General features: G+C 39.8%; 1 protein-coding gene across 1 annotated transcript; it reads left to right on the top strand.

Moving 5' to 3' along the window:
- The first annotated feature begins 695 nt into the window (after positions 1 to 695).
- Positions 696 to 58,473, top strand: LOC134355544 (plakophilin-1). Its single transcript, XM_063065558.1, has 14 exons — positions 696 to 986; positions 1,773 to 1,876; positions 20,866 to 21,314; positions 28,229 to 28,358; positions 31,399 to 31,606; positions 33,789 to 33,948; positions 36,537 to 36,654; positions 38,394 to 38,564; positions 39,865 to 40,041; positions 40,787 to 40,940; positions 45,595 to 45,778; positions 51,018 to 51,102; positions 53,199 to 53,318; positions 56,818 to 58,473. Exons 1-13 carry the CDS (start codon positions 806 to 808, stop codon positions 53,295 to 53,297), a joined length of 2,220 nt encoding a protein of 739 aa, XP_062921628.1. The 5' UTR covers positions 696 to 805; the 3' UTR covers positions 53,298 to 53,318; positions 56,818 to 58,473.
- The last annotated feature ends 13,616 nt before the right edge of the window (positions 58,474 to 72,089 follow it).

A 72,089-nucleotide genomic window follows, 5' to 3' on the forward strand; every position in this document is an offset into this window, starting at 1 on the left:
GCGTTCTCCAGCAACTTTGATGTATGTTAGTTATTTATTGTGCCTGCCTCAGCATTGTGCACTTGCGCAGATGATAAAGTGGTTTGTGATAGAATCCAGCAACTTGAGTCATTTCAATGGAATGTACACTCAACTCAACAAGTAGCTCAGTACCATAAGAGACAAACGGCTTTCCAATGAGATTGATCATTGATAAATAAATCGACTCTTGATGAAATAACTAGTATTTGATAGCTGTGAATTGATATTATAATATGAATTTCACTTTAATTACTATCCGAGAAAATACTTGTTACAGCTATTAATTTTTGCATTAATTCAAAGCAGTAGCAGTGCTCAGAAACGACTGTCATTGGAGTTAGATTCTGAGTTAAAACTAAATTCATATTAAATTAAGTATTAACAGAGAAATTAACCCCTTGTAAAAAAATAAATAACCTGCGAAAACTCCCAGATTAACAGGACAGTAGCTTCAGGGGTTCGGCTTCTGGAAACTCACGTGACAATAAAGTTATTGTCTATTTTGTTCTCATCTGATTTTGAATTTATTACAGCGTTTTTCTGGCATTATTTATAAGCTAATGGAACAACATCTTTACCAGCCTAGATATGATTGACAAATCAGCTAACCACACCAAACTGAATTCCACCCGGCCTTTTGTTAATCAGGTACAGGGCGGGGCAGGGCAGGGCGACGCAACAAGAGAAGAGACAGGCTGTAAACTGCAAAGGAAAAGGAACAATCAAATAGGGGAAGAGTAGTTGCTGGCAGTGGAAGGTTTGCTGGGAAAAAGAAACAGCTAAAATGGCTTATATGAAGACTGTAACAGCAGGTCAATCGTTTGATAATCAGGATAATTCCACTTTGGCTCTACCGCCGCCCGAAAGATTGAGCACTTTGGCCCGAGTGGATAGTGAACGCAGAGTCAACAACCAAGTACGCATGATGATGCAGAATAAGAAAAATCAGTCGACTATTAAAAGAGGTACAGGAACCATTATCTGCGTTCTCTTTTTGCTTGTTTAAATATACTAAATGTATCCTCTCAGAGATTATAATTAAAAAGCTAAACTGAAAGCTTGCCTTTTTAAGCTGTCATTTTTTCCAGTTATATCGCGGTTGCTACCATATGGATTATTGCTTTAAGTTAATATCAGCACATTATTATCATATTTTGAAAGATAAAATGTGTTGAAAATATAAAGTTTACATAAAAAGTTTAATTTCTTGAAACGTGTATAATTAGTCCCAGTAAATGTAAAGTTCGGTTCAGTTTCTTCTTACAGGCTTCCTTTTGTGTGCTCTCTTAATCTCGTGTAACAGAAAAAAATATTGATAATGTACTGACAATACAAAACTGCTTTATCAAATGCCTTTCAGAATATTAATGGACTTAAAAAAAATTTAAATAGCCATTATGGAAGCGCGTGTGTATACTTAGTACAAGAGCTGATGTATGAAATATACTTAATAGTTTAGATTAGGGGTTCCTAAATATTTTTTAAGCCATGGACTCTTGCCATTAACTGCGGGGTCCATCGACCTCTGGCTTAGATTTTAAGGTTTGTAACTTCTTGTATTCCCCTAGCCATGAGCTTTGCATGCTGTCAATTGTTAACACAATTAACTGACCGCCGGAATCCAGATCAAGGATTTGCAGTGTTCTGGTATCCAATGAATGATAATTAGCATTTTAAGCGATATATAATGCAAAATTGCTTTTGAAAATAATGTTTTGAAAATGTTTTTTTTTCTTCCTTTTGTTGCACAGACGCGTCAAATGGGCAATGGAATGCAAGCCAAAAAGACATTATTGACCTTGGAAATAGAATGCAAAGTTTTACTATGAAGATCCAAGGGTCTCAGAGGCACAAGGTAAACCTTCTGAAAAAGATACTTTTTCTTTGCCAGTTTTTACAAACTAAATGTGTGACAGTAACCGAGGTTAAAAATTAATGCATGTTGTTGCCCAAAGCTAGATAGAATCTACAACAGAATATTAATCAAACTTGCAGCATTAAGTACTGCCCTTTAAATCTAATACTTCTATTAAAATATTATTTCTTGACAGTGTACTTGTATGTGTTACACTATCAAAATGCAAAAATATTAATAGTCAAATTTGTACTAGATTCAATATTATTCCAAATGATCTCTGCTTAATGATGGAAATTATTTAGGTAACTTGAAGGTGTATTAGGGAACTTTTATACAGTTTGGTGAACATTAGATAGTTAGTGATGAAGAAACTGGAAATCATAAATTTCTCCGATAGGTAACAGTGAACAGTTCACCTCAGTAATACGCCTTCCCGTATTCCTGGCCACATTGTATTCAAAGTGTCGCTGGTTAATCATATGTAGATTTTTATCCTTGCCTTCAAAAATGATGTGCTTTACACCCTGATTCGAAGAAATGTTGTCTTATTTCTATATACATTATGTACGTTATATATCTGTATGTGGTTGAATGACAATAAACTTTGCTTGACTTTTAGCTGTCAATGTCTGTGCCAAACCATGTCAAATTAAACAAAATCTTGTGATTCTTCTCTCTATATTCACGCTAACCCTGGCAGCCTGCTCCAAGCACCTCTCACTCTGTCTTTTAGGGAAAAAAATCTTGTCCTGCTCATCTGTCTTAAATTCTCCCCCGCCCCACACGTACACCTTAAATGCATGTCCTCTGGTATTTGACATTTATACACCAGGAAAAAGATTTCTCAATACACCAGTGCTGTTACGCATCCTGCCATGAATTGTAGACTTTCCCTTCCCACTATTATTTTAAAGAAAACATCTCTGACATCCCCCTTATACTTTGCTCCAATCACCTTAAAATTTTGCCGCTTCATATTAGCCATATTCCACCCTGGGAAAAAGGTCTCTGGCTCTCCACTCAATCTATGCCTCTTATCCTCTAGTACATAAGATAAGTGTTTAAGAGGTATTCAGACAGGCACATGAACAGGCAAGTAATGGTGATATAAACCAGGTTCAAAAATGTGATTAATTTAATTTAGCTATTGAAACTAACTGTAGTGAACTTTCCTATGTATTCATCTGGAGAACAAAGTTTTATAGAAACAGCAATGTGATCACAAGGGTCATCACGGTTAGAATTAATTGACCAGATAATAACACATAGAATTATAATGAATTGTAATTAACTAAGCCGTAGCCCATGATTGGAAAATAATATATTGTGTCTAAATAAGAAAATCTGCAGATGCCGGAAACCTAAGCCACACCCACACCCACAATGCTGGAGGAACTCAGCAGGGCAGGCAGCGTCTATGGAAAATAGTTCATCAGCCCTTTTGAAGGGTCTTGTCAACTATACTCTTTTTTTCCATAGATGCTGCCTGGGCTACCAATCTGGCTTCACCTATCTCCTAGCTAGTCTGCTTCCCGTCCCTGCACCATTTTATTTTGGCATCTTCCGCCTTCCTTTCCAGTTTTGAAGAAGGGTCGTGGCCCGTAATGTTTTATTAATTTCCTTAGAAATGCCTCGCCTACTGAGTTCCTCCAACATTTTGTGTGTGTTGCTTTGGATTTCCTTTCTTTTTCTTTTTCAATATTTTTATTGATATTATATAAATTGCATGAATACAAATACAAAATTCATAAGGATACAGGTAAATAATATGGATTACATTACATTTAAATCACAGTAATATCACAGTATCCCATATTCCAAATCAATCATGTATAAAAAATTGAATTATGAAATGAAAAAATAAAATAATTGTATTTTATTAAAAATAATCTACCCCCACTACCAAGATGAGCTGGTTGGTTTTTTTTTTAAAAAAAAGAAAAATACCTTGCCATATGATATTATAATAATAATGGCTCAGATCCATACTTTAATAACAGTTCAAAGATTGTGAAAATAATTCAGGAAGGGTCCCTATAACATTAGAAAATCATGTTTAGAATCACAAACCGAACAACGAATCTTCTCTAGATTTAGATATAACATAATGTCGGATAGCCATTGAATGTGAGTGGGTGGGGCGGCCTCCTTCCACTTGAGCAAGATCACCCTCCTTGTCATAAGAGACTGGATTTCCAAAATCTGCAGAATTTCTCATATTTATAGCTTTCTCAAGGTTTATAAAGGAAATGACTTCTTAATAATTTAGTAGAGATTATTCAGTTACATACAAGTTTTTCTTGATTACAGTACAGGTTTCCCCCGCCATCCGAAGGTACAGTGTTCCTATGAAACGGTTCGTAAGCTGAAATGTCATAAAGCGAAGAAGCAATTACCATTTATTTATATGGGAGAATTTTGTGAGCATTTGCAGACCCAAAAATAACCTACCAAATCATGCCAAATAACACACAAAACCTAAATTAACAGTAACATATAGTAAAAGCAGGAATTATATGATAAATACACGGCCTATATAAAGTAGAAATACTTCTCTACAACGATTGCCTGCACAGATCCCCATAGCGAAAATCTCACGCAAGCGCCGTCTGCAGAAAATCTCACGCAAGCGCTGTTGGCATAAATGTGCTCTCCAGTAACCTTTAAACTATGAAGCTGCCGAATCTACCAAATAACACATAAAAATACACAGCCTACATAAAGTAGAAATAATGTATGTACAGTGTAGTATCACGGGAATTGGGAAGACATCGAGCACACTGAAGGTGTGTTAGACTGAGTCATTGCAGGCTGGGTGGTGCAGTGGTCCCCACCTTCCGGGCTGCCAAGCGATACATTGCCGCAAAGCATGCAGGGGTGCAGCGGTAGCCAGGAGGCACACAGCTCATCTTTAAGAAAAAAGCCGAAATAAACATGCTAATTAATTAGATGCTGCCCGGCACGTAAATGTCGGCGCAGATCAGAGGCGATTGCCGATTGCATCGGCACTGATCTGGGCCGACAATTGCGTGCTAGGTGGCACCTAATTAATTAGCATGTTTATTTTGGCTTTTTTCTTAAAGATGTGCTGTGTGCCTCCCGGCTACCACTGCATTCTCCGCAAATCGGTACAGTATCTGACCGGGGCCCGGGGTTTAGGGTGGTGAGACACGGGGGTGTCATCTCATCGTCGATCAGGGCAGGCAGCTCATCTTCTCCTATGACTGCTTGCAGCGATGTCGAAGGTCGAGGTTCATCGTCTGCTGTGGCTGATGCGGAAGGCTTGCTTGACTGCTGAGCCTCGCGCATTTTTATATCACGCAGTTCTTTGTAATGACTCAAACCATCTTGCAAATATCCCCTAAACCTACGTACCCTTTCAAAATTAAAGTCGTACTTTATCATTGCAGTGAAAATCTCACGCAGTTGCTTCACGTTCAGTTCCTGGACGACTTCACTTGCACTACTGCATTCGGTTTTGATTGTTATCCTTTCCTCTTTCAATTGCATCAGCTCTTCATCTATCAGTTCTTGGTCATGAGATGCCAAAACCTCTTCAACATCATCTTCGTCAGCTTCCACAAGCCAAACTCACTTTGTCCTTACTTTGTTCACCACGATCGAAACGCTTAATTATGTCTAGTTTTATGCTAAGTGTAACACCCTTATGAGCTCTTTCCGGCTTTCCCGACACCTTAGAACTCATCTTGTTAATGGCTGCTCAATGCAATGTGTTTAAGCAATGCCGTTCCGAATCCAGGGGAGAGCGGCTGCTCACGGTACACGCTGCCTTTTATCGCGTGCTGATTTTTTTTATCACGCGCTGCCTTTCGTCGTAACAGTGAAAACACCTTCTGAAAGTGAAAGCAGGGTACTAATGTAGGTCTTTTGTAACAGTGAGGTTTTGTAAAGCAAACGTTCGAAAAGCAGGGACACCTGTAGTAGTATCCACACCATCAGCAAATAATTGTCTTTTTATTTTTGTATTCTGGCTATGTAAGTTAAATGTATATCAAAAATGATATAGCTGAGGTAAAGTCATTATTGCTTTTTCATAAGTTTGATTTTATTAAGGAACTCATTGAAAAGTGTAAGTTGTATTATCCAGTTCTAAACACTGAAAGAAGTTATTTAGTTGGCTTTTAGTTTTGTGTAATGTTTCTTGTCCCAGTTTCAAAATTCTGTCCTGACAATATTTACCGAAAACAGAAATGTATTAAGAATGTAAAAGCAGGATATGCTTTTTAATGCGATGAAGAATCAGACCAGTTGTTAACTGTTTCTTACATTCTCACATGAAATTGCTGCATTACAACTGACAAGATATGTTCAAAATGTCAAATCATCAAGCTTTCAATTTCAGTTCCTCTCCATGCTTTAGCTTTTATGAAATCAAAACTTAAGAATTTTTTTTAAACAACAATCAAAGCATGAATTGAAATTGTGTCTTCAGTTAAACTCATCAGGTGAATGTTGTAGGATGGTTTAAGAACTTTAATCATCACTAAAGTTGTTTTTGATAGACATATGAATTCATGAACACCACCTACATTTCTTATTACTGAGCTATCATAAAGTAATATCACCAGTTAATTTTCTTCCCAGCAAATGATCTTCAGTGTTTTTCAGAAACATCCCAGGGCTACAGTATTTACATTCAGCGGCCACTTTATTAACTGCCTCCTGTGGCCACTGAGTGTATATTTGTGATCTTCTGCTGCCGTAACCCATCCGTTCTAAGTGGATGTTGTGCATTCAGAGATGTTTGTCTGCACACCACTGTTGCATCGCGTGGTTATTTGAAATATTGTTGCTTTCCTGTCACCTTGAACTAGTTAGGCCATTCTTCTCAGTCCTCTGTCATTTACAAGACGAGAAGATAAAGGAGCAGAATTAGGCCATTTGGCTCATTGGGTCTGCTCTGCCATTTCATCATGGGTGATCCAATTTTCCTCTTGGCCATAATCTCCTGCCTTCTCTCCATATTCCTTCATGACCTGACCAATCAAGTCTCTGTCAACTTTTGACTTAAATATACATGAAGACTTGACCTCCACAGCTGCCTGTGGCACATATTTCCACAGATTCACCGCTCTCTGGCTAAAGAAATTCCTCATCTCTGTTCTAAAAGGACACCCCTCTATTCTGAGGCTGTGTCCTCTGGTCCTAGACTCTCCCACCTTAGGAAACATTCTCTCCACATCCTCTCAATCAAGACCTTTCACCATTTGACAGTTTTCAATTGGGTCACCCCTCACTCTTCTGAACTCTAAATGCAGGCCAAAAGCTATCAAATACCCCATATATGACTAGCCATTCAATCCTGGAAACATTTTTGTGAACCTCCTTTAAACTCTTTCCAGTTTCAACACATCCTTAGATAAGGGGCCTAAACCTGCTCTCAATACTCCAAGTGAGGCCGTACCACTGCTTTATGAAGTCTCAATATTACATCCTTGCTTTTATGTTCTAGTCCTCTTGAAATGAATTGCATTTGCCTTCCTCACCGCAGACTCAAACTGCAAATTAACTTTTAGGGAATCCTGCACAAGGACTCCCAGGGTGTTTCCCCCCACAGAACTGCCACTCACTAGATGTTTTCTTCGCACCATTCTCTGTAAATCGTGGACTGTTGTGCATAAAATCTCAGGAGATCAGCAGTTGCTGACATACTCAAACCATGGTCAAAATTTCTTCAGCATTCTGATGCTTGGTCTGAACAACAACAGAACCTCTAGACAATGTCTACATGACTTTATACATGGAATTGCTGCTAGATGTTTGGCTGATTAGATATTTGCATTAATGAACAAGTGCAGCTAATAAAATGGCTAATGAGTCTACATGAATAATATGAGAGAAATCAAGAGCAGACTATTTGATGGCAAGAACATCATTTTCTCTAACTTCAAGTAATTTTTCTTCATCCCTTTTCCCTCTTCCACCATTTTCCACTCTGGCTCCCAACTTGCCTCTTCTCACCTGCCTGTCACATCTCTGAAGACTCTCTTTCCTTTTTTTTTCTTTCTGTATCAGATTCCTCCTCCTTCAGCCCTTTTAACTTTTCCACCTCGCGGCTTCTGCCCTCCCCTACAGGCTTTCACTTTCTAGCGTGTACTCCTTCCCCTACCCCCTCACCATATTATTCTGGCTTCTTCCCCCTTGGTTCCCAGTTCTGATGAAGTGTCTTGGCCCAAAACATTGACTGTTTCTTCCTTTTCATAGATGCTGTCTGACCTGAGTTCCTGCAGCATTCTGTGTGTGTTGCCCTGAATTTCCAGCATCTGCAGAATCTCTTGTGGTTATGACCATCTGTCAAATCTGCTCTGATGTTTGAGGTTTATTTTATTTCAAATTTACTAGGCCTTTGACATTAAATTTCCATAGTACCCTAGAGCTGTCTTTATTTATATGTGTACAAGGACACACTTTATTGCCTGTTACTAGTTTCACTTAGATAGTGATCGTGATTCAACTTTATTACAGGCAATAGAGGTGCTTCCATAGTCATAGAATGTGGCGGTTCCCACATTTCAAGCTGCCGTTGATGAAGCACTGACGACATACTTGGTGTGGATGGTGTGTCATTGGAAAAGGGTTGTGAGTCATGCATTCCCTGCCCATGTTCTGAATGGTTGAGATTTCAGATCTAAGAAGGGAACAGGCCTAAGAGCATTAGCAATTCTCTGCAATGCATTCAGCAAATTTTACTGCAGTGACAATGTACTTGTGGAGGAAGTACATACTAGGAGCACTAGGTGGGGTTCCAGTCAAGCATCTTCTGCATCCTGGTTGGTGTTAATCACATCCAAACATTTGGAAAGTGATTCAGTGCACTTTGAGAAAAGCGCTGGGGAAAAGGAAGTTAATTCTTCTCCACAGAATGTGTGATTTATTCTCTGCTCTTGAATTAAATTAAATTGTGTGGCTGGTCCATTGAAGTTTCTAGTCAGTGGTGATTCTGGAGGGTGTAACACTGGTAATGCATTAAATATCAGAGTGGAAGTTAAGCTCTCTCTTGGTCATTTGTCCAGCCCAGATTGTGCCTGAAAGATATTAGCTCAAGCCTGAACAGTATGCAGGAAGAGTTGTGGATTAAATTGAGCAACCTGTGTTTGTTTTTTGATTTCTTCACTTCAGAACGTGTGATGCAAAGAAAGGTTTTGAAGCATCACTTGAACCTTGGTCGCTACTCTGTGGAGCTCTTTGCACAGTGTCCGAGGGCTGAGATGACTGGTTTGCAGCAACCAATACTATTTTTCTTTTTCTATGTGTGAGGTATGGTTCCAGCCAGTAGGAACCGCCTCTGATTCTCATTGAGTTAAATTTGTACACTTGGTGCCTCATTTGTTCAGATGTCGTCATGCTGCCCGTTCAAATTCAGCTTGGTTATGATGAGGTGTGTAGTCTAGACAAAACAAAAATTGATAAACTGTTGTTTAAGTATTGCTTGAGGACAGTATCAAATGTTGCTTTTCTAATGAATATATACTGATGAGTCAATTCATTTTAAAGCCCTGTTTTGTCCCTCCCTTTTTTCCTGATCACCTTCCTTTTTTCCTGATCAGTGGGAACTTCAGCTAATTTCATTTTCTTACCTATGAAATTCAATAACTGTATAGGTGCCTATTAATACCATAAAACACAGGAGCAGAATTAGGCCATTTGGCCCATTAAGCTTGGTCTGTCATTCATTCATGGGAGGACATCTTGTTGCCATTCCTATACTATATTTTTACAAATTGTTTGTTTCCTACTCTCTAACTAGACCTTTAATTTCCCACTAATTTTAGAGTGACTGTATGCCTTGGAGCTTAAACTGATTCAAACCTTTTTATAAATGCACAGACATTTCCTTTCTCGTATTGACTTTGCATGTTCTCATGCAAAGTCAGACAAAGGGATATATATATTTTATCTTTTTACAACTGTTTTCCACCCAGTTCTTGGGTGTAACTTTTGTTAAGGAATGTGATCCAACTTCTGGGATGATGTGATTTATTTTGCAACAAAATAGTCGAATGAAGTTGGTTTTCATTTCCAGAGATGAACCTCAAACTTTTTCTTTCGGCAAGAATAGAAAGTTCAAGTTCCAACAACTGTGTTATAAAGCACCACTGCACAACAGGAGGCTGCTTGGTTCACCGAGGGTTTGTGACCGAATGCCTTTAAATGCTAATCCAGCATGTACAACAATAATCTAGGTATTTCCCGTACCATCACTTTACACAATGTCGCCTGCACAATTTTTTTAAGTTTATAGTTCGCTTTAAAAGCAATTCAATAAATATTCCTGACACTTTCATGTTCAGCAAATTGGTCACCAGATAATAAGGTAGAAATCTAGTATGCTATTTTTGTTGTTCTGCAGAAGTTACATCAGTTAAATGTAAGAATTCCTGGAAACATTTCTTCTGTTGGTAAGCAAAGTTGTACTCTTTATGCTTGACTTTGACGGTTTCTGAAGATTTTTGGTACTCTAGATAATTTTATCAGCAACTTATTATTTTGTCAACATTGCAGTGTGGTTCGTTAACACTCAGTACAATGTGCAGCACTTTTCATGGGATCATCCTTTGATGTAGTAGTAATACAAAACCTTGTTAGGGTCTCAGAGGATATCAGAGAATATAAAGACAAATCTGGCTTCTATATGTGTCGAAGAAATTACCCTTTTTACCATATTTTACTACAGGAGAATTTACCTCATTATCAAGCAGACCTTGGTATGAGGTTAACCCTTTAATAAGTGACTATAGAGCTATTGGGCCAGCTGGTGGTGTAGTGGCATCAGCGCTGGACTTCGGAGTGGAGGCTCCCGAGTTCGAACCCTGCCAGGCTCCCCGGCACGTTTTCCATCTGTGTAGGGTTGAGCGTCGTGCTAGCATGTCGACCTCGACAAAAAGAAATTGCCTGCTACAGAACCATCAACAGCAAAATGTTGATGGCCTATGCTCCCTTGTGAGTTTAAAAGGCAATTTCCTTTCCATGGAACTATTGCCTTGCGACTCTACCTATGTCAAGTTGCGTCCTTAATTTATAGAGAACAGCCAAGCATATTTAGTCAGCGATTTCAAGAAGCACTTGTTAGTTCCAGTCTATATACCTGAATTTACTCTTGTTACATCATGGGCATTTAGCAATTACTATTTGTGCTAATTTTAAAAATTGGATTGTAGCATGTGCTAGTCTCCAAATCTAGTAAAAGGTCAGGTCAAAGAACAAAGGAGTGAATTGAAAGAGAAAGTAAATGAGTTAGAGGAAGTAGGTTAACTGACTACAAAAAGGAACGCAAAGAGCATTTGAAAGAATCTCACAATATACAGTATTTGTTGGTAAATGGAAGCCTTTGGGATTAAAATGGACCACGGGACAGCTAGCAGAAAACAAGGACAAATTTGTTTTCAGTCTATTTTATTCTTCAGGGTGTGGAGAAATGACATTAACTTTGTTCTATGAAAATGTATTTTTGCAGACGACATATACCACAAAAGCATGATAAGCAAATAAGAGAATTAAGGGGATGACAATGGACTGGAAAGTAATGTAGATTACAGTCAATCCAGAGAAATGCGATAAGCATGTATTGGTAGAAAAATAATGAGAATAAATTAAAATGCACCAATGTTAGAACAGTTGGAGCACAAAATGTGTTTACATTTTTAAAGGTTGCAGGGCAAGTTACTAGAGAGTATTAATTTGCAAGTGCGGCTTGATTTTATAAACTGGGATATGATGTATGAAACAAATAACTCCATCCCAACAGGTCAGAGTAGGGCACACATAGAGTTTTTTGGTCAGTTTTGAGCATGTTACTTTAGGAAAGACATTAGGACCTTGGTAGGGTTGCAGAGAATCTTGACTGGAATGGCTGAAGAATTGAAGCAGGGGTCAGGGCGTCAGAGTTCTGGATCATGGGACCGCTTCTGGGACAGTTGCACTTGAATCCAAAGGGGACCAATATCCTTGCAGGTAGGTTTACAAAAGCTAAATGGCAGGGGGATGGGAACCAGTATGATAGAGCTGCGGATGAGCTAGCAGGTTTACAAGCAGATGATGGGTGTAAAATGAATGTAAGGAAGGACAAGCCAATGATTGAATTGTACCACAGAGGCAAAATTCAAAAGGGCAAAGAATGCCAGACTGAAGGTACTGTATTTAAATGCATGTAGCATTCAGAATTATGTGGATGAACTTGTGGCACAATTAGAGATTGGTCGATATGAAGTTGTGGGCATCACTGAATCGTGGATGAAAGAAGGTCATAGCTGGGAGCTTAATATCAAAGGATATACTTAGTATCAAAAGGACAGGCAGGAAGGCATAAGTGGTGGTGTGGCTGTGTTGGTAAGAGATGGAGTTATATCTTCAGAAAGAAGTGACATGGGATCAGAGAATGTCGACTCTTTGAGGGCAGAGTTAAGAAACTGCAAGGGTGGGGGGAAAAAAGTGAATAATATATAGGCCTCCAAATTGTAGCCAAGGTTGAGATTGTGAAGGGAGCTGGAAAGGGCATGTAATAAGGAGAATGTCCCAATTGCAATGGGGGACTTCGATATGCAAGGGGATTTGGAAAATCAGATTGCTGTCGGATTGCAAGAGAGGCAATTTGTTGAATGCCTGTGAGATAGCTTTTTAGAGGAGGTTGTGCTTGAGCCTACTAGGGGAAACGCTATCTGAGATTGGGTGTTGTGCAATAATCCAAATCCAAACGAGGTAATGATAGAGATCTGGAAGATTACAAGGCTAGCAGGAAGGAGCTAAAGAACGAAATTAGAAGTGTCAGAAAGAGCCATGAGAAGGCCTTGGCGAAGACGATTAAGGAAAACACCAACGCGTTCTACAAGTATGTGAAGAGCAAGAGGATAAGATGTGAGAGAATAGGACCAATCAAGTGTGACAGTGGAAAAGTGTGTATGGAACCGGAGGAAATAGCAGAGGTACTTAGTGAATACTGAAGCCAAGTATTCATGATGGAAAAGGGTCTTGGGGATTGTAAGGATGACTTGCAGCGGACCGAACAGCTTGTGCATGTAGATACTAAGGAGGAGGATGTGCTGGAGCTTTTGGAAAGCATCAAGTTGAATAAGTCATCGGGACTGGATGAGATGTACCCCGGGCTACTGTGGGAGGTGAGGGAGGAGATTGCTGAGCCTCTGGCAATGATCTTTGCATCATCAATGGAGACAGGAGCAGTTCCAGAGGATTGGAGGGTTGCAGCTGTTGTTCCCTTATTCAAGAAAGAGTAGAGGTAGCCCAGGAAATTATAGACCAGTAAGTCTTACTTCAGTGGTTGGTAATTTGATGGAGAAGATTCTGAGAGGCAGGATTTATGAACATTTGGAGAGGCATAACATGATCAGGAATAGTCAACATGGTTTTGTGAAAAGCAGGTGGTGCTTTACGAGCCTGATTGAGTTTATTCGAGGATGTGACTAAACACATTGATAAAGGCAAAGCAGTAGATGTAGTGTATATGGATTTCAGTAAGGCATTTGACAAGGTACCCCATGCAAGGTTTATTGATAAAGTAAGGAGGCATGGGATCCAAGGGGACATTGTTTTGTGGATCTGGAACTGGCTTGACCACAGAAGGCAAAGAGTGGTTGTAGATGGGTCATATTCTGCATGAAGTGGTGTGTCTCATTGATTTGTTCTGGGACCCCTTATTCTTTGTGATTTTTATAAATGACCTGGGTGAAGAACTGGAGGGATGGGTTAGTAAATTTGCTGATGACACAAAGGTTGGGGGTGTTGTGGATAGTGTGGAGGGCTGTCAGAGGTTACAGTGGGACATTGATAGGACACAAAGCTGGGCTGAGCAGTGGCAGTTGGAGTTTAACCCAGATAAGTGAGGTGGTTCATTTTGGTAGGTCAAATATGGCAGAATATAGCATTAATGATAAGACTGTTGGCAGTGTGGAGGATCAGAGGGATCTTGGGGTCCGAGTCCATAGGACACTCAAAGCTGCTGTGCAAGTTGACTCTGTGATTAAAAGGCATATGTTGCATTGGCCTTCATCAATCGTGGGATTGAATTTATGAGCCAAGAGGTAATGTTGTAGCTATATAGGGTCCTGGTCAGATCCTACATGGAGTACAATGCTCAGTTCTGGTCGCCTCACTACAGGAAGGATGTGGAAACCATAGAAAGGGTGCAGAGGAGATTTGCAAGGATGTTGCCTGGATTGGGAAGCCTGCCTTATGAGAATAGGTTGAGTGAACTCTGCCTTTTCTCCTTGGAGCGACGGAGGATGAGAGATAACCTGTGAGAGGTATATAAAATGATAGGCATTGATTGTGTGGATAGTCAGAGGCTTTTTCCCAGGGCTGAAATGGCTAGTACAAGATGGCACAGTTTTAAGGTGCTTGGAAGTAGGTACAGAGGAGATGTCAGGGGTAAATTTTTTTACGCAGAGAGTGGTGAGTGCATGGAATCGGTTGCCGGCGACAGTGTTGGAGTTGGATACGATAGGGTCTTTTAAGAGACTCTTGGATAGGTACATGGAGCTTAGAAAATATAGGGCTATGGGTAACCCACGGTAATTTCTAAGGTAAGGACATGCTCGGCACAACTTTGTGGGCCGAAGGGCCTGTATTGTGCAGTAGGTTTTCTATGTTTCTGAATTTTATTGGGAGCTTAAGGTAAAGGAACCCGTAGGAAGGAGTGATCATAATATGATTGAATTTGTATTGCAGTTTGAGAGGGAGAAGCATGGAACATGTATCAGTATTGCAGTGGAATAAAGGGAAATACAGAGGCTTGCCCAGGTGGATTGGAGGGGGATACTAGTGAGGATGAGAGTAGAGCACAGGTGGCTGAAGTTTTTGGGAATAGTTTGCAAGGTGTAAGATGGATATGTTCCAGAGAAGTATTTCTCAAATTGCAGGGGTAGGCAGCAGTGGCTGACAAGGGAAGTTAAGGACTGCAGAAAGCCAGGCAAAGGGCATATAACGTAGCAAAAGTGATTGCGAAGTTTTAAAATCCAACAAAAGACAACTAAAAAAGCCATAAGAGGGGAAATGTACAGGCAAACTAGCCAATAATATAAAGTTTTTTCAGTTATATAAAGAGTAAAAAGGAGTTGAGAATTGATAGTGGAGCACTGGAAAATAATGCTGGTGAGGCAATAATGGGGTTGAAAGAAATGGCAGATGAGTATAATGGGTACTCTGTATCTGTCTTCTCTATGGATTGTACCAGATTTCCGGAGGTGTCAGGGAGCAGGAGTGATTGCTATTATAAAGTGCCAGGCAAGTTGAAAGATCTTAAGATGGATAAATCACCTGGACTAGATGGACTACATTCCAGAGTTTTGAAACAGGTTGCTGAAGAGATTGAGAGAATCACTTGATTCTGGCATGTTTGTAGACGACTGGAAAATTGCAAATGTCACTCCATTTTTTTAAGAAGGAAGGAAACTTATAAGCCAGTTAACCTAACCACAGTGTTTGGGAAAGTGTTGGAATCCATTACTAAGGATGAGGTTTCGGGCTATTTGCAAACTAATAATAAAATAAGTCAAAGTCAGCATGGTTTCTGTAAAAGGAAATCTTACCTGACAAATCTGTTAGAGTACTTTGAGGAAGTAACAAGCAGAGTGGACAGAGGAGAGGCAATGGATGTCAATTACTTCGATTTTCAGAAGGCATTTGATAAGGTTCCACACATGAGGCTGCTTAACAAGTTAAAATCCTACAGCACTATAGGAAACATACTGACATGGATAGAGGAATTGACAATAAACTGGACTGGTCTAAGAACACTGAGGCTGTCTACAAGAAGGGTCAGAGCTGTCACTATTTCCTGAGGAGACAGGTCCTTTAACATCTGCCGGACGATGCTGAGGATGTTCTACGAGTCTGTGGTGGCCAGTGCAATCATGTTTGCTGTTGTGTGCTGGGGCAGCAGGCTGAGGGTAGCAGACACCAACAGAATCAACAAACTCATTGGTAAGGCCAGTGATGTTGTGGGGATAGAACTGGACTCTCCCACAGTGGTGTCTGAAGAGAGGATGCTGTCTAAGTTGCATGCCATCTTGGTCAATGTCTCCCATCCACTACATAATGTACTGGGTGGGCACAGGAGTACATTCAGCCAGAGACTCATTCCTCTGAAATGCAGCACAGAGTGTCATAGGAAGTCATTCCTGCCTGTGGCCATCAAACTTTACAACTCCTCCCTTGGAGGGTCAGACACCCTGAGCCGATAGGCTGGTCCTGGACTTACTGGCATAATATACATATTACTATTTAACTATTTATGGTTCTATTACTATTTATTATTTATGGGCAACTGTAACGAAAACCAATTTCCCCCGGGATTAATAAAGTATGACTATGACTGACAGGCAGGAGGCGGTGAGTGGGAATAAAGGAGACCTTTTCTGGTTGGCTGCCAGTGACTAGTGGTGTTCCTCAGGGGTGCGTATTGGAACAATGGGCAAAAAAATAGCAGATGGAATACAGTGTTGGGAAATGTATGATAATGCATTTTGGTGAAAGAAACAAAATGCAGACTATAATTTAAATGGGAAGAAAATTCAAGCATCAGGGATGCAAAGGGACTTGGCAGTCCTTGTGCAGGACTCCCAGAAGGTTATTTTACAGATTGAGTCTGTGGTAAAGAAGGCAAATGCAGTGTTAGCATTCACTTCAAGAGGAATAGAATACAAAACAATGAGATAATCCTGAGGCTTTACGAGACACCAATCAGTCAGCACTTGGAATATTGTCAATAGTCTTGGACCCTATATCTCAAAGGCTGGGTTGTCTTTGGCGAGAGTCCAGAGGAGGTTCACAAGAATGATTCCAGGAACGAAGTGGTTAACATATGAGGAGTGTTTAGCAGCTTCGGGATTGTACTCACTGGAATATAGAAGAATCTGGGGGGCGGGGGGGGGGCAGGGAATCTCATTGAAGCCTACCGAATGTTGAAAGGACTAGATAAAGGAGATGTGGAGAGGATGTTTCCTATGGTGGGGATGTCCAGAACTAGAGGACACAGCCTAAAAATTGAGGGGTGACCTTTTAGAACAGAGGTAAGGAGGAATTCTTTTAGTCTGTGGAATGCTCTGCCACAGACGGTGGTGGAGGCCAAGTCCATGGGTATATTTAAAGCAAAAATTGATTGTTTCCTACTTGGTCAGGGCATCAAAGGATATGGCAAGAAGGCAGGTGTATGAGGTAGAGTGGGATCTGGGATCAGCCATGATGGAATACTGAAGCAGACTCGTTGGGCTGAATGGCCTAATTCTGCTCCTATGTCTTATGGACACCAGGGATGAAAAGCTTCATTATGTAGAGAAACTGGCAACTGAGATTGTTTATGCAGCAGACACAACCATTGGGAGATAGAATCCGAGGGAGATAACTGCACAGAAAGAAATGCGGTGGCCCAATTAGGTGACTATAAATCACCTATTCACACTCATTTCTTTTAAACATTCTCTCCATATTCTCATAGATGCCCTGTGGACTCTAGTATTCATCTACACATGAAGGCCAGTTTTATTGTGGACAGTTACCTGACCAACCCACAACTTCTTGTGATCTGTATTTTGGACGGTAACAATGCCTTCCAGCCCAATGAGCTCCTGCTGCCCAATGAGACCCGAGTGACAAAGTAACTTACCAACCCATACATCTTTAGAATGTAGAAGGAAACCAATGAGGTCACGGGGTAAACATAAAACACTTCAACGGCATTGGCAAAATTGAACCCAGATCTCTGCCACTGTAATGGTGTTACTTTAAAAGCTATCTACCTTGCCACCCTTGTGGGAGGGTACTAAACACCTCAGAAAAATCCAAGCAGTTGCACGTAGAGCATGCATATTCTTGAGGGCAAGGTTGAACCTATGAGGCATTCATTTTACTAGTTATGTAGCCAAAGAGATGCTCAAAAATCACAGGAGTTGGCCTTGTTAGATGGCTATTTGAAGAACCTGAACAAGTATAGTGACCCATATTCGGCTCTCATCTTATTTCTTTCCATGCATGGCAATGTATAAAGTGGCATTCAGTTAATGTATACTTAAAAGAAATAGCGGAAGAATAATGAATCAAATTGCGATATTGCTTATTTTTAATACATTGTCTGCAGATATGCACTATAATTTCTGATCTATTTATAGTTTGTTTTTGACCACACTGCTAAGGGCATTAATGAGGTTTGTCACCAAATAATCACTTTATTTAATAGGACAATTATGTTTTGTTCGGACTGGGATACTGTAAAAATATAAGCCATTTGGAACCAGCCTTTAATCAAGTCAATGTTAAATTTCCGAAATTACTTACACTTCCAGATTATATCAAGAAGTCAAATTGTAGAAAAAATTTTAGGAGGAAGGAAAATGAAAAATTGTCCATATTACATTTAATAATTCATCATTATGAATTTGCTTATTGAAACACTATACTCTAATGGAAGTGGGGAATTTCCCAAAGCCTCAAAACAACTGGTGGCCTAATATCAAACAGCCTATTGCTCAATAACATCAATGCCAGGTCTCATTAGCCTTGAGATAGAAATTGGAGTGCAAGGTTGAGCTCAGTTTAACTTGTATTCAAAGATTCACCAATTTTTGTTGATTAATGTTAATCTTGGAATATTACTGCCATTACCGTTAGAAGTCATTTTTATATAAGTAACTAAGGTGTTATACACATTTGCTCTTAAATGGCATCAGTGGTAGAAAACTGGCATGTGGGAGGAAGTTGAATTTGTTGCAGTTTGACTTTTGATAGAAAACTGATGGAGCTGTTCTTACTCAGCCGGTCAGACAGTGTTGATGAAAGGAGAGAGGGGTCACTTTTTGGGTCAGTGACCTTTCATCTGAAAAGAGAAATTTCTGAAGAAAGGTCTTTAACCTGAAATGTCTGACGTACTATGTACTTCCAGTATGTTCATCTTTGCTTCAGATTCCCCGGTATCTGCATGTACGTTTGGATTAAGTTGGGCGTATTTGGTACTTGATGACATTTTTATGGAACTAAAAGATAAGTGGCATTAAGATTTAATTAACTTCAGACCACTGTGTTTGTGAGTTGCTGGTATGATTATGTTGTAAACCACACTTATAGTAATGAAGGCAGAAGATTTGTTTGAGTCTTTCTTTGTTATGTTAAAACAAGCATTGCAGTTTTTGAATTTAATCCTGTAAGGAAGCAAACATGTGGATGTTTGTTTTGCTAAGTGAAAAAGAAAATTAATGCATAGGACATACTTTTAAACATCCTATGGTTCATTGAGAGAGTACTGGACTTGGTGAAGTACATGAGATAGGTTTTATTTTGAATGTTATAGATGATCAGGGAGTACAGCTTCTCAGTTTCCCTGTAATCTGAGCCCTCAAAACAGTTTGAAAATTGTACTACTTATTTTACCAAAACACACTATTGTCCGGGAGATTGGTGTGAACCTTTCCCTTTGCGTCCTGCTTTATACACTGCTGTGCAGATACCCTGGTGCAGTAGCCCGTATTCCCATCACCATTGTTTCTATAGCAAAGAACTACTGGGCACTGTTTCATGTATTGGTGGACTGCCCAGGGCCTTCAGTCTCCATCATCCACTGTTAGATGTAAGGAAGCTGCTATTTCCCCCTCGCTTCATTGGCTACACAGCTTTTCTAGGGTAACAGGCTCAAAGCCCTGTGTCCCCAATGCGCACTGCTTAACACATGTCTATGTACAATGTGCCAAGATATAATGACCCCCTTTAAGCAAGGATCCCATCAGTACCCTTATTCCTGGAAACTCATCCTGAGCACTCAGTTGAGTGTTGTAACACTGTCATGAATCCTAAGGGCAGAATGATAAGTGCTTAAATTAGAAGAAACATGCTTTATTGAAGTTTATGTTTCTTGTGACTACTTTTGTAAGTGAAACTTACTAAGACTTCTGGAGTATCCAAGGTTCACTTAAAAACCTATTTCACAAAGGCTCCAATATTTGGGGGATGTTTCTTCCATGCAACCGATATGTTCATATTTGGAGTCACTAGGATAAACATACTTGTGAGTAACAGACATCCCATCTCTTCCGGAAGTTCCGGGAGTCTCCTGCATATGAACAGTGGCTCCCTGATGCCCGCAAATTATATACAATATCACAGAAATCAATTTTTTTGAGAGAGAGAGCGAACGAGAGAGAGCATGAGAGAGAGCAAGTAAGAGTGCAAGAGAGAGCGCGAGAGAGAAAGCAGGAGAGAGAGAGAGCGCGCCATGGCAGAGTGTTCCAAATAAATATAAAACGTACGTCACCCCAGACTACACTAAAGTGTACCCCTGCCTAATAGGGGTCAAAAATAATGACAGTGTTGCTCGCTGCACTGTTTGCAACAATGACTTTTCTATTGCCCATGATGGGTTAAGACTGTAAAAGACATGTTAAGGTAAGTTTAACAAGTGTCTTCTGTTCATTCGCATAGCTAACATTATTTGCACTAGCTGGCTAACTGCTAAGGAGCTACTCTATTGCAGACATCCCACCTCTCCCGGGAGTCTCCCACAAATTGATGGTGCTACCTCCCTGAAATGAGTTTTTGCAGGGTGGGATGTCTGGAGTAATGATGTGCAGCACATGCCTAGTAAATAGTTAAGTATTGTTTTCCCCCAGCCCCCCACCCACTATTGTACCATCAGGAGCTTTTCAGGTCACTGACACAGGAACAGTTAAACTAGAGTAAAAATGAGATGTGTGCTAGGCTGCCTTATAACCATTGGTCAAAGAGACCTGTCTGAATTGTGCTGGGAACCTGTTGCCCATGTTGTGCCCTGCAAAAATCTCTCCTCTTGTCCATCAAGGTTGTTTTGTAGTGTTGGACACTTGGAAAAAGTACTTGTTGATTCACTGCACACTTGATGAATTAATGTGCTTTTCCCAACTCGCAAGGTTGTTCTAGGCTCTTGAATTAATCTTGTCATTTTGGGTTTCAGTCCTAATTTTAATGAAAACTTTATGTCATAATTTTTTTCTTAGACTTCACTCTATGACGGTACTATGAATGGATTTTCTAAAGTGGAAGACAACTATCTTTATGGAACTGGAATCGCAAGAGGGAAACGGCACAAGAGTGTGTTAACTTCATACAGTGTGAAGGGGAGCAGATCAACTAGTGCCCCATCATATCACAAATATTCTGGTCCATACAGTCCACAAGGTGATGATGTCTTTGCCTATGGCATTTCATCCAGCCGAAGTGAACCAGATCTTCTTAATGTTGGAACTTCAGCAACAATTAAACGATTAAGAAGCCAGCGCAGATCGTTAGGCCGGAGCAGGCGTTACTTTGGGAGAGGATCCAGGTCCATGCGGTCTCATACTCTTCCAGATACCAGAAGTCCTGAAAACTCTAGGTTTAAACAGTCAATCATGCAGCTTCAAGCTCCAAAGAGAGATGGTTCCAGAAGGAAAGTAGATGGAGTGCGGTAAGTTTGATAATGATTTAATTTGATGATATGGTCAGGGATTTCAGTTAAGATTGCAGTATGAATGTAATAAAGAAGGAGGCCTTTTGTCTCATCAATCCAGCCTTGGGCGTATTCAAAAGTGATCTAGTTTGTCTCATTTCTCTAAAATTTCCCTGCAACATTTTTTTTCCTTTTTCCCTTCTGACATCAATGATTACCATTGGTTGCCACCACCCTCTCAGGCAGTGACATCTAGGTGTTGTTTAACGGTATTCATGTGAAATTAAGGGTGACAGAAATCTGTTTAGTGATCAAATTTGCAGCTGGCCCCAGCAAATACAATGCAGCTAATTTACTGAGAAATATGTACTGAAGGGCTTGCTGGACTGGAGAATGAGCCATCAGGTGGGGGTCTTTGCAGCAATGGAAGAACTTGAGAGTGCCTTCCTACCTCCATTCATAAATAATTTTCCCATATTTGAGAATATGTTAATTGTTAGTGATTAGTTTTTATAATATAAGGATTTGAAGGTTTGAGTTTTAAAACACATTTTGCAGGTTCTGTTAAGCTGGTGGACATGTCAGCAATGATGAAAAAATCACTGTCACCTTCTCAACCAAAGGTCAGTGAATAAGGTCCAGAAATCTAAAATTCTATATCTGCTTTGAGTGGGAGGAAAAATTCTTCATTTCATCTTAAGTTGTTTACCCCTTATTTTGAGACTTTGATCCCTGCTCCTGACTGCTTCAGCTGAGGGAAATCACCTTCTTTGTGTCTACCCTACTGAGCTCTGAGTATTTTATACCTCACTCAAGTCACCTATTGTTCTAAATTTTCAACAATAAAATCTAGTCTTCTCATGACCAAATCACTATCCCAGAAATTAGTGTAATAAATATTCACTGGATTCCCTTGATAGTTTTAACTTGTTTAAAGAGAAAAAACTATATAGTTCTCCAGATGTGTTCTATAGAAAACTTAATAGTACCATGTCGTTTTGCATTCTGTGTTCGAAACCTCTTACAACAACTGCCAATATACCATTTTTTTTCTAAAGTTATCTGTTGAATCAGTATACTTACTTTCACTGGCTAATACCCAAAGACACTAAGATCCCTATGCAATTTAATCACTTATTTGATAAAAATACTCTATTTGTTAAAAATACTCTATTTGTTTCTATCCAAGTAGGTAATCTCATAAGGCATTCTATCTAACCAATGTCCTTGTCAACTCATTCAACTTGTCTTTAGCCCTTTTATCTCTTCATCACTGCTCATATAAGTTTGTGTCAACTGCAAGCATAAAAAAGCTACAGTTGTTTCTTCTGAGTATTATTTTTTTCGCAATTTGACCAATTCTAGCAGGAAGAGCATGACAAGATGTGTTTACTTATAACCTTTACTCTGATCTCCTGCGTGGAACCTTAATGAAAGCCTTCTGAGAATACATGTACATCACATCAGCTCACTATTCCTCATTTGCTTTACTAGATACATATTCAAGGAATTCCAGTAGATTAGTTGAATGTGATTTACCTTCCATGTTGTCTCTACTTAATCATGTAACTATTTTCTTAATGTCTTGCTATATCTTTCATAATAGATTCCAGTTTGATTATCACAACTTCAGTAGGGCCCATTATTTCTTAAGTAATGCGGTTACATTTCTGATCCTCTTATTCATATGAACTACTTCAAGGAACTTTGAAAGATGAAAACCAGAGCTGTCACTAGTTCCATCATCACCTCCTTTCAAAACTGAGATGTAATTCATCAGGTTCTTGGGGTTTATCACTTTTCAGCCTTATCAAATGAACCTAGAAACATACACCACAGTTTAGCCCACATGTTCATCCTATCTGCCCGTCACAGACCATATCCCTCTTTCCTTGTCTGTTCGTGTGTCTGTCTAAAGGTCTCTTGAATATTGCAATTGCATCTGCTTCAACCAGTTCCCTTGACAACATGTTCTCGGCATCTACAGTATTTCTTTAAAAAGAAACTTTGCATCACAAATATTCCTTAAACCTTTTCCCACTACTCTTCTTAAACTTCATTTCTTTGTATTTTGTATTAGGGTGGGGATTGGATAGTATACATCATAATTTTCTTAACTTCTGTTGGGTCGTTTGTGAGATCCTGTGGAGAAAATGACCCAAGATTGTCTAACTTTATAGCCATTATATTCCCATCCAGGCACATCCCAGTGGACCCATTCTACACCTTCTCCACAGCCTCCACATCCTTTAGTTTGTTTGCTGATGGATGTTCTTACCTTCCTCATTTGTATTGGATCCATGGTTTACTGTATTCTTGCCTTTTGTTTAAACAAACACAAGATATTCATTTAATTTGCCTACTGTCTTAATCCTAAAAATAAATTCTTCCATCTCCGTCTGTAAGGTGATCTTGTATACATTTGCCAGTTACTTGCTTTTTCGTAAAATATTAGCAGTCTTTTTTTTTTGTTTCTTGTTCATTTACTCTGTCCATTTCTTTATCAATTTTTGGTCGTGCTTTTGCTGCATTCAGTAATGTACTCCCTTCTCAGGCTTGCCTTTTTTGTGTCAACTTTATATAAACATTTTTCTTGTGTTTAATGTCATTGTTAATTTATTGTGCAATCAGTGGATCATCTTTCTTGCTCTATTGTTGTATTTTGAAGGAATGCATGCGAGTTACAAAGCCATGTTTGTTTTAAATGCCACAAATCCATCTGCTGTATCCTACAATTTCTGTACTTGTCAGCATGCAGCAATGGAAATAATCATGATTAAGATTACTTTAGAGGTTCTGTTTTTAATCTCTTTCCTAGCTTCCTATAATCTATTTGTAGAATGTCATCCTTCCTTTTACCTGCAGTATTGGATTTGGTCTTCACCTCTTTCTTTAGGATGCTGTGCACCTGTTCAAAGCCATCTTTGGCAACACTCCATCTGTAAGTTCAGGAATGCTTGTTCCCTAGCTTTTGGTTTTTTTCTGTTACCATTGTGCTCTTCCTTTTCTTTCCCCATCCGTGTGCAGTTGAGATACTCATAGTGCAATGCTTTTGGTTCTGACTGAACCTACCTGAAGCACCAGAAGGGAAAATATCTTGGTGAGCTGCCTCTGAGTCCTCTCCTTTTTATTATTTGCCTACTAATTCAGGTTGCCTGTGCAATCTCTTGTGTGCACAAACACTGTAGCTGCTGTATAACCCACCTACCCACCTCTATAAATGAGCTACTCACAAAATCACCAACTTTAAAGGTGTGCCCCAGTAATAACTGCCAGTGTTCTGGAATTTAAGCTGTCGTACCTGGAGCCACTAGCCTAGGTCACTGGATATATCCAGGATGTCCTACATGGCACCGTACACGATTCAGATTTATTTTCTTGTGACATAATGGAGTCAATGAAAGACCACCCTCTAGAGGATAGACAATCAATGAGCAAAAGTCAGCAAACTGTGCAAATACAAAAAGAAAAACATAATAATAATAATAAACAATAAATATTGAGAATATGAGTGAAAAGTTCTTGAAAGTGAGTTCATGGACTGTGGGAACAGTTCAGTGATAGGGTGAGTGAAATTGCTTGAAGTTATCCCCTCTGATTCAAGAGCCTGTTCCTAAACCTGGTGGTGAGAGTCCTGAGGCTCCTGCTCCACTGTCCTGATGGCAGCAGCAGCAAGAAGAGAGCATGGCCTGGATTGTGGGCATCATTGATGGTGGATGATGCTTTCCTGCAACAGCACTCTGCGTAGATGTTCTCAGTAATGGAGAGGGCTTTGCCCATTATGGACTAGACTATATCCACTACTCTTTGTAGGGTTTTTCATTTAGGGATTGGTGTTTCCATATTAGTCTGTGATGCTCTCCACCACATGGCTATAGAAATTTGTCACAGTTTAGAAGTTTACCAAAGAAGAAAGAGGTAACCTGCATCAAGGACTATCACTTAAGTGCACTGTGATGAAGTGCTTTGAGAGGTTGGTGATGGAACGTATCAACTCCTGCCTGAGAAGTGACTTGCATCCACTTGCCTATGGTCACATCAGATCAGCATCAGATACTCTGGATGGTGAAGATACATACAACAGGATGCTTTTTATTGATTACAGCTCAGCATTCAACACTATCATCCCCTCAAAATTAATCAATAAGCTTCAAGTCCTAGGTCTCAACACCTCCTTGTGCAACAGGATCCTCAATTTCCTCACTTGCAGATACCAGTCAGTTTGGATTGGTAACAGCACCTTCTCCACAATCTCCATCAGCACACATGTACCACAAGGCTATGTGCTTAGTCCCTGATCTACCTGCTTTATGTTTATGACTGTGAGGCCAAGCACAGCTCCAATGCGATATTTAACTTTGCTGACAACACCACTATTGTTGGTCAAGTCGAAGGTGGTTAGAATCAACATATAGGAGGGTGATTGAAAGTCTGAGTGGTGCCACAATAACAACCTCTCACTCAATGTCAGCAAGACCAAAGAGCTGATTATTGACTTCAAGAAGAGTGAATTGGAGGTCCATGAGCCAGTTCTCATCAGTGGGGGTGGGATATGGTTAAAGGTGGAGAATGTCAGCTTTTAATTCCTCAGTGTTGTCATTTAGAGGCTCTGGCCTGGGTGCAGTGCGTAAGTGCCATTACAAAGAAAGGAAGCACTTTTTGAAGTGTGGCTGCATGCTTTTATTCAGTGGAAGTGTTGAATTGCTCCTACTAATCCTGTTCATTATAACAACTGTTCAATGTCATGCATCTGTTTTTAACCCCTCTTCTCCTGGGCAGAGTAATGATAGAATCACCCTGGTCCTCACCTTCCATCCCACCAACCTCTGCATTCAATAGACCTTGCTTCATAATTTCTGCCATCTTTAATGAGGTTCCACACCACCAGACAAATCTTACCCTTCACCCCCAAATCAGCATTTTGAAGGGAACTTGCCTTTCACAACTCGTTGGTCTGCTTTTCTTCCCCACTTATCTGTCCCATTATAAGATACATTCCCTTGCAAGTGTCTGTTTTTGCTGCTATCTAGGGATCTAAACAGTTGTGCTCGGCTTGCACACCTCGCCACCTGTGCACTGTTTTCCATGTTTGCAGTGTGGTCCTTTCTGCACTGGAGAAAACAAACACAGATGGTGCAACTTGCATTTAATCAGCAGGAATGCCTTTGAGCTTCCTGTTGCCTGTCATATGACTCCTCTGTCCCATCTCACTCTGTTGCTTCCTATACAAGGGCCAATATGAGCCTGAGAATTAACATCCCGTTTCATGTTTGATCAGGGTCCAACCTTTCAGAATTGATATCAAATGGTACAGCACAGAGTTAGTTCTACGACTCAGTAACAGGTGCCTTGGCCCAACTTGTCCAAGGAGCCTTTCTAAGTTGGTCCCATTTAGCGCATTTAGTCTGTGCCCCTCAGAATCAGATCAGAATCACTGGTGAATGTCGTAAAGTTTGTTGTGGCAGCAATACGATGCAAGACAGTTGGAGCTGCTCACACGGATCGCCTTTTTAATGACACTACCAGAAGCTCTCAATGTTTCCTATCGATAAGCCTGTCCCAAACGCTTTCAAATGTGGTAATTTTACTCACGCATACCTCTTCCTCTGGCAGCTCATTCCATACACCTACCATCCTGAACAATCCGTCATTTTTCCTGCGTCTACTTAAACTTTTATACTCTTCTGTTGTGGAGTAAACAATCTTAACATTAACTGTTAAGGATAAATGTTTCATTGTTCCAAAGTACAAAACAGATAAGTTAATCTTTCATCCTTGTTAATGTACAGCCAATCCCTATTCCTGCAATTGTGCTTCATTCACTATCCACTATTTCAATTTTCTGAGTTTGCTTACCTAAAAGAACGTTCTAAAATGGCTCAGTGTTACCTTCGGCTTCAGTGGAAAAGCTGATGTTTTTTCAATGTTAAGCCTATTTTAGCATTGTTAATTCCTAATTATTTTGAACATGGAGAACGGATCTCATAGGGATCAAACAGTCCAGTATGTGTGGCAGGCAAATTCTTTTGGTATCACTGTAAATGGTCAAGGTTGTAATTGAGTACTTAACAGCATAGATTGGAATTGCAAATAAGATTAAAAATGCAAAACATAAATGGAATTGGATTAAGTTGTTCCAGATCCAAATGACTAATCTGTATTCAAATATTCTGGATTCTGAGAATTTGGAAGAAAAATCAAACTACAGGAAACTTTCTGTGGGTACAATAGAATTTGTGCAGAGAGGAAAATGGTTGAGATTTTGGGTTAACAGGCTATCATTTGAACTGGGAAGGTCAGAATTAAATAAATTTTAACATGTAATAAAATGAGTGAGAAACAAAAACAGATGAATGGTAAGAAAGACATTTAATTATAATAGAAAGCAAAAGGGAATTAATGAGAAGAGCTGCATTACTGCTGAAATGATAAAATGCAATAAATCCAGGGAATTAAAATGTGCTTGAATGAAGTATGTGCTGTTCTTCAAGCTGGTATCCAGCTTTGTGTGTTGCTTTTGGAGGTCCAAAACAAAGATAAAAGGAAGTAGAACCCAGACAACTAATTGGGGCTCATGCTTGTGTCTGGAACAGATGTACTCTGTGGACCTGTCAGCCAAATTGGACTTGGACTGTCAGGTGTAGGGAACAACATTATTCACAACAAATGAACTTTTGACGCTAGGTTATAGACCTTAAACTTAACTGTTTGTTTCTCTATTATTCTTGGCTGTCTTGCTTATAATAATGTCTGCTATGATTGTCTACTTGAAGGTAGCTGGATTTAATTGTTTATTGTCTCAAAATATTACTTACTGAAATGCATTTAAGTATAAGCTTTAAGTATAATTGTGTTGTAAACCACACAAGTCTGAGCTATATACTTCAGAAATTACATTTTCATCACAGCTATTCTTTTACAATGTGTTACAGAGAAATCAGTGGAGACTTTAATTTACATAAAGCGGTGGCTCTTTTAAGCAGTCCAGATCACAGTACTCTGGTTTCTGCTTCTTCCTACATACAGAATGAATGTTTTAAGGAGGACAGCGCTAAATCAACGGTAAAGTATTAAGTCACAAATATTTCATGAAAAAGACTACTTTTCCATGAGTTGACAGAGTCTAGTTCACATATAGTAAACTAGTAATCGATCCATTCAATTTGGGATAGAAGTAAAACCATGGACATAGGAACAAAATTGGACCATTCAGATGGGCTGACATTTACGTGCCAGGCGGTACCTAATTAATTAGCTTGTTTATTTCGGCTTTTTTCTTAAAGATGTGCTGGGTGCATTCCGGCTAGCGCTGCACCCCTGCATTCTTCGCGGCCCGGAGGTTGGGGACCACTGCTGTAGAATCATTCTGGAATCTAGTCATTCATTAATGCTGCTCTTATTTTTTCCCTTTCTATTGTCTTCCCTATCACATAGTAATACACATTTTAAAAATAAAGATGAGCTTATTTGTGATATGTATATCAAATGTTGAAATGCACTTTGTGTCAAATCAAATCAGCTGGGCCGCCCACAAGTGTCTTTTGTTGGAGGAGAGAAAGCACTTTTGAAGACGACCTGTGGTAGCATTGAATTCTCCCTTTTAGCTGAAGAAAATCATCATTGCAGACTTAGTAAGACAGTATTATACAATAAAACATAGGTAGTACTTGTATTGTTTCAGTTATGGGCAGACTACTTCTTTGATTGTATGTCATAGATTAGAATTAATTTGTAATCCCATTGTGAAGAATCCTTTGAGAAGAGTCATCATAAGAAACAGTTGGAGTCGGTGTTAAGAAAATTAAATGCAATTGTAAATTAAATTGCAAAAGTAGTGGAGCTTACTGTGGCTATATAAGGCTTTGGTAAGAGTACTGTGTACAGATTGGGTCTCCTTATTTAAGGAAGAATATATGTGTCTGGAGGCAATATAATGAAGGATCATCAAATTTCTCAATTTCATTTATTTATTGAGTTACAACACGGAATATGCACTTCTGGCCCTTCAAGCAATGCCGCTTAGCAGTCCCCCGATTTAATCTGAGACTAATCATGGGGCAATTTACAATGACCAATTAACCCACCAACTGGTACGTTTTTGGACTGTGGGAGGAAACCAGAGCACCCTGAAGAGACACACACATTCACAGGGAGAACGTACAAACTCCTTACAGGCAGTGGTGGGAATTGAACCTGAGTTACCTATAGTGTAATATGTTGTGCTAATTACTGCACTATTGGGCCACACTAATGAAGGAGCTATCGTAAACACAAAATAATCTGCAGATGCTGGGGTCAAAGCAACACCCATAACTCGCTGGGAGGAACTCAGCAGGTCAGGCAGCATTGGTGGAAAAGAACGGTCGACGTTTCGGGCCGGAACCCTTCGTCAGGACTGTAAGGGAAGGGGCAGAGGCCCTATAAAGAAGGTGGGGGAGGGTGGTAAGGAGAAGGCTGCTAGGTTCCAGGTGAAGAACCAGTAAGGGGAAAGATAAAGGGGTGGGGGAAGAAAAGCAGGGAGGTGATGGGCAGGAAAGGTGAAGAAAGAATAGGGGAAAACACAATGGGTAGTAGAAGGAGGCAGAACCAAGAAGGAGGAGGGAGGCAGCTGGGGGAGGGGCAGAGAGACATAGGGATAGGGAAAGGGAGAGGGAGGGAATTACCGGAAGTTGGAGAATTCTACGTTCATACCAAGGGGCTGGAGACTACCTAGACAGTATATGAGGTGTTGCTCCTCCAACCTGAGTTTAGCCTCATCATGGCAGTAGAAGAGGCCATGTATGGACATATCTGAATGGGAGTGGGAGGCAGAGTTGAAGTGGGTGGCTACTGGGAGATCCTGTCTGTTTGGCGGATGGAGTGGAGGTGCTCAATGAAGCGGTTCCCCAATCTGCATCGGGTTTCACCGATGTAGAGGAGGCCGCACCGGGAGCACCGGATGCAATAGATGACCCCAACAGACTCACAAGTGAAGTGTTGCCTCACCTGGAAGGACTGTTTGGGGCCCTGAATGGTGGCAAGAGAGGAGGTGCAGGGACAGGTGTAGCACTTGCGCTTACAGGGATAAGGGCCAGGTGGCAGATCCGTGGGGAGGGACAGTGTGGACCAGGGAGTCACGGAGGGACCGATCCCTGCAGAAGGCAGAGAGGGGTGGAGAGGGAAAGATGTGCTTAGTGGTGGGGTCCTGTTGAAGGTGGCGGAAGTTGCAGAGGATAATGTGTTGGATCCGGAGGCTGGTGGGGTGGTAGGTGAGGACAAGGGGAACTCTGTCCCTGTTGTGGTGGTGGGAGGATGGGGTGAGAGCCGAAGTGTGGGAAATGGAGGAGATGCGGGTGAGGGCATCTTAGATGACAGCAGAAATTCATCCTTTGATTTTTGTTGTCACTTACTTGCTATTTTCAAGTTTAGTACTCTAATTTTCTACTTGTAAATGTTTAATAATTGTAAGCTCCTTTGGGCAGCATGAAAACCAGTGGTTATGCATTATACTCTTCATGCATGCATTTCTCCCTGGAATCCACTTTCAAACCTGTTTATTTTGTTACCTTGCCCTTTGAGTTAAAAATCCTCATTCAAAATATGTCCCCCAAACACTTTAATTCTGGCTTTATATCCCCTCAAAAACACCATATAAATACAAGCAACACACATCAAAGTTGCTGGTGAATGCAGCAGGCCAGGCAGCATCTCTAGGATGAGGTACAGTCGACGTTTTGGGCCGAGACCCTTCGTCAAGACCAACTGAAAGAAGAGCTAGTAAGAGATTTGAAGGGGAGGGGGAGTTCCAAAATGATAGGAGAAGACAGGAGGGGGAGGGATGGAGCCAAGAGGTGGACAGTTGCTTGGCAAAAGGGATATGAGAGGATCATGGGACAGGAAGCCCAGGGCGAAAGAGAAGGGGTGGGGGGCGGGTTACAAATACAAGTCATTAGACATCTGTAATTGATTGTCAGTAGCTTGAAGGTTAAACCAAATCTGAAAATTGCTTTTGAATTCTTGGGCGCATAACTTTGAAGCATTCATCTTAAACAACTTGATATGCTGTGTTAATACCTAGAACTAATACACTAACAGATTTAATGAAATATTGTTTTTCTTTCAGATTTACCAATTGGGTGCAATCCCTCAACTAATTAACCTTTTGAAAGTCAATAGTATCTATGTTCAGCAGTCAGCATGTGCAGCCCTCCGAAATGCAGTCTTTAGGAATGCCACCAACAAGTTGGAGGTAAAGAAGCACGATGGAATCAAACAAATACTTCAGCTGCTGAGAGAAACAACTGACCCAGAAACAAAGAAGCAAATAACTGGTATAAACCTCTGTAAAAATTTATTGTCCATTTTTTAATGCTGTAACTCATAATTCTCCTTTTGAGCATGTATCCCTTTTCCTTCCTTTCTCTCTCTCGTTTCTCCCAAATCATCCGCCAAAGCCTCATGCAAATTCCACTTTGAATCTAATGTCACCTTATGTTTAAAATTATTGTCTAGAGACATTCACTCAGTTGAAATGGGACAATATGGAACACTATTGATTTGTCACCGCAAAACTCTTGCAGAACATCTGCCAGTTTGTAGTTCTATCCACTTTGACCCTATTGGCTGTTAACTTTGAATATCATGTCTTTCGTCCCGAATTCTATATCAGACTGCCACTACCATTGTGTAAGTGGCTAGATTCAGCACGTCTTGTTTCTCATACAAAACATTGAGGAGTCCAGGTTTAAAGTTATCACTATAACTTGCCCAGGCTTTGCCAAGAAGCTTTGAACTTGGGCAAAGCATTTTTCAGATTCTAAGCACTGGATCTAATTCATACTAATAGTTCTCAGAATTAATGGTTTGATGAATGGGTAACATTACATGGCTGGTGGTGGTGTGGCATCAGCACTGGACTTCAAGGCAGATGGTCCTGAGTTCAAACCCAGCTGGGTCCCAACTTGGGTAGCAGCTGTATCTGCGCAGGAAAAAAAGGCCTGGCAATCTGTTTCCGTATCTGGCCATGAGGTCACCAAGACTCGGATTCGACTAAACGACTCAACAGCGACAACAAACCATCGGGTGGACCTCTTCTTTGCTTTGTGACATGGTTCTGAAGTGTTGTTGGCCGTGCATCCAGGCAAACGGAGAGTATCCCACCATGCTCTAACCTTTGCTTTGTAGAAGAGGAATTGGGCAAGATGCACAATGCAGGGTAGCACCACCCCATCCCACTGCCCACTTGTGATCCCTGTCCGTGAAAAATCAGGCTCTTAGAGCCGTGTTGACTGAGTAACCTACCACTATCTCAGAATGAGAATTAACTTGTTTAGCATCTACCTTAAATATTTTTTTCTGATTGTTGATGTGAGTAGTATGAATATTTTTTTTTAAAGAGACTTGTGTCTAAGTGATTAGGATAGCATAACACTGGAATGTGACAATAATGTATGCCCATGGTTTAGTCAGTTTTGATGCCTCATTTCTGATCTCAGAAGATAGTAAAGCATCTCAAGCATATTCCTGCACATCAATCTTGCCCTTGGAGTAACTCGTTACATTTCACCAGATCCTCTTCCCCATCTTCTCTGCAATCTAAAACTAACTTTCATTCTTTCTCTTTCTCGCACTCTGTTTTGATGAAGGTTCCGGGACCTGAAAAGTGCAGTATTTCATTTTCCACATTGACAGTGTAAATCCGAGTGACGGCACTACCTACATCACTTTTCTGTCGTCGTCGTTTTGATATAGAGTAGCTGAAGGAAAACAGGCAAGGGTAGTGATAGGCTGGGACGAGGTGAGTGGAAGGACATCTGAAGTGAGGCAACTGAAGTTGTACAGGGATGTGTGCTAGCTATCTCCTATTCGTGATGGTGATGTTTGATATTGCCATTAAGATGGGATCAGAATAGGGTTTAATATCACCAGCATATGTCATGAAAATTGTCTTTATGTCAGCAGTGCGATGCAATAAATAATAACTTTAGAAAACTGAATTACAGTAAGTATATATACTAACTAGATTAAATTACTGCAAAAATGAAATTAGAAGTGAGGGGTTCTGTTTTTATCAGTGTGTTAGTTGGTGGTACACATGTCCTGTGAATTGATAGTGGGTGGGGGTTGCTATGATCAGATGATGAATGGCACAGTGAAGGATTTGCACAAGACAGAGGCAAGAGACAGCAGGTGTTGAAATCTGGTGCAAAGTTCTGGAACAATTCAGCTGGTCAGAGTATCTGTAGAGGAAAAGGTCAGGCAGTGTCTTCAATCTACAGACGCTGACTGACCTATTGAGTTTTCAACAGATTGCTTGAGCATCAAAAGATTGCACAACCCTTTGGAACGTAACACTTGGTTGGGTCAAATCAGGGGCAAAGGATTTGTGCTGTTCTGCAGAATTCCCTGCAAGTGTGGTGTGAAGTAAGGGAGCGATGATGAGGATATACAACAAAATGTTTTTTAAATGTATTCCATATTTAGTATAAAAAAAATTGTTTTCTACCTTATTAGGACTTTTGTGGAACCTTTCATCATGTGACACTTTAAAGGACGATCTAATTAAGGATGCCTTAACAATACTGACTGACTCCGTGATCATTCCATATGCTTCAGTTAAAAATCAAGGAACCATGGACTCAGAAATATTTTACAATGCTTCAGGGTGTTTAAGGTATGTTAGCCTTCCACTGGTGCTTGCAAAACAGAGCTCAGAATTTTTGATGGTACCATTTGTGGAAAAAGAAGAAAAGTTAATGTTGCAAGTCAAAGACCCTTTCTGAAAATCCTAATAAATTGTCTTACCCTTGAAGCATTAACAATCTTCCTCTTTTCCACCAACATTGCTTAACCAGTGTTGTGTACACAGCTATTCTTGTTCTTTATTATAATTTACACAATTAGCAATTCTTTGATTTTTTTTTCAAATGTTTGGTAAGTTGTCAATGTGGGAGCAAGCATTATTTCCATAAAGTATTTTTTGGCTCCCATTCCAATAAACAATTTTCTGCCCACATGTATAATTGTGAGCGTTGGTTTACAATTTGCCTGCCAACCCTAATAATGGTCTGTACCTGCCCGGTGTTTTCCAGTACATTATCTGCCAACCACAGTGTCTGAAGTGTTGTGATAAACTGTATTTTTGATCGTTAAATTAAACTGGTTGTGATTCATTCACCAACAAGAAAAAATTCTGTAGGTGCTGGAAATCGAAGCAGCACACACCAAATGCTGAAGGAACTCGGCAGGCACATTTTGTGAGTGATTCAGTCACCAGTGTTTTTGTCTATTTATTGGTAAAAGTGTAAGATAACATAAGCAATTTGTCAGAACATTTGCTTACTCTTTAAAAATAAATTTTATGTGCTACATGTCGAACTATCAAATTTCACAATGGAAGCATCAGGACTTTGGAGAAAAAAGGGTGCTGACATTATCAGTTTGATCAGTATGCCTGTGGCCAGTGGAAGCAAATTTGGACAGTATTTCCTGCTCCGTTCTATTCAACAGTAGATCAGCATTGGATGAAGGGAGATCAGATCATGTCTTGGCGCTTTTTCTTACCTATGACATTCATGTGATGGTGTGCAGTGAGCTCGGTCATCAGTGACACTGTGGCTGAGGAAAATGTAATTAACAGTTTTCAAACAGGTGGTTATTCGACTAGAGTTCTCCTGGAGTCAGTTATAGATTTCCCACCTTTGGGACAAGCCATTTTTAGGTGGGAATCCTTGCAGCAATTCATTTTCAGCATGGATTTTTTGTTTATTATTTTTCATTTACCTTTCCTCCACTAGCGTCTGGTTTGTTTGTATTTACATTGTTTCTTCTAATTGTGTATAAATTCCATTTGCTCTATGATACTAAAGATCAATTCAGTGTACTGCTTTATATCAAAGTGGAAAGTTACTCATTTCATTAACTTTTGAAGCCAGTACTGTTTTTTACTTTACCATTCCCTTTGCTGATTGTATTGACTTCTCTTTCAGTTCTCAGCTACAGTGATGATTCACTTCTATAACTAATCTACCATAGATTCTTTTCAAACAAAAAGAAAGTGTCATGATGTGTGATTGTACAAACATGTTAATTCTTTCATGTTTTAATATGCTTCATTAACTGGTGTCATACAGCACAGAAATGGTCTGCACCAACCATCAAATCCACATTTTCACTAAGCTAACTTTAATCTAAGATTTTATTTTTCTCCACTTTCCTATTAATTGCCATTTAATGTTTTAAAAGCAATTTTAAATTAATCTAACTTAATCTAGTACTGTAGAAACCTGCAAAAAAAATTGTGTCAGGATGAGACCATCCTCTGGGTGGAGTAGCAATCTTTTATATTCTGCCTGGGTAGCCTCCAACCTGATGGCATGAATATTGATTTCTCCTTCCGGTTTAAAAAAAATCCCTATCTTCCTCTCTTCTATTCCCCACTCTGGTCCCTTGCCTCTTTTCACCTGTTTATCACCTCCCCCTGTGTCCCCACCTCCTTCCCCTTTTTCCTATGGTCCACTCTCCGCTCTTAACAGATTCCTTCATTTCCAACCCACCTGGCTTCACCTAACACCTTCAAGCTATCCTTCCCCTGCCCCCACTTTTTTATTCTGCCCCTTCCTTTTCAGTCCTGAAGAAAGACCCCGGCCCGAAATGTCGGCTGTTTATTAATTTCCATAGATGCCGTGTGACCTGCTGAGATCCTCCAGCATTTTGTGTGTGTTGCTTTGGATTTCCAGCATCTGCAGGCTTCCTCATGTCAAAGAAATTAGTGTTGACATTCGGTGAATTCAACATACTGTACTCAGTCTGTAAACGAATAACATTAAACGTTCTGCATCCTCGTCCAATCAAGCTGCATCAGTGGGAAAAAGAAATATTTACTACTCCAAGACACCAAATTTGGGAACAATGATAACGAAGGTTTTAAGATCCATAGAAATAGGGAAGGAAAAGTCAAAAAGTGAAGGTGATGGGTTTGAAGGAAAGAGACGAAGAAGGCAAGAAAGTAAAAGGTGAAGGAGAACAGGAATAAAGTAAGGAAACTGAAGCTGATCAAATGTATAAATCAGATGCAAAATCAATTGAAGTTACAGGTATGTTCTACAAAACTTACAAAGGCATTACCAAGAGCCAGACAGACACACCGTAATGTTGGCCCTCTTTCTTCCATTCACCCTGCCTCGCGCCCTAACTGTCATGGTACTGGTCCTGAGCCACCGCCATTTGGTCTCTGACAGAACTGCATTTGTTCCTCTGTAGGAACCTGAGCTCAGCTGGGCAGAGCAGCCGGCAGCAGATGCGAAACACTCCTGGTTTTATTGATTCTCTCATGTCTCATGTTCAAGGATGCCTTGCTGTGGATCAAGCTGATGAAAAGGTAACAAAATTAATACAGTTTATTAAATATTATGATAAGGGTAGATGTGTAAAATTTATGATGGAATTACAAAAATGTGGCGCAATGTAATAACTGCACCTCTATTCCAAATGCTTTAGATACTTAAGTGATGTATTTAAATTACTTTGCCTTTGTTCTTCAATTCCCATCCCAGTTCTGCTGCGGAGAAAACAATTTTCTTTCCTGTTTGCTACTTTAATATGTTATGCAATACTAAGAGCAGGAAAGGACAGATGATTTAAAAAAAAACTAGGATCAGTTGGGCATAAGCCGTGAAATTTGATGTTTTGCAGTAGCAGTACATTGCAATACATAATAAAAACTATAAATCACAATGAGCATCTATATAAAATTAAATTGTGTAAGTAGTGTTCATGGGTTCATTGTCCATTCATAAGTCTGATGGCAGAGGGGAAGAAACTGTTCCTAAAGTGCTGCGTGCATCTCTTCAGGCTCCTGTACCACCACCTTGATAGTGGCAATGAGAAAAGTGCATGCCCGGAGTGATGGATGTTGCATTTATTCTTTTCAATCATTACCTTTTGAAGGTATCCTCAATGCTGGGGAGGCTATCGCCCATGATGGAGCTGGCTGAGCTTAGGACTTTGTGCAGTTTTTACCGATCCTGTGCAGTTGTCCCTCTATGCCAGGTGGTGATGCAACCAGTTAGAATGCTCTCTACGATACATCTGTAGAAATTTGCAGGTGTCTTTGGTAATATACTATCTCTCCTCAAATTTCTCATGAAGTATAGTGGCGGTCTTGCCTTTAATTCCATCAATATCTTGGTCCCCGGAAAGACCATCAGAGATGTTGACACCCAGGAACTTGGAAACCACTCACTCCTTCCACTACTGATCGCTCTATGACGACTGGTGTGTGTTCCCTGGACATCCCTTTCTTGAAATCCACAATCAATTCCTTGGTCTTGCTGATGTTGAGAAGAAGGTTGTTGCAATCTGCACTGACTGTGGTCTCCTTGTGAGGGAGTCAAGGATCCAGTTGCAGGGGGAGATATAGGGGCCCAGGTTTTGGAACTTGTTGATTAGAACTGTTAGACAAATTATTTGTAATTAAATGCATCTATCTCTAAAATACCTTGAAAATATGTTGTAATGTGCATAATATTAAACAATATTATGTGCTTCAACTCTGCTCAATCACTGGCTGTCATGAAAATGTAGTAAATCTTATAAACGGGAAAATGAATGGTTGTTATTTGCTTCATAATTAAAGTAATTGCAATTTCCTGTTTTTTTTAAATTGACTTAATATCTGCTGCTCAGATTAAACTTGGAGCTCCTGATTGTAACAAAGCTTGCAACGTGCATAGCAAGAGATATTGCTGACAGTTTTAATGTCAACATATGTTAATGCATATTCTTTTCAATTGGCTTTATCATTTAGTCAAATCTTACTATTTGTCCTTCAGCATTGTTAATATACTTTTAACTGACAAAATGTGGGCACTTCCTTCAAAGAATTATTTTATGGAAATGTGTTTTGGATAGTAATTTTTGATTTTTTTCTTTACATCTCCAGTTCTCAAAGTTTTGGATTACTTACAATTTAACAATAACATTTTACTATTGTATACGTGGACATAATTCGGCTAATTTTTTGGTGATTCTTTTATTAATGATGGGTTACCAGCTTAAACATCAAAAGAAGTTGCTTGTTTATGCTAACTCTATTGCATCATATTTTATTTCTCCCAGTCTGTTGAAAACTGTGTCTGTATCCTCCACAACCTCTCATACCACTTGGATTCAGAAGTGCCAAGTGCATTTGCCCATCTCAGTGAGCAAGCAGATGTGCAGCATACCAAAAAAATGTCAAAGATGTCTTCTGTAGGCTGTTTCAGTCCTGGAGCAGATTATTTTGAGGAGGTAACTATTTATTTGACAAATTAGCAGGGAGCACATTTGTTTGGATACCAGGTGTAAACATGTGTATGAATCTTGGCTCTTGATGTTAGTAACATAGAAAACCTACAGCACAGTACAGGCCCTTCAGCCACAATGCTGTGCGAAAGCTGTACTTTCTTTAGAAATTACCTAGGGTTACCCATAGTCCTCTATATTTTTCTAAGCTCCACGTACCTATCGTAAAGACCCTATCGTATCCGCTGCCACCACCGTCACCGGCAGCCCATTCCATCTGCTGACCACTCTCTGCGTTTTTTTTTAAATAACAACAAAACTTCTAACATCTCCTCTGTACCTACTTCCAACCACCTTAAATCTCTGCTCTCTCGTGCTAGCCATTTCATCCCTCGGAAAAAGCCTCTGACTGTCCACACGATTAATGTCTCTCATCATCTTATACATGTTATGTTAGTTATCCCTCTTTTATATTTGCTTTTGATTTCAGTGACATGTTCAGAAAAGTGAATTTAGCTGGTACACGTTGGTACTGCCTGTAACTGGTACATGCATTGAGCAGTGGTGACCAAAGGAAAATTTCTCCTTTAATTTTTTTTCATAAGTTGGTTAATTGTGTTTTGCACTGAGGCATAATCATGTCAAATTGTCCATCTGGGCCTGAAATGAGGTGTATCCTCTTTAGTGAGGGCCATAAACATTTATGAGTCAGAGTCGGGCAACAAGTTCCAAGATACGTAGAGATTAATGGATTTCTGATCATTAAAGGTATCAAGAGGTGTCAAAATTGTGCTGAATAGCAGCCTTAATGGAGATCAGCCATGGTTTTGTTGAATGTAAAGTGGGCTCAAAGGACATCTTGAATAATTTAAATTCAGAAGTCACAGGTGCATTTTTTCCACCTCAGTAAGAATGGGAATGTACTGCAAAATAATAAATCATGTCCTTTGTTTTTCTCTATTCATTTTTTAAGTGTGTGCCATGGTAGAAAGCTGGATAAGCAGTGAATCTACTTAAAATTTTATTTTCAGTATATTGGAATAGAATGATGCATATTTAGTTTCATGCGACATTCTTTAATGTTGATAGGTTTGAATCTAGTTTCTAATTCAAATTACGCCATTAGCTCATCAGAATACAGAGAAGTTGGGCAGTAATTTTCACTATAAAGTGAGTTTTAATTTAGGATTTGCAGGTCAGATTTGTGTTATAGATCATTGGCCTTAAAAGAACTAATCCACGACCAGCCTCTAGTTTTTAATGGCTAACAATATTCTTTTGTAATCATTTTCTCTTTGTTCCACAGACAGATTTATGTAATACGTATTTCACTCAAGAGGATGACAATCCCAAAGGAGTTAACAACCTCTTCCATTCGAAAGCAGTTAAAATGTATGCATCACTGTTGGATAAATCCAAGTCTGATGCAACATTGGAAGCCTCTGCTGGAGCTCTGCAGAATCTGACAGCCGGCAACAAAGTGGTACAGAACATTATTGAGAGGGAAGGGGTGCCCCACCTGAAGACCTTCTACGTTAATTTCCTTCAGCAATGGCACATAGCCACTGTGTATCATTTCCAGGATACACTACAGTTACTTGTCCAGGCTATGCCAATGGCTCCTCTCCAAGCCATAACCTCGAACATGGTGAAGGGCGGCAGGTGCATAAGAGCACCAGAACTTCTAGGTTTCCCCCCTAATGCCACATCATTCTGACTTGGAAATTATTGCCAGTTCTTCAGTGGGTCTAAGTAGTGGAACTTTCATCCCAAAATCACCATAGGTGTACCTTCACTGGAAGGATTGCAGTGGTGCAAGATGGTGATTCACCACTGCCTTCTTGGGCAATCGGGGATAGACTGTAAATGCTCTTGAGATACTCAGATCTTGCAATCTAAATTTCAAAAGCATGGCTAGTAAGACATGGTTGTTTAATATACTGTGTAAAAGGTGTGGCATCGTCAATTGATCCATTATAATATACCAGAAACTAAATCCAGCGTGATCTGTGTGTTCTTCCTAAAATAACAATAATCCGGTGTAAACTGAGGCAAGTTAGAACTAGCAAAATCACTGACTGCAAACAAAAAAGCTTTCTTATTCATGTAAAACAAAGAAGGATTTTTAATTTAGTAATTTTCACCTCAGCAAAAGTGAACATTAGGCTAGTATGCTAGACTCAGCCTGTTTGCAGAATTATGAAAATATTTCCTTTGCTTTTCTGCAGTCGTCCTATCTGATGAGTTCGGCACTAGTGGACAGAGAGAAGGCAAGTCCATGGGTGGCAAAGCTTCTCCAATCTGGTAATGCAAATGTACAGAAGACAGCAGTTTTATTGCTGAATAATCTGTCACGGCACAGTAATCTCCAGCCACAATTGGGTAAGGCAGGTGCTTAAACTTTCTCTCAAACAAGGCAGTTGGTTGTATATTCAACTAAAACTGTGGTAATGATCTCCCTCAAGTGACCATAAGATGTACTGTAGGAACAGAGTTGGGCTCTTCACCCCAACAGGTCTAGTCTGCTTTTCAATCATTACTGATTTATTTTCCCTCTAATCCCATTCTCCTGCATTCTTCCTGTCACCTTGGGTATCTTTACTATTCAAGAACCTGTCACCATCCACTTTAAATGTACCCAGTGACTTGTCTTCATTGTGGCAGTGAATTACACGGGTTCATCTCCCTTAGCTAATGAAATTCCTCCTCATCTCTGTTCTAAAGGGACATCTTTGTATTCTGAGGCTGTGCCTTCTGGCCTCATACTCACCCGCTGTTGGAAACATTCTCTCCATGTCCATTCTATTAGACATTTCGATACCCAGTGAACTTCAATGGGAATCCCCCTCAGTTCTCTAGTGAGTACAGGCCTAGAGCCATCAAATGCTCCTCATACATTAACCCTTTAATTCCCAGGGTCATTCTCATAAACCCTCTCTGGACCCTCTGCAATGCCAGCACATCCTTTGATAATGGACTTATTCCTTAGATACTGCTCACAATGCTTCAAATGCAGTCTGACCAATGCTTTACTAAGCCTCAGCATTACATCCATTCTTTTGTATTCTAGTCCTCTCAAAATCGAATGCTAACATTGCATTTGCCTTGCATTCCTACACTAGAACCCCCAGGTCCCTATGAACCTACAATTTCTGAGATTGCTCCCCATTTGTTGCAGACTCGATCACTGCAGATTCAGTGCTTCATCAACACTATCTGTCCATCCTCTTAGTCTTGTATCTCTGTAAACTCGGTCACAAAACCCTCAATTCCATCATCCATATCATTAACATATAACATGAAAAGTAATGGATCCAACATGGACTCCTACAGAATGCCACTAATCACTGGCAGACAACCACAGAAGGCCCCCTTTATTCCCAGTCTTTGCCTTCTGCCAGTCAGCAAATTTTCTGCCCATGCTGGTAGCTTTCCTGTAAAACCCTGGGCTCTTGTCATTTGTAGTATCCTCATGTGCAGCACTTTGTCAAAGGCCCTCTGAAAATACAAGTAAACAACATCCTCTGACTCTCCTTTGTCTATCCAACCTTTTATTTTCGGAAGTAATTCCAACAGCTGTATCAGGCAAGATTTCCCATTAGGAAAACCAAGCTGACTTTGGCCTATATTATCTTGCGCCCTCAAGTACCCCCAAAACCTTATTCTTAGCGATAGATTCATAATATGCTGCCAACACTGAGGTCAGGCTGACTGACATATAATTAACTCTCTTTTGTATCCCTTCCTCCTTAAAGACTAGAATGGCATTTGTGATTCTTTTTTTCCAGTCCTCTGGAACTATTCTAGAACCCAGTGATTCCTGAAAATCACTAGAAAAGCCTCCACAATATCTTCAGTTACCACCTTCAGAAGCCTGGAGTGTGGTCCATTTGGTCCAGGTGACTTATCTACCTTCAGATCTTTGTTTCACAAGCACCTTCTGCTTACAAAAAGCAGCTACACTCACTTCTGTCCTGACGCTCTTGAATTTCTGGCAAGCTGCTGGTGTCTTCCACAATGAAGAATAATGCAAAATACTTAATTCAGTTCATCTGCTATTCTTTTGTCCCCCGTCACTATCTCTCTAGCATTACTTTGGAGAAGTCCAATGTCCACTCTTACCTGCCTTTTAATATATCTGGAAAAGAAACTTTTGGTGTCCTCTTTTATATTATTGGCTAGCTTATCTTCATATTTAATCTTTTTTTCTTCCTGACTTTTTAGTTGCCTTCTGTTGGTTATTAAAAGCTTCTCACTCATTTTTACTATAATTGCATGCCCTCTTTTCCTTTAATGCTGTCTTTGACTTCCCTTTTGTGCCATGGTTATAAAGGGAATCATCATCCTTCCTTTATAATGTTTCTGTTTTGGGATGAACCAATTCTGTATCTTCTAAATTACTCGCAAAAACTCCAACCACCGTTATTCTACTGTGATCTCTGCTCATATCCCGTTTCTTACACCTTTGGTCATCTTCTCTCTCATGCCTCTGTATTTCCCTTTTACTACACTGTAATACCAAAATAATCAAACTTAGCTGCTCCCGCTCAAACTGCAGGGTGAATACTATCATATTACGATCACTCACTCCTAAGGGTTTCTTTACCTTAAGCTCCCTAATCAAATCTGATTCATTACACAATCCCGGGTTTCTTTACCTTAAGCTCCCTAATCAAATCTGATTCATTACACAATCCCCAATCTTGAATAGCCTAGTGGCCTCTACCACAGGCTGTTCTTTTTTTTTTAAAAAAAAAACAAACCAACAACAACATCTTGAAGGCATTCTACAAATTCTTTCCCTTGGGATTCTTCACCAACTTGGATCCTCCAAGACCATTGCAACATTGTTCTTTTTTTTAAAACATACCTTTTCTATCTCCTGTTGTCATTTGTATTCTACATCCTGGCTAATGTTTAGAAGCCTGTATATAACTCCTGTCAAGGCCTTTTTACCTTTGCAGTTGCTTAACTCCTACCCACAAGGGGTTCTACATATTTTGACCCTGTGTTTACTTCTTTCTCAGGTTTTGAGTTGTTTTCACCAACAAAGCAGCCCCGCTCCCTCTGTCCACCTGCCTGCCCTTTCAATATGATGAGTTTCATTGGATAATAAGCTCCCAGCTGTGATTTTCATTCAACCACACCTCAGTGGTGCCCACAAAATGATACCTGAGCTATGAGATAATACGCCTTATTTTATATACTGCACGCATTCAAATATAACACTATCAGTCCAGTACTTGCCACTCTTCATTTCAATTTTGTCTCTGTTGCCTGATACTAAATTCTTATCCCTTTCTCAACTTCTACTCTTAGTCTTTTTCCTGGAGACTTCAGTAATTCTTTTGCATCTGTTTCCCTTTAATTTAACCATACTCTTCCAAGCTGTTCCAGTCCCTTGCCATTTGGTTTTTTGAAGACTTGTCCATAGACTTCATTATGTGATTTACCAGGGTCATAGTCACAGCATGGTTCAGGTGGAGCCCATCCCATAGGATATCTCCATCCTTCCCCAATACTGGTGTTGATACCCCACAAATTCAAGCCCACTTTTCCCACACATTTAGCTCTCTGACCTTATTAACTTTGTGCCAATTTGCATGTGGCGCAAGTAACATTTACCTTGACTGCTTCCTCAGAGAAAGGGAAGTAACAAGTTACTATGAGGGTGACTCAGTGGTGCTGTAGTTAGCATTGCTGACTCCTAGTTCTACATACCAGAGTTTGATGCTGACTCAGGGAGGCATTTGTATGTTCCTGTGGCTCTGTGGGTTTGCCATCCATGGTTTCCTCCCACGTGCTAAAGATTTGCTGGTTGGTAAGTTGATTGACCATTATAATTTGCCCCTAGTGTAAGTGGTTGGTAGGAGAAGTGGGAATTAATAGCATGTGAGAGAAAAGACAGGATAATAAATGCAGGGTTTCCCTGGTAGAGTCGATGGGCAAATCACCTCCGTTCAATGTAATTATGAAATATGATTTCAATATTGTTATTGGTCTTCAATATGTAAATAATTTCAGTTGGGTCTCATTGTGAATAGTTGGTTATGATTTGATGCAATTTAATTCATCAGTTGTTCAGTGTTTGTATTGATCTGTATGCTTAGATTATTATTGTGATGATCCTGAGAGTTGGAGAAAATGACTGATTACAAACAGGAGGTATTGATAATTAGAATGAAACTCAATTGATGCAAATTTAAGGATGTTAATTTTACCAAACCTATAAATTGACAACAAAAAATATGCATAAGGTTATAATCAAAATGAATGAAGTCACGTCATATAACAAAATAAAACTGATTAATTAGAAATGCACATTCAGAATATAGAGTATAATATTGAAGAATATGATGCAATTGACTTTAGAAATGTACCATAAGAAGGGACAAATATGAAAGAAAGGAAAGGACCCACAGGAGCAGAAATAAAGGTTTGCACTAACATAGTCAGATGTGAAAAAGTTTGTAGCTAAATCAGTGAATGGAAGATCTTGATTTTCAGAAGGTCCTTAAGACTGCAAATAACATGGAAGATGTTCAAGATCTTCAAGATTTGAACCTCCACATACTGGAAGGAAGTAAAACTCCAAGTGTGCTAAGGACTAGGATCCCTAGATAAAATTTAATAAATGCTTGCTTGACCTCTTATGTTTTCAGTGCATAATACAAGACTTAACATGTCAATTGGTATCTGCAGAGAGATAATGATTTAATCTTTTATTGCAATGATCTTTCACCAGAACTTCATTGAATGCAACTCGTTAACAATTAACAAATTCAAGCTTCTTCAATATTGCTGGCAGAGAAGAAGATGGATGCATTTTTATTGTAATTTTTAAAACAATGAAATTTTACTAGACTAGCCACTCAGTACGTCTATAGGAAATGCACTTGGATGTAAACCTTGGGTGATATTTTTAAGAACGTAGCAGAATATTATAAATTTGTGTTAGAAAAATATTAACTGAGTTTAATATATGTATAGTCCTAAAAAGTAAAATAAGATACTTAAGTTTTAAAACTTTTCTTAGCTTCTCAGATGTTACCAGGGTTAGCACGGCTTCTCCCTAGTGGACACAATAGTACAGCTTCAGATGACACCATCGCTTCTGCCTGTAACATTATGCGAAATCTGATTCCTAATAACACCAGCTTGGCAAAAACAGTGCTGCAGGGTTCTGTGTTGAAAAATCTGATGGGTCTAAGCAGATCCAGGTACATTTCTTTCAGTATTTTTCAGAGATTTTACTGTTTAACCTTTTAAAATTGCTGTTTAAACTTTTCATTGTTTCGTTGCCTATTAATAGTTTCTAAATATAATGTCTTACCTAAAATAGTAAAGGATCTGAAATATAAAATAACAAATATTCATGCACAGGTATCTACAATAACATTTTAAGTTTGGCTATTGAAGTTGGGCAAAATAAAAGTTTACATAATGCTATTTTACTAAATTGTCAAATAAATTTAGAATCCAACATCTGCCACGCTGAACCAGAAGTTATCTCTAATAATTCTTGTATCTTCTCCATAATCCTGCTCTTTTATTTAATTTTTTTTTATCCTGTTTGTTTTCTTGAACCTCTTTCCTGATGGATCTTGCTGGATATTCTGACACTGAAGCAAGATTTCTGATTATTTACAAATAGTAACTGAAATCACCTAATTTGTTCACAAACAAGAGAAAATCTCCAGATGCTGGAAATCCAAAGCAACACGTTTTTTTTTAGTATTTATTCATATTTTAAAAATAAAGGAAATGTAGATGCTGGAAATTTAAAATAAAATCAGAAAATGTTGGAAATGGATAACCTGAAATGCTAACTCTGTTTCACTTCCTGCAGATGATGCCTGACCTGATATTTGCAGCATTTTCTGTTATTGTGTTTGAAATTTTTAAGTTTTACAAAACTGAAATTAATTCATCTTGCTTCAATGATTTTCTTTCCACTTACCTGCCTCTGTATGCCCCACTATACCAGCCTTGCGTATTTTGTAAACAGGGTAAGCAATCCAGACAATATCTTAATCGTGCCATCAGTTAAACATTTTTGATTGCTAACTGATAGACAGTCCTGATGCAAGATACACTGATAAATATACCTGGACTTAGAAAAGTAAACATAGAAACATAGAAAATAGGTGCAGGAGTAGGCCATTCGGCCCTTCGAGCCTGCACCGCCATTTATTATGATCATGGCTGATCATCCAACTCAGAACCCTGCACCAGCCTTCCCTCCATACTCCCTGATCCCCGTAGCCGCAAGGGCCATATCTAACTCCCTCTTAAATATAGTCAATGAACTGGCCTCAACTGTTTCCTGTGGCAGAGAATTCCACAGATTCACCACTCTCTGTGTGAAGAAGTTTTTCTTAATCTCAGTCCTAAAAGGCTTCCCCTCTATCCTCAAACTGTGACCCCTTGTTCTGGACTTCCCCAACATCGGGAACAATCTTCCTGCATCTAGCCTGTCCAATCCCTTTAGGATTTTATACGTTTCAATCAGATCCCCCCTCAATCTTCTAAATTCCAACGAGTACAAGCCTAATTCATCCAGTCTTTCTTCATATGAAAGTCCTGCCATCCCAGGAATCAATCTGGTGAACCTTCTTTGTACTCCCTCTATGGCAAGGATGTCTTTCCTCAGATTAGGGGACCAAGACTGCACACAATACTCCAGGTGTGGTCTCACCAAGGCCTTGTACAACTGCAGTAGTACCTCCCTGCTCCTGTACTCGAATCCTCTCGCTATAAATACTAGCATACCATTTGCCTTTTTCACTGCCTGCTGTACCTGCATGCCCACTTTCAATGACTGGTGTATAATGACACCCAGGTCTCGTTGCACCTCCCCTTTTCCTAATCGGCCAGCATTCAGATAATTATCTGTTTTCCTATTTTTGCCACCAAAGTGGATAACTTCACATTTATCCACATTAAATTGCATCTGCCATGAATTTGCCCACTCACCCAACCTATCCAAGTCACCCTGCATCCTCTTAGCATCCTCCTCACAGCTACCACTGCCGCCCAGCTTCGTGTCATCCGCAGACTTGGAGATGCTGCATTTAATTCCCTCATCTAAGTCATTAATATATATTGCAAACAACTGGAGTCCCAGCACTGAGCCTTGTGGTACCCCACTAATCACCGCCTGCCATTCTGAAAAGATCCCGTTTATTCCCACTCTTTGCTTCCTGTCTGCTAACCAATTCTCTATCCACATCAATACCTTACCCCCAATACCGTGTGCTTTAAGTTTGCACACTAATCTCCTGTGTGGGACCTTGTCAAAAGCCTTTTGAAAATCCAAATATACCACATCCACTGGTTCTCCCCTATCCACTCTACTAGTTACATCAAACATTACATGATACCAAATCATGGGCACCATGGCATGAAAAGCTTCATTTTTTTTTTACACATTTACTAGTGAAGGCAAATAAAAAGGAATGCCCAAGTCCATTTAAAAAAGTATATATTCTGCTCATGGATCACAATGTGGTACACTTGTTTAGACAGTAAGGTGCAGAGGGTCACTGGTTGCTTCTGAAGGTATTTGTAGCAAGGATGTATCAATTTATGAATTAACACTGATATGTGGTACCAGTTGTTATTACTTGAGGGTTACTCTATGGAAGGCTCTGTCTACAGCTGGGCTTCCCCTCCTAGAGTCCACGCACCCCTGGCTTGATAGTATTCGTCCAGCATCTACAAAATCCTTTTCAAGATAAGGACCTATGACTTTTCTATTTCATTAGTGAAGCATGTTTCACTGGTTGTTTGGGGTTATCTTTATCACCTCAGGCAATTTTTCAGTTTGTCCAGTACTGGTGGAGGCAAACGAAAAATCATTGGAATCAGTTTTATAGACATGCACGAATAGATTGGGGCATGATGTTGACATTTAAGTTTGGAAATTGATGTGCAAATTGTGATGTGAAATTGATGTGGAAATGGTGATGTGAAATCTGAGTTGTGTGAGCTACTTCCTTTGTGCTGATGTAGCGACAGATATTCTGACATGTAATTATTGATAAGCTGATTGTACCTGCAATGTACAATGGTATTGGCAATGAATATACATCAGTACAAAGGGAGCAGTTGGTAACTAGATTAAGATGAAGCCATTTCGAAAGCTCTTGGCTACCCATCTCTCACTCTTTCCCCAGATCTCCACTGATAAAATGTCTAGTACTCTAATGATGTGATAGAGAGCTCAGCGTTGTAGTACAACTGAAAAACATCTCGGGATGGAAAATCCACTATTTACCAGTTTTAACAGCTCTCACAGTTTGGAAGAGCTTCCTTGACAGTTTATTTGTAGAAGTATGGTCAATTCATAACAAACATGAGAAAATCTGCAGATGTTGGAAAACCAAAGCAACACACACACACAATGCTGGACGAACTCATCAGGTCAGGCAGCAGGAAAAGAGTAAACTGTCGACATTTCGGGCCAAGACCCTTCATCAGGACTGGAAAGAAAGAGAAGTCTGAGTAAGAAGGTGGGGGGAGTGGAGGAAGAAGTACAAGGTGGTAGGTGATAGATAAAGCTGGGAGTGGGGGAGAGGTGAAGTAAAGAGCTGGGAGGTTGATTAGTGAAAGAGATGAAGGGCTTGAAGGTGGGGCGGGGGGTGGAATCTGATCGGTGAGGCTAGAAGACTACGAAAGAAAGGGAGGAGCACCAGAGGTAGGTGGTAGGCAGGTAAGGAGTTAAGGTGAGAGAGGGAAACAGGAATATGAATGGTGAAGAGAGAGGCAGATTTCTAGAAGTTTGAGAAATTGATGATCATGTCATTAAGTTGGAGGCTACCCGGACAAAATATAAGGTGTTGCTCCTTCAACCTGAGTGTGGCCTTATCACGACAGTAGAGGAGGCCATGGACTTGCATGTGGATTGGGAAGTAGAATTGAAATAGGTGGCTACTGGGTACTAGGAGATCCCACTTTTTCTGAGGGATGGATCGTTGGTGCTATGCAAAGCAGTCTCCCAATCTACATCGGGTCTCACTGGTCTACAGGAGGCCACACCAGGACCACCAGATACAGTAGATAACCCCAACAGACTTGCGGGTAAAGTGTTGCCTCACCTGAAAAGACTGTTTGTGGCCCTGATGGTAGTGAGTGAGGAGGTGTAGGGGCAGGTGTGACACTTGTTTCACTTGCCAATTGATTATCGTATCTTCAGGATAGATTCTGTGAAAACCTTGGGGGAAATGTTTACACTCAGTGGCCATTTTATTAGGTATAGAAGGTACCTAATAAAGTGGCCACTGAGTATATTTCGGTATGTTCTGCTGCTGTAGCCCATCCACTGTAAGGTTTGATGTGTTCCGTGTTTAGTGATGCTCTCTTGTACACCATTATTGTAATGTGTGGTTATTTAAGTTACTGTTACCATCCTGTCAGTTTGAACCAGTTTGGCCATCCTCTGCTGACGTCTGTCATTAACAAGGTGCTTTCGCCACGTAATTGCCACTCTCTGTATGTTGTTCTTGTTTTTCTACCATTCTCTGAAAAACCCTGAAACTGTTGTGTGTGAAAATCCCAGGAGATCATTTTCTGAGATACTCAAGCCACCCTGTCTGGTATTAACAGTCATTTCACGGTTAAAGTCACTTAGATCACATCTCTTCCTCGTTCTGATGTTTTATCTGAAGAAGAAATGAAGCTCTTGACTGTATCCGCATGATTTTTAAATGTATTGAGTTGGTGCCACATGATTGGTTGATTAGATATTTGCATTGTATTAACGGGCAGGTTTACAGGTGTACCTAATAAAGTGGCCACTGATTGTATATTATTTTCACTAACATATGGGTACACCTTTGCCTGTAGAGTAACTAGGAAATTCTGACACTGAGGAAATTCCCAGGCATGCATCAGTCTGAATTTAAATGCAGCGGACAAGAAACTATTGAATAATACTGGAAAAATGGCACAAGAAGTAAAATGCACTTCCAATGTAATCCATGTTACATGTACTTTGTCATTGACTGAAAGCCTGGATGTAACTGCTCCTGCCACCTGGAACAGGGAATCCTGTGCCTAACAACAAGGTGAAGGATTGCCCGGAAAGTAATCGAGTTGTTACACGATTTTGCCTGTATTATCAGCTTAATACCAACTGCTTTATTCTGCTCTTGATGCACCAATTCTATGATAAACAAGCTATTGAACTGACCCGGTGTGTCCTGCTGATTTTCCCCCTCCTTCCATTTCAATAGGCAAGGACTACTTATTTCTGGTTCATAAATGCACACACCACAAAGATCGGATGGTTCAATTAAAGTAGTTTAATTGGATTTAGAAATATTGTGAATGTTACTGTACAGTAATTACTCAACCATGCCCTGTAGAATGCAGTCAAGTACAGACAGCATCTTTGATCAGAGCTATCAGTATACAAGTTACACAGTATATTGACTTATTTTCCGTTCATTTCTATAGCACACATCCCTCAGCTGGGAAAGCTGCCTGCCTTTTCCTGTATGAAATGTGGATGCAGAAAGATCTGCAGAGTTTCTTCAAGAAGGTATACAGTCATTTGACAGGATTAAATTTATTACTGATAATATTTACATATGTATGAATTTGCTTTGAATACCTGGTCATGGTGCATCCGTCCACACACAATAGCTGTGTATGCATATGGCTGGTCTTTCATTTTCAGAGGATGCCAAACCCCATTGTCTTATTTTAAATTTTTCCTAAAGAGATGCATGCTATGTTGACGTCCCTAGTATTTATCATGGGTTTTTATTGCACTTAATATGCATTACTGGCTTTTGTTCTTGAATCTGTCATCTTGTGATCTTCACATTTTAAAAGTTCTAATTTTTGTAAGAATGAGTGCTGGAGTTAGAAACATAGAAAACCTACAGCACAATACAGGCCCTTCGGCCCACAAAGTTGTGCCAAACATGTTCCTACCTTAGAAATTGCTAGGTTTACCCATAGCCCTCTATTTTTCTAAGCTCCATTTACCTATCTAAAAGTTTCTTAAGAGACTCTATGGTATCCGCCTCCACCACCGTCGCCGGCAGCCCATTCCACGCACTCACCACTCTCTGCGTGTAAAAAAAACACAACAGCAGCTACTTACCCCTGACATCTCCTCTGTACCTACTCCCAAGCACCTTAAACCTGTGCCCTTTGAGTCTTGTGGCAGCCATTTCAGCCCTGGGGAAAAAGCCTCTGACAATCCACACGATAGATCACTTGTGGATATCAAGAGATCCAGGACAGAAGCATCCTGAGAATTGGATCATCCCTGATCCCATTGAATGATGGGTCAGATGTAAGATGCTGAGTGCTCTCTTGCTCTCACCATCCTATTAAAAACTGTATCAATCTGCAGCTGTATGACATTGCTACTGAAAGAGTGGAAGCCTTAAGATGGTGGATAAGATGTTGGTGAGGTGCACTGCTGCAGGCTGGATGTTGCTTAAGTTTCTTGAAGTTGCATCTTTCCAAGCTAAGGGAGTAATCGATTACACTTTTGCATTGTGTCTTATGGCTATTAGAGACCTTTTGGGAATTCAGAAGGTGAACCACTCATAGTAGCCTCCCCTTTCGCACCCAACTACCTAAGTTTTTAAATATTAGCACTAATGACCTGAGTTTGAATGCTTAATGCAGCTCAGATTATACCTTGAGAATGTATTTACAAAAAAAATTGATACTTTGAGAGCAGCAAACCAAAATTCTTTTAAATTCAAAATCTGGTGTTTGAGGATCATAACTGCCTTTGGCACTGATGGTTCAGATGCAAAGTGCAAGATTGTTTAACGTAATTTCCTGCACACAAGTGTAAGGAGAATGAAATAATTGTTACCTTGTATCCAATGCAGCTCAGAAAAACCCCACAAATTACAAAGAATACTACAAAAATAATAAAAACCCACACCATAAATACATAGCTTGTATACATATGTTGTATGCTCGTAATTTGACGCTAGGCTGCACTAAAGGTGACTGATGGGAAATAATAAAGAAGTGGCAAGAGTTAGTGGGTGGAGGTGACAATCGGTCTTACTAGTTGGGGAAAGTAACTGATTTTTGAGTCTGGTAGTGCTGGCATGGATGCTCCACAGTCCCTACCCTGATGAGAGTGGAACGAACAGTCCTCCATGATGTTACTTCCCCTTTTCCGTGCCTTTCTGTATATACGTCCTTGATGGTGGGTAGGCTGGTATAATGTGTATGTATACCTAAATTGTCCTGTCAGGACTAGATACCTAGAGGATTTTCCCAGTCACTGGAGAGTCCAGAACAGGAGTCATAATCTCAGGATTTGTAAATGAGATCAGGAAAAAAATTTTTTGCCGGAGGGTGGTAAAGCTGTGGAACATAGTGCAGGCCAAACAAGTAATTGTAGTCAAAAGGTGTATTTTTTTAAAACTGAAGAGATTAGGGAAAGTAGAAGAAACTGGGAAGAGAGTACTGAAATGGATTGTCAGCCATGATCACACTGACTGATGGAGCTGGCCAGTAACATTTTATGACCTACTCAGCTTCCATTTTTGATGTGGTTTATGTCCAGATACAGCAAAAAGCCATTGAATTGAACAACAGTGTTGGAGCATCTGTTATTGTGAATAAGCTTGCATTTACATATTTTTTTAACAGGAAGGATTTTCAAAGAAGAACTTTGTAAATGATTTGACATCGTCTGCAATCAAAGTAGCACAACAGAATGCTTTAGGATTCATGAGCAAAAAGTTCTGAAATAATAAAAGTGCTCAAAAGGTAATGGATGAAATATTTCCTTATGTTGTCTTTGGCTTTGAATTGTAATTTTGCTTTGGTGCAACTATGATAACAGCAAAAAACTGAATTACGGTAAGTGACGACAGATATTGCATCCCAGCTGACCAGATAAGCAGCCTGGACAGTACGATATGGAGAGCAAGCCGTTGCTCATGTAGCAAGCTCCCCCTCTCCACACATCCGATAAACCCAAAGGAATGGCAGAGACATACAGCAGCATCACAGGAGTTGCCCGTCAGCATTGAACTCAATGTAGGACTGCCTTAGGGACTCCAGCTCCGGATCTTTCCCTCGGGGTTTACTCCTGAAGCCTTCCCCCCTGGATGTGTATAGCTGCAAGGCAGCAGAGGTTTGAGGTCAGTTTTTTTGGTGCAAAAAGAATAAATATTTAAAAAAAAAAGTAGTGAGGTAGTGTTCATAGGTTCAATGTCCATTCAGAAATCAGATGGCAGAGGTGAAGAAGCTATTTCTGAATCACTGAGTATGCACCTTCAGGCTTCTGTATCTCCATCCTGATAGTAACAATGGGAAGAGGGCAAGTCCTGGGTGGTGGGGGTCCTTAATGGTAGACATGGCCTTTTTGGGGCATTGCTCCTTGAAGATCTCCTAGATACTGCTGAGGCTAGTGCCCATGATAAATTCACATTTCTGGCAATCAAACAGTTTTGCTATTAATTTAGATCCATTTAGATGAGTTTAAATATTTTAACTTTTATTTTAAAAGCATCTAATCCAATTGCCATCCCATTGCTTTCCGGTATGAATCTGATCTAGTAACCATTCTGTCTGCATTGGTCATCCCACTTTTTGCTGCTTTGGGAAGCTTGAGACCACTTGGATATCACCCTACACTGGATCAGAACCCGTACTTGCACTGCATTGACACAGTCTATCATCGAACTATCTGAGCCAATTCCAATTAATACCCGAAGCAGATTTTACTTGACTATTGACTAGCCAAAATGGACTGAAGCAAATATGCTCTCAGGATGAGGCTTTTCATTCTAGGACGGGGGAGATGTCTTCCTTTTTTAAAGAAAGGGGCTTCCCTTCCTCCACTATCAACTCTGCTCTTAAACGCATCTCCCCCATTTCACGTACATCTGCTCTCACTCCATCCTCCCACCACCCCACTAGGAATAGGGTTCCCCTGGTCCTCACCTACCACCCCACCAGCCTCCGGGTCCAACATATTCTCCGTAACTTCCGCCACCTCCAACGAGATCCCACCACTAAGCACATCTTTCCCTCCCCCCCCCCCTGCATTCCGCAGGGATCGCTCCCTACACAACTCCCTTGTCCATTTGTCCCCCCCCATCCCTCCCCACTGATCTCCCTCCTGGCACTTATCCGTGTAAGCAGAACAAGTGCTACACATGCCCTTACACTTCCTCCCTTACCACCATTCAGGGCCCCAAACAGTCCTTCCAGGTGAGGCATCATTTCACCTGTGAGTCGGCTGGGGTGATATACTGCGTCCGGTGCTCCCGATGTGGCCTTTTATATATTGGTGAGACCCGACGCAGACTGGGAGACCGCTTTGCTGAACATCTACGCTCTGTCCGCCAGAGAAAGCAGGATCTCCCGGTGGCCACCCATTTTAATTCCACATCCCATTCCCATTCTGACATGTCTATCCACGGCCTCCTCTGCTGTAAAGATGAAGCTACACTCAGGTTGGAGGAACAACACCCTATATTCCGTCTGGGTAGCCTCCAACCTGATGGCATGAACATCGACTTCTCTAACTTCCGCTAAGGCCCCACCTCCCCCTCGTACCCCATCTGTTACTCATTTTTATGCACACATTCTTTCTCTCACTCTCCTTTTTCTCCCTCTGTCCCTCTGAATATACCTCTTGCCCATCCTCTGGGTCACCCCCCCCCTTGTCTTTCTTCCTGGACCTCCTGTCCCATGATACTCTCGTATCCCCTTTTGCCTATCACCTGTCCAGCTCTCGGCTCCATCCCTCCCCCTCCTGTCTTCTCCTATCATTTTGCATCTCCCCCTCCCCCTCCAGCTTTCAAATCCCTTACTCACTCTTCCTTCAGTTAGTCCTGACGAAGGGTCTCGGCCTGAAACGTCGACTGCACCTCTTCCTATAGATGCTGCTTGGCCTGCTGCGTTCACCAGTAACTTTGATGTATGTTGCTTGAATTTCCAGCATCTGCAGAATTCCTGTTGTTTGAAGCAAATATGAATGGGCCTCACATTTTCCATAAAGCTGTCCCTTCACAATGTATCATTTTTAGATAACTGTATCTCTTGTATTATATTCATTGAACCCTGATGCTTACTTTCAACCTATTCTGGGCCTTGTATTGTAAGATGCGGCCTCCCTCTCAACATTTAAAGATCTTCCTACATTGAGTGATTCAATAAATGTTATGAAACTCCTGAACCTAGAAATCAGATGCCATGGTGTCTTTTGAGCCACCTGACCAATTTTTGACCTGTGCATATCATGGGATAAGGATGATGAGGGAGATGAGTGTGGATGGAGAAGCAATATTTGTGAACTATATCATATCTTGTGTAGACCATAAGAAAAAGGAGCAGAATTGAGCATTGAGTTTGCTCTGCCATTTAATCATGACAGATTTATTTTTAAATTCTCTACCAATTTTATTCTCCCACAACCTTTAACCCTGTTACACATCAAGAACCTATTAACCTCTGCCTTAAATACACCCAAAAGCAGCCTTCGCTGCCCTGTGTCACAACAAATTCCACAGATGTCATCCCCTAGCTGAAGAAACTCCTCCCCATCTCAGTTCTAAAGGGTCAACCCTTTATTCTGAGGCTGTGCCCTCAGATCCAAGATTCATACTAATAGAAACACACTGTCCATGTTCACAATGAGTCCCTTCAAGGACAGGCCCAGAACAGTCAGATGCTGTTGTACATAATGGCTTGTAAGATACAAAACTACTTGTGGTATTGCTGTATGCTATAGAGATTTTTTTGTCCTGGAGGAGTCTTGTCAAAGCAGCCTCTGCATGGTGCTTCTAACTCTGGCTGTGGCAGACCACCTGATCTTGCTGATAAATAAGGTGCTTCTTCCTGCAAAGTTTCTCACCTATCAGGATTTCTGCATCCCTTTCATTAAATCTGGGATCTCGCTCAGTAACCTCTCTGCCTCTCCTCATTGTCAATCTTGTATGCCTTAAAACACCACCTCAAATCTTTCCACCAATGATAGTTTTCTTTCTTTCTTTGCAGGCATAGTATATGTCCTTCCCCTTTTAGCATTTCTGGTGGCAACAAGTTTAGTTTTTATACTGTGGAATATTGTGAGATGAATTTTCTAACAGCTTAATGTCTAGATATCTCTGCAGTAGAAAAGTTGCATTTCAAAATTTCAAGTATATTTAGTTGTAAACTGTTCTGACAAATATTCATAATTCATATATTGTTAACTTTATTAAGATCCCAGAAAATCAATTCACTGCAACTAAAATTACATTTTATTTCCTAGGTGGATTTGAAAATCTATGACGAGTAAATTTCTCTTCAACAGACTCCTGTTGCATGGACTGAACACTGGGAAAAAATAAGAAAATCTAGTGGGTTTATGGTGGGGAGAGTGAAATTTAAAAGTAATATTTTTTTAACATTTGTTTTACTTTCTAGAATTCTATTGCAAGTTAAAAGTTCTATACTTTATAAGCTTGAGAGGTATATCTCATTGAAAAATGTTCTTCAGAGTATCTCTTCATCCAAATTTTTGGATTTTTGCAAGTTTGCTAATGCTTTAAGTTTGCTGTGGGGTATTTTGGATGTCAATATTAGTGACTTTAAGATTTTTGTAAATAAATTTGATATTTTGATCATTGTTACAACCAAAAAAAACCTTTTTTTTTAAGTAAATTAAGTTTTGTACTTGGGTATGTTCCAGCTGGCTTCAGCTGTCTTATATAATTTTAACAGACATCAATTTGTCAACTGCTTCTTGGAATAGTCCTTAAAAATGCCAGAGAGATGAAATAGTTGACAAAGATAGGAAAGGTACTCCCAAATTGATCCAAGGCTTACAATGACAATGTAATTTTAACCTATAAAATGATAAAGCGCTTTTTTTTTGCTGGTTTGTTTTCCTGTGTTTAATCTATAAACTTAGTTTGTAGACATGTCAGTCACACTATGTGATATGCATGATCAGGAGAAGTATCTTTTTTAATTGCCATGATAAAACAATATGAGGAATATAAGTTTGTATATCTGCCTTTAGTTTCATAGCATTTTATATTTATGGGATTGATTCACTCAATTGGCTGGATGGTGTTTAAAGAAAAATGGTGGTGGGGGGGAAGTAACATGACTACTTTACAAGTGCTTGAGCAAGGATAAACAGAAGTAACTATGCAGATATGGGATGATTTACTTTTGAAGTCATTGAATCTTGGCTTGGCTTGCTTGCCTTGTCTTAATAAGATTATTTTAAGTGACAATTCTAAAGCAACTTGAGTGTCAAGAATACCAGTTTATGTTGTGTATTCAGAGTTCTTGAGTGAAAAGAATGTCTAACTGTAGCTCTAATTAAATGTCTTCCCATTTTCTCAGTTGCATAAATGTTTGCATGATCCAGCTACCTTCAATATACACTCGTTCAAACATTGAATGTTACTGCATACTTTCGCTAAAACTGCAATAGATTGCATCCTAGTTGAAAGAATTTGAACCGAGACACATTTCAAATAACGTTTTATAACAAATTACTCTGCTCTTTTAAAAAAAAATCAATGTATTCTTCTGGCATATATTTGATTTGATTAATTTTTAACTCTTTATTAAAATTAAAAGTTCACTTGCAGCAAAACTTTGAAAGACGTGATTGAAAACATTTTATAAATGTTATACCTCTCTCCACTAGGTTCATGATAAATAATTCAGTATTTACTTCAAAAATGTTAAAAGGTTTCTGAGCTAACTTTTTATAGTTATGGAAAATGTATGTGTAGAAAGTTCATACATGTTTAATGCTTTTTGCTTGACTTTGGGAATTTTCACTATACTCTTGTGTTAATAAATTTGGGCTTGCTAACAATTTCTGTAGCTGTGTCAGCTGTGAAATTTGACTTTAGCATCCTGAAAGATTTTCCACAAATGTAAACTACTTGTACAATACATAAATCAAAATTATGGCTTTGTGGTTCTTTTGTTACTGATTAATATTACATCTAATTGGCCTTTCAGTTGGTACCCAGCTTCTCTATACTATAACTAGCAGTTAGTACACCTGTACTTTGTGTGAAATATGTCCTTCTGGCAGTTCAGAGCCTATTGTGTATGACAATCTGTTTGCTGGCTCTGGTGTTTCTTTTACAATGACACGCCATTCATCATTATGAAACTAGACAAAAACTGTATCCATCCTTCAATTGATTAGGGAAAAAATGTGATCACCTACTATGAAGCAACCCCATTGCAAATGCAATATTCCATGAATTATTTGAAAACTATTAAATTAGCCCTCTTCATCATTATCATTATGTGCCATACTGTATGATGTGGGCAATCATGGTAAATTACAATGATTGTCCTTGGCAGATTTTTCACCAGAAGTGGTTTGCCATTGCTGCCTTCTGGGTAGTGTCTTCACAAGGTGGGTAACCCCAATCTTTAATCAGAGATTGTTTGCCTGGTGTCAGTAGTCACATAACTAGGAATTGTGATATGCACCAGCTGCTCATATGTCTATCCACCACGTGCTCCGTGGGTTCAGGTGACCCTGATCGGGGGGAACTAAGCAGATGCTACCCCTTGCCCAAGGGTGACCTGCTGGCTAGCAGAGGGAAGAAGTGCCTTGTACCTCCTTTGGTGGAGATGCATCTCCACCCAGCCATCACTCTTAAACCCCTACATAAAATATCAAGCTTTGTATTAGCATGTTTTAAGATGGCAAGATTGCATAACCTGATACAATACAAGAAGTTACTACTATAGGGTTGGTAGCAATGCCAATCTCAATGGCATTCAGATGAGACCAGATGAACTGGGAAGAGATGCATAGCACAGAAAATTATTTATGGTTGATGACACTAAATACTTAAGAGTCTTCCTGTATATAAATATCCTTTGAAAGTTCTGCCTTTGAATTTTAATTCCATTGAAACTGATGTGACTGCATTTCAGAGGTTGAATACAATAAGATGTTGCTATTATATAGCCCTACAGATCAAAGATGAATTTCCAGCCATTATTTTTCAACAGAAAGTTGAAACACTGTGGGAAAACAAAAGTATGAAATATTTGATTGAGCAACAATCTGGTACAAGGAAGCCTAAAAAGAATCGACAGAAAACAAAGCAACATGAGTGAACTGAAGCTGGTTCAGAGCCAGTTAATGGCATCTGCAACAAGTCTTTATACACCATTTTTAATAGGAATATATTTAAAGAGTTTCACGTGAATATTTGTTACTTATTTATTCTTTGCAATACCATGCAGAATAGGCCCTTTTGCAATTGCTTAATTTAATCCTAACCTAAATGAATTTCTACTGAAGGCATCAGTTAAAATTGGGCGGCAAAGTTTACAGTGGCCCATCAACCTACCAACCGGTACATCTTTGGACTGGGGCAGGAAACCCATACAGTCACAGGGAGAACTTACAGATAGCAGAGGGAATTGAACCCATGTTCCTGATACTCTAAAGCATTTTTGCTAATTACTGCACTACTGTGCATGGATGCTCAGCCAAGGGAAAAGATATAAGATTTAGAGTGTAATCTCAGACATGATGAGTGACGTCCCCACTAATTCAAGTTATAGAGCTGTAAACTGATATTAATCAGTATGTGACTATCTTTATTTTGTGTGAGAATCCTTAACCTCAAATTACAGAGAGTCATGTACAGTTCAAATGTTCATTTGTTATCAGAGTACATCTGCAGAGTACCACTGAGATTCGTCTTTGCCAGATAGCCACAAAACAAAACCATGGAAGTTGTTCAAAGAAAATCCAGTCCCCCCGCCTTCCCGTACAAAAATGAATGGCACAAGGACAGCAACCCTGACATCTCCTCCTCTCACAAAAAAAACTAACAAAACATACCACACAGCATCGAGAAAGAACAGGTGACACAGCAGAATATAAAAGCCATAGCACTGACAGTTGATAGTACAGTCCATGTTAAACGCAAAACCTCAGGAATATTGCCTGACAGCGTTGAGAGAGAGAGGGAGATACTACTCAAATGCGGAGGTCTACCTTCTGGAGTGAGTGATAGGCCACCACACAGAGTCCTCTGGCAACAGAGAAATCCATCCCAGCAACAATCAAAAGGCAGGCAGTGTTAAACCCTTGCTCGCCTTCGGCATTCGCGTCACTGCTTCAATCTTCCTCGATGCACTAATTGGCAATTACTGGATGCTTTAATCAGCAAAATGGAGTTGATCAAAGGCTTGAGCCCTGTCTCTAAGCTGCTTCACCTTGAGGCTGCTGGAGCTCGCACTCACTTCCTGGAGTCTTCTTGGGGACAGCAAAGTGCTAGATCACTCAATCAATCTCTAAACTGTAAATCGCAGGCATTAACACATCCAGAAACACTTAAGGTGAAAAGCAGGTTAAAAGCTGTGAAATAAACAGTTTCCTGGACCATCTGGAAGACATCGACCCAAGGAATGTTGTACGCTGGAGCCATCTTGACTGATACTAATTGCCATCTCTGAAGTTCCATTCAAAAAATGTCTTCTTAATTTAAAATCCTAGAAGCGTTTTGCTAGTCCAACAAGTGATTAATAAATAAAAATGATAGGGGTCTACAGCTTAGAAATAGAACCTTTCACCCAAAGCCTCCAGGCTAACCATGATGCCCATCTATGCTGATCCCATTTACCTGCAATGGGAATGTATTTCTCTTCTATCCTACCAAGTACCTGTAGAAATAACTTATTTGCTGCCTCCACTACCACTTCTGTGCGGGGTAGGGGGGAGGAGACCGATCCAGATAACCACGGTCCTCTGTGTCAGGGGAAATTTACCCCTCAGATCCCCTTATAAACTTTCCTCCATCACCTTAAGCTAGACCTAATTTTAAATTTTCCTACTGTAGGAAAGAGACTGAATATCTACCCTCTCTAAGCCCTTCATAATCTAAATGTAACACCTCAATTTACTATGCTCCAGTGAGAAGAAAACCAGTCTATCCAATCCAGTCCCTCCTCATATCTAAAGCCCTCCATACTAGACAACATCCTGGTGAATCACTTCTGTGCTCCTTCTGGTGCAGCCTTTGTGATGTTTGTAATGTGAGGCAATGAGTGAGCATTGCTCATTTTGTTCTAAATACTATATGGGAGGTACGTGGTTTCTGACTAGATAGAACAATATATTTTTAGTAATCTGAACAAACTGGTCTGCCCAGTTGCATCTGCTTCGTTGCAGACAATTGAACCCGGAGCTAGGTTTTGATTCCTAAATGAAAGTCATTGGATTGGTTTTTAACTAATAGGCAAGCCCATCATTGGCGGGAAACCTAGTTGGCTAGAGGGCACAGTCTTCTTGTTGGTCAGCCACGGGACTAAAAATGAAAAGTTGCAGACAGATTGAATTTATAATGGAGAAAACAGGTATTAAACAATTACATTGCACCCATCTTTAAAGAAGACACACAAAACCTAGCGGCAATATCAGAGAATTAAAAATCTAGTGAGAACAAGGAATTGAAGGAACTAAGTATTAGTAAAAAAGAAAATGAATGTTAAAGTTGAAAGATGCGAACTTCAATATTACTAGAGCTTTAAAGAAATTTAGAAATAGTGGTTATCATCTCTTAAGGTTCATTAAGTTCTAGACTTGTTCCAGGTAGCAAATGTGATTCTGCTATTTAAGGAAACAGGGAGTGGAAAAAACTTGGAGTTATTTCCCTGGTAACCTATTGTAACTGCAAAGGGATTTACTGTATGATGAAGGAAGAAATAGCAAAATTCCCAGAAAAGAGCAGTGGACTCAAGGAGAGCCAAAATAGATATATGAAAAAGAAGCTAATCTAATCTGCCGGAATTCATTGAGAATGTGACTAGTAGAATTAATAGGAGTAACTTCTGATGTAGTGTATCACAGGTGGTTGGTGAACAAGTTTACAGCAGTTGAAATTGGAGATAGTATACTGGGAATTAATTATAAAACGGAAAGCAAAGGGTGAAAATGAATAGATTGTTCTGAAGTTGATAGGTTGTAATTCCTGAGACACCAAAGGGATCACTGCTTTACACTCAGAGAGTATTACAGCACAGAAGCACGTCCTACAGCCCATCCAGTTCATGCTGACAGAATCTGCTGCCTTCTGGACCATATCCCTCCAAACCCCTCATTTTAATGTTCCTATCCAGACTTCTCTTAAATTTTACAAGTGAAGCCGCATCTACCATTTCCACTGTTAGCGCATTCCCCACTCTCACAATCCTTGGATTGATTAAGTTTCCCGTAAGTTTTCCCTTAAGTAGTTCACATTTCACCCTTAGCCTATGACATCTAGTTTTAATTTCACCCAAACTGAAGGGAAAAACCTGTATATATTCACTCTATCTATACCCCTCACAATAGTCTATACCTCTATAAGATTTCCCCTCATTCTCCTGAGCTCCAAGGAATAAAATACTATCCTATTTTAACCTTTCCCTATAAATCAGGTCCTCAAATTCTGGCAACATCCTTGTAAGTTTTCTCTGGACTCTTTCGACCTTATTGGTATCTTTCCTGTAGGCCAATGCCCAGAACTGCATGTGATACCCTACTTACATATTTTACCTCTTCTGCCTAACATCCTAACTCCTATACTTTGTGCCGTGATTTATGAAAACCAGTTAAAGGCTGTCTTTACTGCTCTCTCTACATGTGATGCCGCTTTCAAGGAAGAATAGATTTGTATTCTCACATGCCTTTGTCCTATGGCATACCTCATTCATTGTGTAAGTCTTCCCCTGGTTAGTCCTCCCAAAGCACAACATCTCACAATTGCCTGCATTAAATTCCATCTGCCATTTTTTGGCCCATCTTCCCTGCTGGTCCAGATCCCAATACAAGCTTCGATGTGTAAAATAGGTAATCCTTCTGGTAAGATGATAGCACACTCAGATGCAGTGGCTTCTACAGGGCCATCCAAAGGTGTTATTAGCTTTTTAAATGTATTTGTTACAATCACAAGGCCCTGCTGGACATCAAGAACTTAAAATACTGCTATACTGTCCATTATGCCCCTATCCAAATTTGCTGATCTAATTTACCATATTATCATCTAAATCATTAATATAAATTATAAACAACAATGGGCCCAACACTGAACCTTGCAACACTCCACTAGTCATAGACCTGCAGTGAAAGAGAGAATAGGCTGTTACCACACTCTGTCTGCTCAATGTCAGATCCAATTGACTACTTCATCCTGAGTGCCAAGTGACTGAAACTTCTGGACCAGTCTCCCATGCAGGACTTTGTCAAAGGCCTTGCTAAAGTGCATGAAGACAATATGCTCGGCCTTCCCTTCATTAACCTTCTTGGTAACCTGCTTGAAAAACTGTAAGATTAGTTAAAGATACCTACCCTGTACAAAGCCATATTCTGGCCTTGTCTAAACAAATGCTTATATATCCTGCCCCTTAAAAAACCTTCCAATAATTTACCCACAACCAATGTCAAGTTTACCAGTCTATAATTTCCTTGCTTATTCATAGAGCCTTTCTAGAATAATAGAACATCATTAGCTATCTTTCCATCCTCCAACACCTCACTTGTGGCTAAAGATGTTTTAAATATCTCTGCTGGGTCCTCAGTAATTTCTGTACTCGCCTGCCTTGTCAGGTCCGGGGTTCTACAGTTGGTGTGTCTGTCTCCTGAGTAAATTGAAGCAAAAATTGATTTAAGACTCCCCCATCTCTTCTAGCTCCATGCATACATGACTGCATTGATCTTCAAGAGGTGCAATTTTGACACTTGCTATTTTTTGCTCCTAATATACCCACCATCTTCCTCTCCTTGTCAGCCAGAATAACCTCATGTCATCTTTTAGCTCTCTAGATTTCTGCCTCAATAGTTCTGGTTGAATGGTACTACAATAATATCCTCTCACTCACTGTCACTAGAAACAATGAACTAATTATTGACTACAGGAGGAGAAAACTGGAGGTTTGTGAGCCAGTCTTCATCAGGGGATCAGAAATGGAGAGGACCAGCAACTCTAAATTCCTTGGCATTATCATTTCAGCCGATCTGCCCGGGTCTAACTTATAAGTGACAGGACAAAGAAGGCACAGCAGCATATCTACTTTCTTGGAAGTTTGTGAAGATTTGATATCTTATCTAAAACATTGACAAACTTCTATAGATGTGCAGTGGATAGTATACTGATGTGTTGCATCATGACCTGGAATGGAAACATAATGACTTTGAATGGAAAACCCTACAACAAGTAATGGATACAGCTCAGTTCATCACAGGTAAAACTCTCACTGCATCTGAGAACATCTACATGAAGAACTGAGGCAGGGAAGCAGCATCTATCATCAAGAACCCCCACCATCTGGACATGGTCTCCTCTTGCTGCTGCTGTCATGAAGAAGGTTCAGGAGCCTGATTTCCAATACCACCAGGCTCAGGAGCATTTCTTACCCCTCAGCCACCAGGCTCTTGAACCAGAGGGGGGCTAACTTCACTCTACTTCACTCACCCCATCACTGAACTGATTCCACAACCTATGGACTTACTTTCAAGGGTTCATGTTCTCAATATTTATTGCTCAGTTCCATTTTATTGTTATTTTGTGTTTTTGTTTTCTTTTTGTATTTGCAGTTTGTTGTCTTTTGCACGTTGGTTCTTTGTCTGTCTTTATCGCACGTGTTTTTTTATTAATTCTATTGTGTTTCTTTGTATTTACTTTGAATGCCTGCAAGAAAATGAATCACATAGTGACATAAATGTACTTTAATTGTAGATGATTGTCTATCTGACTGGAGGACTGAGACTACTGGCACGTCACAGGGATTGCTGCTGAGTCTATTGATGTTGTCATCTATATAATGATCTGGTTGATAACTCAGTAAACTAGATCAGCAGATTTGCGGATGACACCAAGATTGTGGGTGCAGTGGACAGCAAGGCAGCCTATCAAAGAATGCAGCAGGATCTGGACCAGCTTGAAAAATGGGCTGGAGAATGGCAGATGGAAATTAATGCAGACAAGTGCAAGGTGTTGCACTTTGGGGGGACAAACCAGGATAGGAAGTACATGGTGAATGGAAAGTCACTGAGAAGTGGGATAGAACAGACGAGTCTGGGAATACAGGTCCATAATTCCTTGAACGTGGTGTCACAGGTAGATAGGGTCATAAAGAGAGCTTTTGGCACATTGGCCTTTATAATTGGAGCTTTCCCTTGTCCAGGTGTGAACATTCAATAAAACTTTATAGCGTCGCTACTTGGCGTTGAAGACTCTCAGGGCCATTGACTTTCACAGCATCTTGTCCATCTGATCACAATATCTGGATTTCATAGAAAATTCAGACCATAAGTCCTGTTCGGGACTTTGAGGCAATTTACAGAGGGACGTTGGGCAGGATTGCCTAACCCACTTACCATACTAGCAACCTTGCCTCAGAACCGACATATAGAGAACACATTAGGCCAAGGTAACAGATAAGATGAGGAATGGTGATGGGTTGAACAAAGGGAATTTCACTGTTAGGATGAAATAGTGGGCAAGTTTAGAGAAGATTAGGCTTCTTTGTTTGTTCCACAGGTGCTGACTGACTGCTGAGTTTTTCCAGCACTTTCTCTTTATTCACTTTAGATTTCCAGCATCTGTGGCTTCTGCCTGATTTTCATAAAGGTAGTGTTGTGGGGATTGTTGCCATTTTGAACAAATATGTATTAGTTTAATAAATATTTAAACACATTTTAAGGATACTGATAGATGAACCCATATGATGGGAGTGTGAAACATCTGAATTGTTAATATTTAAATTGCTTGTTCACATCAAGGGTTCTTTTCTTGGTTCCACTGTTTATGAGCTTACACAATTTTCTCCAGCCGGAGACTGCTTCTACATTATATACGGTACAGTAGTTTATTTATTGTTTTATGCATGAGTACATGCTGTGTTGTGAGTTTGGCTTCTAAATCATCATTTCAATGCTTTCATATTAAGCTCTGACTTAGCCAGCTTTATATCAATAAAATTGAAGTGCAGAGAAAATTTACAAGGATATAAATTTGTAAATTTACATATTTTTGTCAGGACTTGAGGACCTGAGTTATAGAGAAAGGTTGAATAGGTTAGGACTTGTTCCCTAGAGCATAGCAGAGTGAGGGGAGATTTGATAGAGGTATACAATGTAATGGGGGGTAAATGTAAGCAGGCTTTTTCCGCTGAGGTTGAGTGAGACTGGAACTCGAGGTTATGGGCTAAGGGTGAAAGGTGAAATGTTTTTTTTGGAGCATGTGCGGTTCTACTTAACTCAGAGGCTGGTGAGAGTGTGGAATGAACTGCCAGAGGAAGAGGTGGATGAAGGTTTAATTTCAACATTTAAGAGAAATTTGGATAGGTAGATGGGTGGGAGTGGTATGGAAGGTTATGGTCTGGCTGCAAATTGAAGGGACTTGGCAGATTAATAGTTCAGCACAGACTAGATGGGCTGAAGGGTCTGTTTCTGTGCTGTAGTTTTCTATGACTCCATGATCATATATTTGCCTTGAATTTTGAACTTTGATCACCACCCTGGACATCCTATCCCTTCACTTAACACCTAACTCCCTGAAATCACTTCGCAGGATCTTGTCACCCTTCCTCCCTATGTCATTAATACTGATGTGGACCACATCTTTTGGCTCCTCATCCTCCCACTTAGAATGTTGTGGACTCACTCTAAGACATCTCTGTCTCTGGAACCTGGGAGGCAAAACACCATCTTGTTCTCATCCGCAGAATCACCTGTCTGTTTATCTAACCAATGAGCTGACTAACAATACCACACTGCTTGTTTCCCCTTATCCCTTCTAAGACACAGAGCCAACGGCGTTGCCAGAAATCTGGCCAGTGTGTCCTTCCCCTGGTTACTTTATTCTCCTCCTCCCCAAGAGTAACCAAAGGTATACTTGTTCTTAAGAGGAACAGCCCCAGGGATACACTGCATTGTCTGCCTATTTACTTTCCATTTCCTGTCAGCTACCGAATTACCTACATCTTTCAACCTAGATGTGACTGCCTGCATGAGCTCTGATCCATCAGCCCCTCAGTCTTCCGAGTGATCTTTAGGTCATCCAGCTCCAGCTCAAGTCTGTAAAGAGGTGCAGCTGGATGCACTTCTTAGAAGTGCAGTCGTCAGGGAAACTGAGGGTTTCCTGACTTCCCACATCTTGCATGAGAGGGACAATTCATTCTTTATTGTAGCACGGCTAGAGCTGTGGGACTGGCCGTGACCATCATTCCTACTGATCTAGCTATGCACTAATAAAGAACAAAAAGAAGTCACCAGAACTTCAGCTTATCTTCCTCTCACTTCCAAAGGATCTTGAGCCAAAGCATCAGATCACGAGTCTAACCCGGCTACTCCCTCAACAGCAACTCTGCTTGACCTTAACTTCTTTTAGATTAGATTAGATAAGATTCAACTTTATTGTCATTGTGCCGAGTACAGATACAAAGCCAATGAAATGCATTTAGCATCTAACCAGAAATGCAAAGAATAGTGTTATTTACAAAATAATTGCGAATAAAAAAAGTGCTACAGCACACAAATATAAAAGTACTGAGACAGTACAATACAGATGCAATACTGCTTAGCGCTGTGATGAGGGGTTTAGCAGTGTCACAGCCTCAGGGAAGAAGCTCTTCCTGTGCCTTTTATTGGCTGTTTTCAATTAGTGAAATAACAAATCAATTTTCAACAGTTTGCAATCATGCCTTTTAGACGTTCCGCCCAGCTGAAGAATGTTCTGGCACTCTCCTGTTTAAAAAAACTCCTGCCCCTCACTCAGTGTCACGTCTTTTCATGGTCAATATCACTGATTTCACAAAGAGGACTAAAATGATGTTTTTCCAGTTAGCTGATACTAAATTTGGCCATATTGTGAGAATGTTGGAGGATGTAAAAAGGGTTCAAGGGGACGTGGACAAAAGCAAAGCAGATGAATTCTAATACGGAAAATCGTGCACACAGTGTAACTTATCTGGAGCTTTCCCTTGTCCAGGTGTGAACATTCAATGAAACTTTGTAGTGTCACTACTTGGCACTGAAGACTGTCAGGGCCACTGACTTTCACAGCATCTTGTCCATCTGATCAGAATGTCTGGATTGCATAGAAAATGCAGACTACAAGTCCTGTTCGGGACTTTGAGGCAATTTACACAAGGATGCCACTATCCCTCTGGACGTTGGGCAGGATTGCCTAACCCACTTACCATACTAGCAACCTTGCCTCAGAACTGACATATAGAGAGCACATTAGGCCAAGGTAGCAGATAAGATGGGGAATGGTGATGGGTTGAACAAAGGGAATTTCACTGTTAGGATGAAATAGTGGGCAAGTTTAGAGAAGATTAGGCTTCTTTGTTTGTTCCACAGGTGCCGACTGACTGCTGAGTTTTTCCAGCACTTTCTCTTTATTCACTTTAGATTTCCAGCATCTGTGGCTTCTGCTTGATTTTCATAAAGGTAGTGTTGTGGGGATTGTTGCCATTTTGAACAGATATGTATTAGTTTAAAAGTATTTAAACACATTTTAAGGATACTGATAGATGAACCCATATGATGGGAGTGCGAAACATCTGAATTGTTAATAGTTAAATTGCTTGTTCCCATCAAGGGTTCTTTTCTTGGTTCCACTGTTTATGAGCTTACACAATTTTCTCCAGCCTGAGACTGCTTCTACATTATATACGGTACAGTAGTTTATTTATTGTTTTATGCATGAGTACATGCTGTGTCATGAGTTCGGCTTCTAAATCAACGTTTCAATGCTTTCAACTTAAACCGTGATTTATCCAGCTTTACAGGGTGTGGCAGACACGCAGGCTGAGTAGATGTCTGGGTTAGATTTGAAACCTGACACGTACCCAGAGGGCTATTCAAAGCCAACTGAAATCTGATTATTTGTACTACTTTTTTTCCACAACTGTTTCAACCATAACAATACCAATCTTAAAAATGTACAGTAATTAATTTACTAATAATATTAAGCAAATCATCTTGACCACAAATAAAGGACTGGTCCAAGCCAAACCAGCTCTATATAAGATTTGATATTCAAGATTCAAGATTTTTTACTGTCATTCTTCAGTACAGAAGTGTAAAGGAGAACAAAGTGATTGGATTTTTATGATTTTTATTTTAACACAATAAAAATACACAATATATATGTATATACATATGAAAGCAATGTTTAAAACATGTGTAATGTGTATGCTTCGTCCAAATGTAAACCCGATAGGACTGAAACCTGACACAGAGTTTAGTCCCTTTGGGCTTGCTTGGCTAGCTGAAGTCTATTAAAGGGAGAGCTTTTGAGACTTATTCCTCTTCACCATCAATAGAAGAAGTACCTCTTGTCTGTAACTTTGTGGTACCAGCTTGAAGAAATAATGTGTCTTTTATCCCAAATGAAAAGTTTTAAACAGGAAACATATGTGGAATCAGCTTTGATTTTTACTGAGTCCCCATATGTGGGCAATGATAATGATTGATCGGTATTGATAAGGACCATGAAGCAGAATTTTATTTGTACTTGTAGGGTGGGGTGCAAAGAGACATGATCACAGATTTTATATGCCTTCCTGGCCTTCTTTTTCTAGTTGTCCATATTTGGATTCTGATGTACAATTAATTGTGCAAAGAGCTATCACTGGGTTATTAGCTCTCCCCCACTCCCCGGGAAAGTATGTTCAGAATGCTTACAAAAAAAGTGATCTTGCAGGTCACCTCCCTGTCAAATCACAAAATAAGTTTGCTCTCTTGTTGTACTGCTACTGTATTTTTAATATATATTTCGTAATGTATTTTACAATATATTTGTGCATTGCACTGTACTGCTGCCGCAAAACAACAAATTTTACCATATACATCAGTGATAATAAATCTGATTCTGATTCTGACAAATATTTATCTAAGAGCATTGCACAAGACCAGAAAAACTGATGTATAACTGATATAATATTAATTTACGGGTGAATAAGATGTGGCAGCAGCAATACATGCTAAGAAACAAATATATTTGTATGCGATGCATACTACATTCCAAAGATTGTTAGTGGTCATCATAACTTTTAATTGGATAACAGGGGTAACTTCATGGAAATGTTGCCTTAAACATTTCTTTTTGGCAGAAGATGTAGAAAACTTGGTGGTATGATGAACAATGATAAATAAAATAGATCTCAAGGAAATTTAAGCTAAATGGAAAAAATAATACTTGATAAATGTAAACATACTGCTGAAAAATGTAAAACAAAAACACTTCTAAAGGAACTGAGAGATCTGAGGATAAAACTATATGCTTTATTCAAAGTGGCAGAGAAGGTTGGGGAAGAATTTATAAAAGCACGTGAGATGTGGATCTTTATGAATAAGAAGAAGATAAAGAAATACTAGTTTGGCTACAACTAAAGAATTATTTCCCAGTGTGAGTGTCACATTTCAGGAGAGTGCAGAAGAGATTTTCAAAGTTTCAAAGGTTCGAAGCACATTCATTATCAAGGAACGTTTAAATTATACAACCCTGAGATTTCTTTGCTAACATTCAGCCACAAAGCAAGAAACTTGAATAACCCAATTAAACAAAAAGAAAGACCATAACCACTGGGCTAAGAAAGAGAAAAAAAACACATACCCATGATTCAAAAACAATAGGAGCAAACAACAGCATTCTGAACCAGATGGAGTCCTTCGATCACTCCCCAGAGCAGTGGAGTAGGCCCAAGCCTTGATGTCAGTTCATCATATTAACAGGGAAAAAATGTCGTGAAACTCACAGAGACGAACATTTCATAGCTTCTGCTCTGCAGACAGAGGAATGAACCTGGATTTTGAGATCTTCTGCCTTTACCTGGAGAAGAAATTGAACATGGTCAGAAAATGTCTTCAACAACAATATGAAGATTTGGTTCAGATCTATGATACAGGCCTTTCATTCCATTCAAAATGGAGATAATGAGATAATCATTCAAAAATCAAAATTGAGCTATATTGGATCGAGCACTAGGAGGAGTTAAGATCGCAAGTAGATTACCTATAATGATACTGTTGATAATGATACTAATGAACCTATAATGATACTAATGATACTGAAGCTGTTTTGGATTGGGTGCTGTGTAATGAACCTGAGGCGATTAGGGAGCTGGAAGTAATGGAACCCCTTGGAAGTAGTGATCATAATATGATTGACTTCAGTTTCAAATTTGAAAAAGAGAAGCTGGTATCAGGTGTATCGATATTTCAGTGGAACAAAGGAAATTACAGTGGTATGAGAGAGGAACTGGCCCAAGTAGATTAGAAAAGTAAGCTAGATGGAGGGACAGTAGAGCAGAATTGGATGAAATTCCTACAAGAAATAAGCAAAGTGCAGGAAAAATATATTCCAAGAAAAAAGAAAATCATGAATGGAAAAATGGCACAAATGTGGCTAACGAGAGAGGTTAAGGCTAAAATAAACGCAAAAGAGACAGCATACAAGGAAGCAAAAATTAGTGGGATAACTGAGGACTAGATGACTTTTAAAAACTTATAGAAGGAAACTAAGAAAGTCATTAGGAAAGAAA

Source organism: Mobula hypostoma, chromosome 13 (assembly GCF_963921235.1).
Source record: "Mobula hypostoma chromosome 13, sMobHyp1.1, whole genome shotgun sequence".
Lineage (NCBI taxonomy): Eukaryota > Metazoa > Chordata > Chondrichthyes > Myliobatiformes > Myliobatidae > Mobula > Mobula hypostoma.

Coding starts and splice junctions, on each gene's coding strand:
- LOC134355544 (XM_063065558.1), top strand. CDS start 806: ATGGCTTATATGAAGACTGTAACAGCAGGTCAATCGTTTGATAATCAG. Junction 987..1,772: donor TCAGTCGACTATTAAAAGAG/GTACAGGAACCA, acceptor TTTGTTGCACAG/ACGCGTCAAATGGGCAATGG. Junction 51,103..53,198: donor TGCAGAGTTTCTTCAAGAAG/GTATACAGTCAT, acceptor TTTTTTTAACAG/GAAGGATTTTCAAAGAAGAA.